At 38.2% G+C, this 69,411-nt stretch overlaps 4 protein-coding genes across 7 annotated transcripts in view; 2 read left to right on the plus strand and 2 right to left on the minus strand.

Moving 5' to 3' along the window:
- The window catches only part of XPO4 (exportin 4), a 64,092-nt gene extending 63,489 nt beyond the window's left edge, over nucleotides 1–603 (plus strand). Inside the window, exon 23 of the mRNA XM_072405042.1 lies at nucleotides 1–603. This exon is cut by the window's left edge and continues 803 nt beyond it. The gene's annotated coding sequence lies outside the window, so the exon portion shown is untranslated.
- A 3,601-nt stretch (nucleotides 604–4,204) lies between these two features.
- Nucleotides 4,205–9,704, plus strand: EEF1AKMT1 (EEF1A lysine methyltransferase 1). Of its 4 annotated transcripts, none has more exons than XM_072405054.1 (5): nucleotides 4,205–4,340; nucleotides 4,957–5,124; nucleotides 7,010–7,092; nucleotides 7,624–7,904; nucleotides 8,996–9,704. In XM_072405054.1, exons 2-5 carry the CDS (start codon nucleotides 4,969–4,971, stop codon nucleotides 9,124–9,126), a joined length of 651 nt encoding a protein of 216 aa, XP_072261155.1. In that variant the 5' UTR covers nucleotides 4,205–4,340; nucleotides 4,957–4,968; the 3' UTR covers nucleotides 9,127–9,704. The 4 variants fall into 4 exon arrangements, with proteins under 4 accessions (XP_072261155.1, XP_072261179.1, XP_072261173.1 ...); XM_072405078.1 differs by lacking the exon at nucleotides 4,205–4,340 and adding an exon at nucleotides 4,432–4,564; XM_072405072.1 differs by lacking the exon at nucleotides 4,205–4,340 and adding an exon at nucleotides 4,637–4,697.
- A 2,833-nt stretch (nucleotides 9,705–12,537) lies between these two features.
- On the minus strand, nucleotides 12,538–17,835 carry IL17D (interleukin 17D). The gene is made up of 3 exons (XM_072405093.1): nucleotides 17,470–17,835; nucleotides 15,705–16,012; nucleotides 12,538–14,760 (listed from the first exon to the last, which is right to left on the minus strand). The coding sequence occupies exons 1-3, from the start codon at nucleotides 17,485–17,487 to the stop codon at nucleotides 14,436–14,438; spliced, it is 651 nt and encodes a 216-aa protein (XP_072261194.1). The 5' UTR covers nucleotides 17,488–17,835; the 3' UTR covers nucleotides 12,538–14,435.
- Nucleotides 17,836–22,609: 4,774 nt separating this feature from the next.
- IFT88 (intraflagellar transport 88) lies at nucleotides 22,610–59,880 on the minus strand. The gene is made up of 21 exons (XM_072405106.1): nucleotides 59,815–59,880; nucleotides 59,662–59,731; nucleotides 57,455–57,545; nucleotides 57,240–57,344; nucleotides 56,523–56,625; nucleotides 53,661–53,775; nucleotides 52,424–52,655; nucleotides 51,147–51,217; nucleotides 50,195–50,281; nucleotides 49,580–49,679; nucleotides 44,955–45,041; nucleotides 44,067–44,253; nucleotides 43,001–43,109; nucleotides 41,712–41,862; nucleotides 40,772–40,887; nucleotides 37,158–37,210; nucleotides 37,011–37,076; nucleotides 35,541–35,647; nucleotides 33,032–33,101; nucleotides 23,512–23,622; nucleotides 22,610–23,056 (listed from the first exon to the last, which is right to left on the minus strand). The coding sequence occupies exons 1-21, from the start codon at nucleotides 59,858–59,860 to the stop codon at nucleotides 22,935–22,937; spliced, it is 2,199 nt and encodes a 732-aa protein (XP_072261207.1). The 5' UTR covers nucleotides 59,861–59,880; the 3' UTR covers nucleotides 22,610–22,934.
- Nucleotides 59,881–69,411: the final 9,531 nt, after the last annotated feature.

Genomic DNA, 69,411 nt, shown 5'->3' on the forward strand with positions numbered 1-69,411 from the left:
TACATGAATCAAGAGTTGCATGTTTTTATGTGGGGTTTTTTTTTTCCTCCCCCCTACCCTGATGTTCGGCCAAAAGTCCAGGAAGAAGAAACGAGAGAAAAAAATATATATTTTTTGGTCTAGTATGAATTAAATTGTCACTATTTCATTGCCTTACAAAATGGGATAAAGAGAATATTATGTGTGTGTGTAAATAGAAAATGTATATGGTTTTGGTAACCCACCCAAAGCAAGTTTAACAATCCACAGTGTCTTGGATTATGGCCTTGAGCACCTGCGTAGGATATACAACCCCACTTTTTTGGATGAATGATCTTTATACAAGTGTACGTTGGAGATGTTTTGCACACCCAGGCACAGCTTTTTTCTTTTTAAATATAATTTTTATGAAAATCTCCGTTGGACTGTTAGCTTCAGCAATACAAATAAAAAGGGGTGTAAGTTGCAGATTTCTACATGCTATTTTTTAAGTTGGGGCATTAGGTGATGCAATTTCTGCAAAAAGTATGGTCAAATGTTTCCATTGTGTGTCTTCTTGTTTCTTTTTCTTTTTTTTTAAAAAAAATTTGTATAAAATGTATAGTATAAACAACTGAGACTCTATTGCGTGTATTCTTTTTTTCTTTTTTCACTTTTTTCACATAGTTACGTAGTAAGTCAGGTTGAAAAAAGTCTGTTAAGTTTAACCACTAGGGAAAAAAAAACATATCCCCGATATAAAACCCTATGGACATAGTTTGATGCAGAGGAAGGCAAAAAAAACCCTGGTACAATTTGCTCCAACGGGGAAAAAAATTCCTTCCTGATTCTTTGAGGCAATTGGATGTTCCCTGAATCAACAGTGTCTGCTATCTTTACTTAAAAACCCCAGTTATATTCTGTGCTTCTAGAAAACATCCAGCTTTTTCTTAAAGCAATCTATAGTAGTTTCTGAAACTACTTCTTGAGGGGAGCCGATTCCACATTTTCACAGACCTTACAGTGAAGAATCCCTTCCTTATCCGGAGCTTAAACTTCTTTTCCTCCAGACACAAAGAGTGCCCTCTTGTTCTTTGTAATGATCTCAAAGTGAATAATGTGGAAGAGAGTTCTCTATTTGGACCCTTTATATATTTATATAGGGTGGCCATATCCCCCCTTAAACATTTCTTCTCAAGGGAGAATAGATTCAGTTCAGCTAATCTCTCCTCATAGCTGAGCTCCTACATTCCTTTTATTCTGAAAATGTTAGTAATGTGAGAGATGATGCTCATCATGGTGTACAAATATTAGATGGCAAACGCCTCACCTTAGGTACCAACACTTATCCAGGTTGGGCACTTGTCTTGGAATTGTACAATAAGGAAGCCACACACAGGTCATGAACCCATTCCTTGATGACAAGAAGGAAAAGAGAAACTTGTTAAACAGTTTTACATTTACTTGGAAACATCTTATAATTTGGCTACCCCTATTCTTTTACATTGGCTTCTACGTATAAAGGTTACCAGAGAACTGTATGCTGTGTATATACATTGATCAGCTGAACCACCTGCAAACTATTGTATAGGTCTCACTTTTTGCTGACCCACAGAGTCATGAGACTCCACAAGACCTCGGAAGGGGTCCTGTGGTATTTGGCACCCGGTCTCTGAACACTCAGTAGGGCTGTCAGGTCAAGCATCAGGGGCTACCTGAGCTATTTAGGTGACTGGACACCTCTAATCCCCAGTCCTCATGGTAAAAAGCGGTAAATGGTATAGGATTAGGCATTGACACCTGCTGTTTAGAGTTCTGATTTGCCCTGTGGCCTTGGCATTTTCTAAGACATCAGGGACTGTCAGATTTTCAATTATTCCAGTCTTTGTGACTTTTCAGGGCAAGCTCATTAGTCATTCTTTAGCTATTATTCTCATTAGAAAAGTTCTGTCTATTATAGATAAATGTGCACTAGTCTAAAAATAAAAGAACTTCCTGTAAGGTACCACCAGGACACACACAGTAGACACACACAGTATCTAAAGAATAGATACATGAGCTAACAAATCTGTGGGCGGTAGTTTGGGCCTGATAAAGGTAATTGTATTTTCACTTTAGTTGCAAATTTTGCTTTCTTACCAAGCACAGGATGATGAACCTTAGATGTGGTGGATGCATTTGTTTTATTTGAGGTTAAAGAGAACCTATTGCCATGGAAAAGCCCTGAGGATGCTGTGCAGAGCTGACATTTTTTTTTGCTCCTCTCCTGACAAACATAAAGTTATATAATGAGGAAGAGGTGGAAAAAACTAGGCAGGTGCAGGGAGTATTTGGACATTTCCAGAAGAGAAGGGGGCTGTGTTAAGCAGAACTAAACTAAAAACAAAAAGAAGTGACACCTTTTAATCCTGCAAATCTCTCAACGGTGCTGGTCCTTCCCACGATCTGGTCCTGTGTTGTTCTGGAATTCCTATTTGTTCTGGCGCAGAGGAAGTGCTGGGTGCCGCCATCTTCGATCCTCCCTTCTGTCGTCTTCTTGCACTGTGCAGGTGTGAGATTGGGTGACCTGCTGTAAAAGAGAAAAAAAAAAAGTGGTGGTGCTGCACTTTTTTTTTTTTTTTAAAAAGGTGTTGCACTTAACCTCCCAGGTGGTATTCCTGAGTAGGGCTTGGGGTTACTTTTCAGTGCCAAAAGTGGTACCCCCGAGCTACACAAAGGTAAAGTCCTACCTGGTTCCCAGGTTCTAGTGGCATCCTCCAGTGATGCCCGGCATCTGCTTCCCCTAGCGATACCAGCCAGGCATCTGCGTCCACGTTGTGTGAACGTTAGGGACCCGAGGCCAGGGGCAGCAGTTGCCGGCCGGGCATCTGCTCGCGAGCCTTAAAAATACTCATTATTCATAACCCAAGGGAGGTTAAACAAGAAAAAGGTTTTTTTTACTTTATTTAGAAAGGTTGTCTACTCTTCTATGTAAAGTAAAAATGTTGAGTTTAGGTACGCTTTTAGGAACTGACTGGTCAAATGTTTAAACAAAAGGTAGGACAGGCCCAATATGTTCTGTGGAAATCTAGATCATAGCAAGGGGGAATGTATTTGGACAGTGAATGTTCTCTGCAGGCTCCAGTCAAGAAAATTAAGCCCCGTGTCCTTAAGGCTATGTTCAGGCTGCCCATGGGGTTAATATTAAATTATGAAATGCTATTTATATAGCACCAACATATTACACAGCGCTGAACATTAAATAGGGGTTGCAAATGACAGACCAATACAGACAGTGGAGAAGGAGAGGACCCTGCCCTGAAGAGCTTACAATCTAGGGGGTGGGAAAAGCAACACACAACAGGGGGGAGATATGGAATAGTGGGAAGTAGTGATGGTTTAAGAGACAGAAGAAGGTGGGTAGGCAAGTATGAAAAGATGGGATTTGAGTGCTCTTTTAAATAGACAGAAATAAGGAGCAAGCCAAAAAGGACGAGGAAGACCATTCCAGAGAGTTGGGGCAGCTCTAGAAAAGTCTTGTATCCGTGCGTGTGATGAGGTTATGAGTGAGGAAGTCATTAGTAGGTTGTTGGAGTTGTGGTGCAGTTATGGCTGCCTTTGGGGAGACACTACAAGAATCTTGAGGAATCCTAAGAGGCAGAATGACAGCTCTGCATAGTTCTGCTTACCAGCACAGTGACCGATGGGCAGTTGGGCATGGGCCTTATGGTAGCTATAACACCAGACAACTGCCCAAACCACCTCAATGGTAATTTGAGACTGAGAGAAGGCACAGTCTCATCACCAGGGGGTTTAGAAATGGTCTGAGGGATTTTTCGATTTTTTTTTCATCTTTGGTTTGGTGCCAGTTTAGATCTCTGCATTGCTGTAATTTTTAGAACATTCAGACAATGCACCTATGTTAGAGTATGCAGCAAGGCACGGTAGTGTGTTAGACTTAAACTTGAATTTTTTATCCTGGGTGGTTGAGGGCTCCCAGAAAAGCAAACTTTGCCTTTTTAGCTTTAAGGTTATAGACTATTTATTTACACAGAACAAATAAAATAATATTAATAAAAAAAAGTGGAAGAAGTGGTTGAAGCAATCACAGCAGAGCCAGCGATCTGGACACGCCCCCATTAAGGCGCACTGTGGGAAAAGAAGGGCACAGGTCCACCAGGTAATGACCTGATTTCGTCTACTGACACCTGCCGGTTATTGAAGGAATGTCAGCCACTGTACGATCTATGATATTTTACAATAGCTTTTTCTCTCCCACTAGGTGGCGGTATACGCCAACTTCGTACCAACACGTGTTCTTCACGCATGTGACGGAACGTACCCGAAAGCATTGTGGGGAATGTAGTCTTTCGGCCTGTGATTTGTAGGCTCCGGTTTGTCAGGTGAGATGAGCAGCTAAGGGGCTGGTTGTGGTATTTCTGTATTAATATATCTTCCAGGCTGTGAATAGAGTCAATGGCTCTCATCAAATGTGTTAGAGCTGCCTATGGGTGCTATAAGGGGAGTTCCATGCCTATTACAGTGTAGCTGTGCACGTGCTGGAGGGAAAGTTCCAATATACAATTACGGAGATTTAAAGCAACCAATTAGAATCCGCGATATACAGGTGTGACCTCAGTAGATGGAACGCCTATTGGTTACCATGGGTTACTATGGTTCAGTATCACTGTTCAATCTATTGTACCATTGGATGGGGGCGCCCCTGTAGTCCCCACAGGAAGTGAGGGAATTTAACCAAAGTCAGTGACACATTTCTTACCACACCAAGTGTCCTCTTTAAAGTACTTTCCCTGTATTCCTGTTTATATAGCGCTGACATTTTCTGCAGCGCAGTACAGAGTCCATGGTCAAGTGATAACATATTGCATTCAGTGGAGGTTTTTTAGTTCTTATTTTGTCACTAATAAATAGAAATGTTTTGGGGTATTTCATCTACAGCAGCCAATCAGAGCCTTGCTTTCATTCTTACCTGCACTGTATTTATGTTTCATACTGCAGGCTTTGTGAGAGATGGAGGGCAGAGATGAGGATGACGATGTTCCCCAGCTCTCTGCTCACACCTTAGCCGCTCTGCAGGAGTTCTATGCTGAGCAGGAGCAGCGGGAATCTTTAAAGTCTGGACCGGAATATGACCAATTTTCAGTGGGGGCAGTTGAAGAAGACTGGGTAAGTGAAGTCTCCTGTATTCTGTCTACAAATAATGAGATTCATACAAGAAAGGTTATTTTCACAGCCATTACTTAAAGCGTACCTAAACTCAGAAAAGTCACTTTACATAAATAGGTAGACAACGCCTAGGCAATCGGAAATGAATGGGAACGCAAAGCCTCCCAGAATACCTACCTCACGTATCCCGGGAGGCTCTTGGGTGCTCCTTCTGCACATGCCCGAGCATCTCGAGCATGAAAAAGAAAAAAAAATGCCAGTCTCACGCATGTGCAGTGAGGTCAGCAAGGTTTTTTTCCCAAACTACTTCACCCGACCTCACGCCTGTGTCGGGTAACGTAGGAAGAAGCACACCGAAGAAAAGGCAAAGATGGCGGTTCCCCACGCGCCGGGTCAGAGACGGATACTGGAATGACGTGGGACCCGATGGAAGACACCACCGAAATGATCGACTGCTCTGCGGGATTGAAGGTAAGTGTATTTTTTTTTTTTTTTTTTTGTTTTGGGCTCTTTTGGGTTTACTTCCTCTTTAAAATATCCCCTTTGACATGCCCTCTTGTGGGCAGTGTAAGAAATGGATCGCGTTTTGTCCCATGGACCACTCAGCAGCCACCTGCCACATTGGTCATTGTTGCAAAATGAGCATCCTTATGTTGATTTCTCATTGTCTGTATCTACAAATGGAAGCATTTCACTGCTGCTTGTGGAGGGGCAGCAAGGCGGAATACACCTGTCATTTGATTAATAAAGACCTCTTCAGATATAACACGCAGCACCTAAAGGTACACATACCTGTAACCAGCTCCCAAACCCCCATGTCATGGCACGGACACAGGTATTTTAGGTGCCTGGAATTAGACTTTAGCAATTATATAGAAGGAAATCAATGGGAGATGGTAAGGATAATGACAGTTCCTGGTGGCTCTTTCTTATGACAGATAGTAAACGTCCAGCTATGTCTTTATAGAAAACCAATATTTTTTGTAAATGAAGGCACTTTGTCAAATAGAAGACAACTTGGGGCAGTGGTCACCAACTGGTGGTCCACGGCTCTGGCCAGTGGGCTCCCGACCGGGGTCAGGAGTAGGACCCTGCCTGGGGGGGACCATGTCTCCTGTCTCTGGACACAACCCACCCATCGCAGGCTCAGATTTGTGATGGGAGAGTGTGCAGGTTCTGGTATCATGACGTCATTATGGGGCAAGTTTCTAAATGACACACGGCTCCCCTTTTTATGGGTCTCCACTTTCTGAATGAATAAATATATGCATTATAATGCAGTGGGGTTTTAAATGCAACTTTATATAGAACATAACATATAGCATATTTAACACGTGCAAATACATTTAGAAAAAGCTCTGACATAAAAAAACATAAAGGCTCTAACAAAGGTGTTTGAAGCTTACAAATATGTTGTGAATACTTGCTTTGTGAATTACTCTTTAGCCGTGTACACAAGTTGAACTTTTGTTGTTGAAAAAGATCTTTCATGATCCTTTCCAACGACAAAAGACTAAAAGATGCATGAACAAGTGCTGTAAATACAGCACTGTTTTGCTCTATGGAGGGAGGAGAACTAGCGAGTGGCACCCCACTGTGCTCTCCCCCTTCACTTGTGTTTCAGCCATTCGTTTTTCGTCATTCATGGATCCACCAGGACAGATCAATGAACGATGTTGGACGAGTGCTGTACCCATGCCAGATTCTTGTCCCATACTAGCCATGAAGCGATAATCGGTTGGGAATCATCTGACGTGTGTACATAGCCTTAGCTTTGCCAAAAATAATATATAGAAGGCCTATGGTCCTGACAAGTAAACTGAGTGGGTTATATTAGGACCACCACAAGAGTTCTGCATCACAAACCTTTTTTTTTTATTAACAGCAATTAAGTCAGTTTTGGTATGACGATGAAACTGCACTGCGTCTGGCCAAGGAAGCATTGGAGGCCTCTGGTGAAAATGGAAGGTATGACATTTCTCATGTACTGAGATATTTCTGGGAAATAGGCATTTTTTTATATTGCTATTAAAGGAAATGACACATTAGTTAATGTATTTAATGTTATTTTTTTGAAGTAGAACTGCAGGCCAAACAAATACAACTTTTAAACACTTACAGTAAATGTGATTCCATGTGCAAGCAATTCTTGTGATCCTTTCCTGCGATATACACACCTCTGCATAGCCACAATGTTCACATTAGTGTTGTCATCCTTACTTCTTTTTTGTTCAACTTCCAATGAGCAATTAGACAGAGCTGATAAATCTATTTCAGTCATTGTCCAGTCATTACGTTGCATTGCAGTTGAAATTGGTTATGCAAATCTTTATGGTTATAGAAAAGTGTGGTGATCAATATCCATTTGGATTCTTACTTTTGTGGTTCTAATGCATTATGGTGGAGGGTGGTTTTATTTTACATTTTGTATCGGCTGGTGAGTTCCTTGATCATATTCTTCTAGTGGCTGCTATCTATGTGTTCTGTGTATCTTTTCAGAATAGCCTGTGTCAGTGCTCCCAGCACCTACCAGAAGCTTAAAGGACTGGCTGGAGATAATGTGTCCATCTCTTTGCTGGAATACGATAGAAGGTTTTCAGTCTATGGCGATGATTTTGTCTTCTATGATTACAATAATCCATTGGACCTATCGGACAGGCTGCAGCCACATAGCTATGATATAGTATTAGCAGACCCACCGTACTTGTCTGAGGAGTGCTTGAGCAAGACTGCTGAGACTATCCGGTACCTGGCGAAGGGGAAAATCTTACTGTGCACAGGTATGCTGGAATTTGTCCATTGTCACTCTGTAGTATGTAGCCTGGTCACATGGTTTTGTTCTTGAACACAGGGACCTCAGTCCCCTTTTAGCAATGAGATAGGGAATAACATACAATTCTGGCCTTTATTACTACGGGAAATATGGGTGTGAAGAATTGCACGCATGCTGTTATTCTGAAGAAGTAAAAAGATGATTTATAGCCATAGAAATTGCTATAATAACACAGAAGCTTCCCATGAATAAAATACTGTTTGTTAGTTTCATTTTTTTGGCAAAAAATCTTTGCATCGTTCCTGGTGACTTTTTGTTTTTTCAGTTTATGATAATGTTAAGGTTCTACTGCACTTTATAGAAAGTCAGTGATAAGAGAAATACAGGGACCGACAAGACTTTAGTTTGTAGGAAAAATAGCATTTCTGTATCACGTTCAGTGCAGACATAATTACTGTCCTCTACAATCTATGATAAACGCTGCAGCCAGACTCATCCATCCTTCCCACCGCTTCTTTTCTGCTGCATCTCTTTGTGAGCTACTCTTCATTGGCTTCCATTTCACCTGAGAATCAAATTCAAGCTCCTGTGCTTTGCCTTCAAATCCCTCCAAAGTTCTTGTCCCACTTACTTCTGACAAAAAAATACTCCCCCAGCCGCTCTCTTCGCTCCCCGATGACCTACTAATGACTTCCCATTCACAACCTCGTCACATGCACGACTGCAAGACTTTTCTAGAGCTGCCCCGACTCTTTGTAATGGTCTTCCTCATCCTACTCGGCTTGCTCATACTTTATGCTCATTTAAAAGAGCGCTCAAAACCCATTTTTTTTGCCTAAACTTGCTATCCATCTTTTTCTGTCTCTTAAAACCCTCACTACTTCCCATCAATCCATATCTCCCCCTCCTATTGTGTGATACTTCCCCCACCTCCTAGAGTGTAAGCTCTTCTGGGCAGGGCCCTTTCCTCCTCTTGTGTCACTGTCTGTCATTTGCAACCCTATTTAAAGTACAGTGCTGCGTAATATGTTGGCGCTATATAAAACTTTTTTAATATTAATAATTTTACCCTCATCATTGTTTCTCTTTCTGTTTCAGGTGCTGTGATGGAAGATTTAGTGAAAAAAATACTCGGCTTGAAGATGTGTAAATTTATCCCAAGGCATACACGCTCACTAGCCAATGAGTTCAGATGTTATTCCAACTATGAGACAGGACTGGACTCCTAGTCAGTCTGGCTGTATAAAACTAGCAACAGCTAGAGGTCTAGAGGACATTAACAGCTGCCTAATGTCTTCATAAACTGTAACCTGGGACCTAGTCTGGAGCCTTCTTATCTTAACTGCACAGGAAATTGTGAATTTTCTGTAACAAAGTAGTTTTCCCTGTTTATCAGCAACACACCCATGGTTGGTTGGATCACAGCATGTGTTTTACTTTACAAACAATTCCTATGGATTTGTTTCATATGTGTGTTTATCTGCATTTGTTTTGAGCCCTGTTTGGGATCACTTTTCAAAATCCTTTTTAAATATTCATCAACATATTTGATTGCTGCTGTATAAAGCCAAAGAAGGGATTTCTGTCTGTCCACATTCGTTATCCTGCAGTGAAATAATGAAAGCTGTAAACTTTTCTGCATTCTTTGTAACAGAGTGTGATAGCTATTCTTTCTGTAATTCTGTTCATTCCTTGTGGTGGTTTGAAACATAACTACTTTTAAGACCATCTCCTCATTCTCTGCGTGGGTAATTTCACACCTGAAGTAAGAAAAATAATAAAAAATTAATTTCAGAAATTATTCTAAGCTTTGTAGTTTGTAGTGATTTTTTTTTTGTAAAACTTTTAGTTTGTAGATCACAGGGAAGTAAAATATAATTTCTAACACTTTTTAACTTTATGACCAGAAGTGAAAAAGCTCACAGCATGTTGAAGGAAACAAATATAGCAGTATGAATGTTACATTGGACCTGCAGAGGGCCCCAGCTGTTTGCATAGAAGTTTGGAAAAAAAGGGCCTACAATATCCTGTGGGAAATATGAACACTTCCTAGTAACGGGTCATGAATTGGGCAAAGATTGAGTTAATGACACATGACTAAAGTATGGGAAAAACTTATCAATTAAATTTATTGTTGCCATAAAGTACAACAAAGATGGCTATTATAATGCTTGAATGGGGCTCCCTTAGGATACAACTGAAGCAACTCTATCACTATTTTTACAAGCTCAGATGACATTCTCTCTACAAAGCTCTGCCGAATTCTCCTGCATGGAAGCTTTCTGAAAGATCTTCATTTAAAACTTCAGAGAATGTTGTATAGAGGAATCCTCTGCTTTGCTCTGTGGTTTCATCTGCCAGCCCCTATGTAGCTATAAGTGATGTAGGGGCCCGACTGAAGGAGCCATAGAACTCATCAGGGGACCAGGCATCTGACACACCCAGAAGCTTTGCATGTAGAAAATTTTTATGCCAGTGATATAGGTAAGTATTTCTTGCTTTGCAGAGAGAATTTCCTTTGATCTGCTTTAAAATGAAACAGCATTGGAGAGTCTCTGATCGGTGATGAGCATGCAGTCGTCATCCATCTCCATTCATTCATTATGGACAGCGGACAGCTGCACGAGAAATAGCAGAAGGTTCCAGTACCGCGGATGACGAGCAGAGGTCATTTTCAGGGAGATGTTTGTCTATAACACAGAAGTAGTAAGTATAGAAAAGAAGTAAGGAGGAAAAGGCATAAAGGAAAACATATCTCAGCCACTACCAAAATGCAGGTCTTTATTTTTAATGTCATGGTCTGGTTTCCCATTCTATTTAAAGACAAAATTGTCATTACGTAATGGGACTTATCGTAGATATTGGTTAACATTGGTGCTGGGAAATGCAACTGACAAAGTAATTCAACATAAAATATATTTACAAAGACTACATTAGAAATATTTGTATATTTTCTTTTTACAACGTTATATGATTGTCTCTCTGGCCATCACACTCCCAGGAGGATCGATCGAATCCCTATGGCAGGGATGTCAAACTCAAATACACAAAGGGCCAAAATGTAAAAATTGAGGAAAAATTGAGGAAGTATATGAAACAATATGATATAAACATTTTCTTATGGAAACAAAGAGGTTTTGCTTAACATTTAATCTGGAACAAGCTTATAATAGAGAAAGAGACCTAAGAATTTTTTTTAAATTTTATTTAAGAAAAAATGTTATGCCTTTTTCTCTATTTGTAGCCCTCTGAGTTAAATTTCAATGGTAACCTTTCTGCACAGGCTAACAATAACAATTTTCCTCTATGAAAAACTGCATATTACTGCAAACTCTTCTCGTGTTCCTGTTGATTACGGTAATTGTTTTACTTTGCCAGAGAATGCAATGTGAAACCAAATGAATTGCTGCATTTACAATATTTGGTTTCCCATTGCATTCTCTGGCACAGTAAAACAATTATTATAGCAATAGCTCTATGATAATTCCTGATAATAATAATCCTGCTAATTCCTGATTATTGAGCTTACCTGTCAGTATAAACTCTGTGGGGTCCACGCATAGGCTGTTGCTCAAAAGACACGAGTGATGCTGCTACTACAATGCCCGGCATCACTTGTGTCTATAAAATGCGGGGCCACGCATAGGCAGAGAGGCCGCTGGTCTAGAGACACGAGTGATGCCTGGAATTGTAGTAGGGGCATTGTACTCGCCTCTATAGAACAGCAGCTTAATATGAATTGCAGCTGGCCCGCTGTTACTACCGATTGCAGTAGTGGCGGGCCAGCTGCAATTCATATTAAGAATTCTTTTGGGGGGCCAAAAAAAAGGACAACGGGCCAGATTTTGACACCCCTGCCCTATGGAATGTATAATATGCTTTTTAATATTGCCATGTATACAGACCTAAAGCTCATCCTATATAATCTGTATTTATCCAAATATGTAATTTATTTTGTGCCTTACCTTCAAGTGGACTGCAGGGTTTCTGTCTGATTGTTTTCAGTCTGATCACTTGTATAGAAGTCTCTAGAGTTAGCACAATGAGAAAACATAGGCTAACTCCATAAATGTTAAGCTTACTTAATAGTTGTTTCATTACAATTGAACTATCAAATGATCTGTGAATATCTATACTTATATGAAAAATCTAATAGATTATTTTATAAGGGAAGATCTTTACGGCTGCAAATAGGCTTTTAAAAGCTTGATATGGGACCCATGTTTCTGCAATGCATTGCAAGGAGACTTAAGGGATTTGTATGTGAACTCTCAGTTTTCAAGTTGTGCCCCAAAAAGACAAGTATGTGGCAAAAACTATTCAGTATTTCCTATGGTCTGTCTACTAGTGATCTTTCCTCTATTGCTGTCATACCCTGCCTTGTTCTGTTTCTCAAGTCAGAACCTCCAGCAAGGAGAATAGTGAACCCGACAGTAGTTACATCAACAAAGTTTCTAAGAATAGCAATTGGAGGCAGCAGCATCTTAGATACATGGAAGTGGCTAGGAACTCTTACATATCGGAAAGTGCACTGTTGTTTTGAAGAAGCAATTTAAGCCAAAATGAATTTTTTCATGGTACAACATATTTTCAAATGTTTATTTAAACATAGTATAAATCTTCACTTCTTGGATTTAGATCCATGTGTACATAAAGTCAGAGTGTCCATTTTTAATAGGTATGTGTATATGTTCTTCTGTAGTAGGAGATTCTCAATTCACAGTGGACAGTACTAAACCTTCCCCCCTCCCTGGTGTGTTTTTACATAAAATGTCCATCACACCCTGTTCAGAACCAGCAAGTAGAAAAAAACGTAAATTAATAGATAACCACCTAATTTCTGCAAAAAATATCAACATTTGCAAAAGCTAATAGCTTCAAAAAGCAGTTTATAATTATTTCTGTAATTGTTTGGTTCACCTATATAATTACAAAAGAGGAAGGGAACAGGTTCAGAGCTGGATCCTGTGAGGGAAACAGACATGCAGACTTCAGGTGTGTTTCAAACCATTACTGATAACATATATTATTTTATCCTGTGCCTCTGTGTAGAGGTAACTCATCTAGAGTAACTGAGCATCACTTCCTTGTGCTTGACTTACCCTTTTAGTGACTGGTGGAGTGGTAATCCTGAAAGCAACTGGACAGGTACAGACCACAGAATAAATGAAGCAAAAAGCAGAGAGATAATTGTATTGCAGGCCCTGCGTTAGAACAGTAAGCACCACAGCAACAACATCACCAAATTTCACTCCCAACCTCATGAAAATAGCAGTCCAAAGGCCATAAAGCTTCTCACGCTGCAAAAATTGCACTGTGAGATTGAAGGTAGAGGATTACTCAGAAACATGGAGTACACTGCTATTTTAAGGAATTAAAGACAAAACAGCTTTTTTAAAACTTCTCGGGTACAGACACAAATTTAAAATGTTACCAAATAGATAGGTTGAAGAAGTCCATTTTAAGATGGACCATTTGATGTTTACACTGCACTACATTCACTAAAAATTCATTAAAGCCTCAGTAACACGGATAAAGTTTTGTAAGTATTGACAAAGTTATTTCTTGATAGGCCCATAGTGGAAATGTAAAAAAAAATAAAATGGAAATCCTGGAAAATAATACAAAAGTTGTGGAAAATACCAGAATAATACTTGAATAAAAGGTATTTATTTCTAAAAGAAAATAACTTTAATAAACTCACTATATAAAAAGTAACATGAGAATGATTTTATATATATTTTAGGCACATTTGACCAGAGTCAAAAGTCCATGTATACCAGTAATTACAATCTATAGATAGTTAGAATCAGCAGCATAGAAAAACTCACTTTCGTCATCACACTAACATTCAGCTCCTGATAAAAAAACAGGGAAAAGTGTAATGTGCAATGCACATATGTTTATGAATCCAGATTCTAAGACTGACAGCTAGGTTGTCCCACAAACACAGCCAAAAACCTCCTTCCCTTGTCAGTGAGTTAACATAGCCGGGAGATCCAATTCTCATTTTTCTTCTGCAAGTCTCTTCTTGGTGGAAACCAATTTCTCCATGGTGGAACTTATGGACAATACAAAATATACAGTTGCCCACAATAACTATATTAGATGTCTCTGTTTAGAGTGAAATACAAAGTTGGTTTAGCTGCTACAGTCAGTAGCATTACTATTTTTTCCAGTTCTAGTTTACATGCATTTGCAGTAATGGTTGAGTCACAAAAGAATTCTAGGCCAGGTCCAGCTTTACCACAACCTATTAAGGAACAGTTGATAGTCCATCCAGCAGGTTGTCTATACCTTAGTTAGCATCCGTGATAAAAGTCACTAATATAGGAGCAGTTAATTTCCCCCATATCAAAGAGATGCTCCATTTAAGATTTCAATATGGTACCTAAGTAAATCCTATGCAGGTTTAATGTATTTACTCCAGCGGAGTCAGTTAAGGAGATTGTTTCTTTCCGCTCTAGATACCATCTGTGTGATGGAATTACTGCAAGACATCATTCTTCATTTCCTGCTCATCGTGTCATCTCTTCATTCAATTGGATGATGGTTTCTCACTTTTATTCATGTGGACCTTGAACTTTTCTTTCTCTAGGCTTGAATTCACACTATCTGGTTCAGTCTCTTTCGCAGGTTCTGGCACACAGGTGCAGCCCACTGGAATAGTGATGTAATCCTCAACATAGACATACCGGCCCCCCGTGCATGAAGTTGTACGTCGGAGAATAACGGTGGGCATGTAGACGGGTGTACTTCGGAAGTTGAAGTCCTCTTCTCCATAGGGACCTGTCAGGCAACCTTTACACAGGCAATATGCTTCTGGGATGTACTTGGGGTATCTTGTGGGGTTATATGTAATTCTACGAGTAGAAAACACATCTAAATTAAAAAAGCACGCTTGCAATGAGATAAAAACAGATTGGTTATTATTTAGCAGTGTTTGAATCAAAGTTGAACATCAGGCAGACATTCAAAATATCAATTAATGCAAGAAGATATTAAGCAAAAAAAAAAAAAAAGAAAAAACAGATATTACCGATATACAAATCCTAGTACAAATCTATTTCATAATTACCATTTGCCAGGAGTTCAGCTTTAAAAAGAAAAGAATGACAGTCCTCATGCTAGTACTAGCAGCGGAAGCTTTCATATTACAGATCTGATGGGTTACAGCAATGGTGGTCAACATAAAGGGATTCCCCAATCATAATCCGTATAATATTTAAAATGCCATAAATAATATTTACTGCATACAATGTAAAAAAGACAAATCCTGGACATACCAGAATAGATGGTCACAGGTTCCAAAAGGCCATGAGAGGGGTTAAAGACTGCAGAAATATCTGCAGGAGACCGTCAGAGACTGGGGACATGGTGATGAGATTTTTGGAGATCAGTACCATTACAGCCCCTTTATAAATTTTACATTTTTGTCCCCTACAACCATCTGAGAATTCCTGGTTCTAAATTTGATAAACCATTCTAAAAACAATCCTTAAAAAGGTAACTGAGCAGCACAGAAAAAGTAAAACCAAAAGAAATAAACTCATGTAACTAGAAAACAGTCTATTACCGGTCCTCGGCAGGAATAACACTAGGCACTGGTTGGAAGGACACACAATAAGCACCATAGGGTGGCATTTGACCCTTGGGCTAATGGTTGGGCACCAGTGGCTTAGATAATACACGGTATGATTTGCACCAACCAACTATATATGACCATCTAAAACTCTCATGCAGACTACGATTGAATGCCATTTGCAAACCTTACTGACTGATAGTATATAAATGTTTGTTCATTCACCTATATGCCCATGGAGAAATGCTGTTTATATTGACCGGTAGTTGCTGCTTGCCTTCCGCCTGGGCCCTTCCATGGATCCCAGCTGGGCAGGTTATATTCTCCTTTTCCAGGGGCTGCAGTTGTAGTGTGTGATGGTAGGCACTGAGCATGCCAGCTGCTAGATGTCCATACATCTGCTCCAACACCTCCTCTTGGCGCTCAGCACAACTTTTGGGTTTTGGTGGTGCTCGTTTAATTGATTTTGAACCAAATGAGCTGCCAACCAGTAGACCAAAAACCAGCACCAAAGTCACCCATGTTAGACCCACCTGCAAAAGACATTTATATGTACAATTCCAATTATGAAATATTCTGTATATACATATGGTAACAAGCAAAAAAATTATGTCTTCTTTTTCTGAGCTGAGCTTCTATTTGTCAATGAACATATTACATTTAAGAGTACCTGTAAGCTTAGAATGCTGAGATTTCCTACTCATACTAGCAGTATATGCAGCAATCCTTGAAGATAAAGGTCATGTTAAACAGAAATAGTTGGTAATTTGTAAATGATTATATTCTTAGTAGATCTTTTGCATATCACATTAAGGCACATAACAGGCATTGCCCGGGTGCGACAGGAGCCGGAACTACAAGGCAAGCATCGGCTTGTGCGGCTCCGGAGTGTGTACGCCCGCTGTCTCCCGCTCGGTGAGTATTTTTTTTTTTTCTACTAGGTCTTATTTTCGGGGTAGGTCTTATATTAGGGCAGGTTGGGGGGAAAAGTGCTAGGTCTTATTTTCGGGGTAGGTCTTATTTTCGGGGAAACACGGTAGCATCTAATCTGGGGCAGTCCATAAATTACGGTGACAAATGCTTCAGTACTGCCCAGTGTCACCCACATTTAAATGTTCCAGCACTAAAGACAGAAAAGCATCTGACAAAGCCGCACATAAACCCCCGTTCCCACTACCAGCCTGCACAAGACAATGCATTTTTTTAAATGGACATTGAGCTGCATGGCCAGGTACCTAATGCAGCCTATGTTACCATTATATTCTGTCTGGCCCTGAAAAATTTGTAAACTCAATCACTAAATATAAAGATAATATCATTTCTGAACTCATTTTTTACCTATCTACAAATCTGCATTTTAATATCTCACCCACCTCCTAGATTGTAAGCTCTTCTGAGCAGGGTCCTCCTCCTGTGTCTATATCAGTCTATCATTTGCAACCCCTATTTATTGTACATCGCTGCGTAATATGTTGATGCTATAAAAATCCTGTCTAATAATAAAAATAATATCTAGTGACCCTGCCGTGAAGGTTGAAGCACTCTCTAATATAGGGTGACAATACTATATCAACATGTATCACGACTTCTTAAGGAGGCTACAAGTGGTTGTTTTCCATGCATTAGGCAGGTATGGTCTACTGTGCTGGGAAAATGCCATGCAACTAATACTGAGTACATGCATGTAGACAGGACATGGCTGCAGATCCAAATGAAAAATGGTAATGAAACACAGTGCTTTAGCAAGCTTCAAATCATTATTTACTATAACCTAATATATTTGTAGCTATGTGCATGTCCACAATACAGTTATACATCTCCTCTGTCCATGTTTGCTCTCTCCTATACAGAGCAGCCTGCTTTCTCCCTGAAACTTTACAGCCTCAGCCATAACTCTTTTTAGTGCTAAAAACCATCAGTAACGTCCAGACTCCCCCTCCCTGTGCACTCACACCCTCCATCTCCTCCTGTGGTCCTCCCCCATCCTCACCTTGTTCTGTGGCTGCATCCTGAAGGTCTGAAGAAGGCAACTGGTGGTGGAGAGAGCAGAGCTGCAGCAAAGTTGGGTGGAGGGAATGAGCTGGAATGAGGAGATCAGGAGGAGGACATGGGAAGGAAAGAACTATGAAGGCTCACATAGCACAGGACATGGATTGCATAAGACACAGTGCAGCAGAAATAATGTTCTATCATTCACTGGCTATGTGAATAACTAGAACAGAAGGAAGGAGGAAAGTGAGAAGAAGCACACAGGTGGGAAATGCAAAGAGCTGGAGATAGGAGCTGTGCTGAGCAGAAGCTGGATAATAAAATGACCTAAAACCTGGCAGCAGATGGAGACAGCCATCCACCCACTCCCATTTCCCTCTCTCTTTCACTCATTCTCTCCCCCTAGGTTGGGGTTGGAAAGATGCCCTGGACACCAGGAGGTTTTACACAAACACTCTTGCTGGGAGGCTCACAGAAGTTGTGTGTTTAGGGCTTAGAACAGCTGGAGAGGACAGTTCCAGCCAACATGACTGCTAAAATCTTACATAACATTCATTTTGGTACTTCTACCTATCAGGGTTTAATAACTCATCACTTTAGAATGAATAAACAGTACAAGGAGCAAAGTGCTAACTAGTGTAATAAGTCACAGCTGCTATTAAGAATTTTACAGTAGGATAACAATACAAGTGTCAATACATATGGGCTGAAATGCATTTGGATGAGCATTGCACTGTGGATTTTTTAAGTGTGTTATATTGCATTTTTACCCTAATGTAACAGGGCATTGTGATGCATTGTTGCATGTCCAAGCATGTTGCACAAATTGCAACCTGCTCTACTTTAGTGGAGGCAAGTAACTTGTTGAAAATAACGCTTTTTGGCGGTGGAGCCAGGTGATGCAGAAAAAAGCTTTTTGATTCACTTTGATTTCACTGGTCATTGGAAATGTCATCTCACGCTTTGCTCTTTGTGCTGTTTTTGTTGTGTAAAGCATGGTGATGTGAAATCTGTCAGCCAAAAGTTGGTGTTTCAGTTTGGAAAGTAATAATGAAACAGCCAATGATTTGATTGCATCTAACAATAGTTATTAAGAACATATGTTCTTCTGCAGTAAACACGTGTATTTTGATGCACCAAAATATGCTGACATGGAGCTGTCTGGAAATACATGAATGGGTAGACGCTACTTCTCCTCTACACCTATAGGACCAATTGTGTAAAAGGTTAGAAATGCCCCCAGACAGAACTTTCCCCCCTTTTATAAACCTCCATAGTCATCTTGGATGAGCCGTTCTTCACCTACCCAGTAGAGGTGACATCATGGCTGTCCATCCATATTCTATTCAATGACTCCACAATGTAATTTGGCTACTGGTCATTGAGGCATGACTGATGTCTGGTATCATAATTTTTCTATTATTGTTATTTAGGCATGCCCTTTTATTTCTTACTTCTTTTACTTTTACTTCTTTCTTACTTTTCTACATTGTGCTTTCCATTTCTTGGCTACTTTGGTGATCCATGTAAAATCATATACTATGGCAATGTTGAGGTCTTGGAATGGTTCCAGACGTTCTGCAATTGTGCAAGTCCAGCACCACCTTAACAATAGGCAGTATAATTTTGATTTCAGCATGTGAGTGGGTTGTTAATGGCCCCAAATATAGCACTCTTTACAATCCATGGTGGACCAACCACCATCTCTGCACAATGTGTGCACAAATGCTACAAACTGCTTGCAGTAGCCTGTGTCCCATTTGGACCCTTAACAGTTAAGCTTTCACAAATGTGAACAGATTAAATGATTATTTGTGTCTCAGCACAATTCTTAATTCTTTATGTGCTGCTGTTTGATAAATTTGGCAACATGCAAAATGAACAGGCAAACAAAAATCCAATGTTTTCCATAGATCCTGAAGGCTGAAATTTGGTGCAGTGATCTGTGTTGTGTCTGTCCAACTGAATGGAATGCAGAAATGCTGTCAGATTAGGATCTACTTTGGAAGCACATACAAAAGCTGATTTGGGCACATTTCACTCATATCAATACATTTGGGCCATCCCTACTCACTAATGGTAAATAAATGATTACACTGGTCAACAAACATCTTCTTGCCAAACAGATTGAAGTCATTTTAGGTTATGTTTGATGCACAAGTTCTAAATATGGTATTAGTTTTGCTAGATTGGCTGACTAATAACCTCAATAATAACCTCATAGAAAATGAATGAAACATGAAAATTAAGCAAGATTAATGTAGAAATGCCTACGTATACAAAATAATTTTTTGAAATACTTAATGTCAATATATTCTATATTCAGTATATTTACAGAACTAATCATAAAGAAGTCATTGAACGCCTCAGTTTGTATTATTTCCTTTTATGCTGATGGTCAGGACAATCACATTGAAGGCTCCAGCAGTAGTCTGCCATAATGTATCTATCCCATCTGCCCTGTAACCGTTCTTCCATCACCTTTATATCTTGGTGGAACCTCTATCCTTGTTCCTCACTGAAATTGCCAAGGTTTTCTGGAAATTATTACAAATGGCTATGGAGATAGTGTTCCCTTATACTCATAGTAGCACCCACATTTTTAAAGTTTAAGAGCAAGTTTTGTACCAGCTATTCATATATTTGAGCTTTATGGTTACCCAAGAAGTTCTTGACAACCATGACATAGCTGTGCCAGGCAGAAGCTTCAGTATCAGTCATGTAACTTGTGAAATTTGAATCTTTTATCAGTTTTGGAATCTGGGGTCCTTCAAAGATTCCTGCTTTTAATTTGTCAGTACTCAATCCAGAGAAGAATCTACAAATGTATTTGAACCAATCACCGTCCTTGTTTAGAGCTCTAACAAATTGCTTCAATAATCTCAACTTTATGTGTAGTGAAGGGAGAATGATTTTTTCTTTGTCAACCATTGGCTTGGTAATGAAATTCGCTGCACCTTTTTATGCTTTTCCTTGGAGGCCATGTCACTTTTTTCCAGTGGTCCTGCTTTGCTCTGCTATTCCATATATCCTCCATGTCGGATACAGGAATATCAGATAGTGTACTGAACACTGGTATGGGAACATCAGCACCATGCGGCACAGGTCGTTTTGCTGATTCCAAATCAGAGTACTCCCACTTGTTTTTCTTGTAACGATTGAAAGTTTCATGAAAATGCTACATATAATATATAAAATGCAAAACATCAAGGTAAATAAAGATTGATGATAATATGCTGAAAAAATTGTTGAATGAAACTTAATTGTTGAATGAAAATATATTTTCTGGATTCAGCAGACCTGAAATACACTAAATATATTGAAAAATGTTTGAGCTGTGTTACCAACACCTATCAGTATAAGACGACATACATTTGCTTGTTTAAAGTAGGTCATTATAATCCCATTATCGTTTATTGAGCAGTGCATATGGCAATTCAGAAGGCTGCATGTGACATGCACATCAGCTAGGAGGGGGTTTGACTGGCATTTTGGGTGTTTGGACATTTGGGGGCTTCATCATCCTCAACTAGATGACAAATAAGGAAGAGATGGAGTTGCCTCAAAGGGTAAGTACTTAAATGCTTTATATAACAGAGATTGGGGAGGAAGCAAAGGATGTCACATTTGAGTTGAAAGATCTGCTTGCCCTTCATATCTTTCAGAAACTGGTTGGGTCAGAAAAAACTAATTAAATGTGACATGTAACATATAGCACCAGGTGTGTAATGTCAGCCTTGTAATGTGTAATATGTTTGACACATGGGAAGGATCCGGTCTCATTGAAAGATTATTATATGATATTCTGCCAGTTTATATGGAGTTTCCATTACAGTCACAAACATATGTGAGACGTTACTGACCTGTTAATTGGAAACATCTCGTGGTATTTTGTTAATATGGAATGCAGGGAAGAGAGTTTAATGAATGACTGCTTAATCTGCTGAGGGTATGGGGAATAAACAGAAACGACAGTTAACTCTTTCTCTCCCCGATTTTTTATTTCTCTGTAACTTTATGGTCAGCTCTACTCTATTCCTGTGTAGAATGTTGGCAAAAAATTATTCTCTCTCACAACATTCATGGTCAAGTTTGGGGAATATTTGACTTTCCTGCATGGGAACACCCAAGAAATTGGCATTCCCATAATTGGTTTTCAATTCATATGAAGATTCATGAACAGAGCACCATTCTGGTAGCACAGGAATTGGAAAGGTACATATTTATTCATGTTTTACAGGGAATGTTGGGGCTTTTTAGATGACTTTATTGAACCTAACTCTAGGACTTTAACATTTTAATTTGTATTTTGGATAGAGCTGGAAGAAGTTAGAGCTCCCCCCCACTACGTTCCATCCCCTTCCAATTAATAACTACTTTTGTCTGCAACCTCTGGCTCCTCTCCCCATCTTCTCTTTTCTTCTACATCCTATTTCTAGTTTCATCATTCCTCTATTCTTTCCTCCACTGTCCTCCCCTTACCATCCTCTTACTCGTTTTTTTACTGTACATTTTACACTTCTATTTATTTATCATATTTTATAAAATGTTTTAACCCCCAAAGGTTACTATTACTATTATAACCGATGTACATTTTTTTGCACCTTTAAAAGCACTTCTCAACATCTTTGTATCATTTTACACTTGTGGCTGTGTATTTTGTAAAAGTAAAAAAGAAAATAAAAAAGAAGAAAAAAACCCAATATATATATATATATATATATAAACATCTGTAGGTGACAAACCTTGCTCTGCAACCTCCAATGTCAACTACCAGCCTGCTCCAAGGACAATGGGCCTAATTTAATAAAGCTTTCCAAGGATGGAGAAGCAGCTTTTTCCCTTCAGTTTTCTTCTAACATCTTGCCATCCCCCTAATCTATGGGGCAGCAGTTTGTATTTGCATGGTCTGAGCACAGCTTTGAACACAGGTATAAACTGAAATGTAAGTAGGGTCCTGACCCTTAACACTTACCTATATTTTCCTGAATTACTGCTTGTTTAGGCTGAAAGGATGTAATGCAGAGGAATACTTTACTTTATTCAATGTTCATGTGCCAGATAGAGTGTGGACAGGTCCTCAACATCGATCAGCTAGCTGGCTTTGCATTGCACAAAATTATGTTACAAGGAGACGCCCATACAACTGTTGACATTATAATTTATAATATGAAACATATATCAATTTACAAAAATCAATTAAAATTGATGGAAAACATGGTTCTTGGAACAGATGCTTACATTGTTTGCAGACCTTGTCTGCAGTTAGAGTGCAGACGCATACAGCCTGAATGTAAACAAAGCAATGTACACACTGTTCTAGGAATGAGATGTCGCTTCCTAAAGTATAGGAAAAGAAAAGTCAGAGGCAATATTTTACAATTGCAAAGCTGCTATGTGATACCTAGATATTATAAAAGAAAAATGTGTTTTTAAAAGATGAACAATCTTTTAGAATTTGAGTATTTATTCAGGGAGTAGATCTTCTCCTAATTCTTCATCAGCAAATTCCTCCTCTTCGACTTTTCTCCTTGCGGCTGTTTTTGGTCTTTCCACTTGTGGACCGAGAGGGTCTGTGTATGAAACATCTAAACATGAAAAAAATAAAGCCAATCATTAGAATGTAGTTATTAGTAGTCACATGGTATATTCCAGATCAGACTATAAAATACATGTGGTGACTGTGTTAATTTTCTTTTTAGGCTTTTCTTTTTGGATTTTATTTTCACCTTGTAATCCCTTCAAGTAACAGACTATCTGTCCTAGTGTATTTGATCCATGGCTGAGCAGCATTGTCACCCTAGGACTACAAAACATTCCATTTTTTTTAACATACCATAGAGGGGAGGGCTTCTGTCCTCATCTGGGAACAATGTAACTGATAAGAGCACAACACAGGCAGAGGGCACAGGAAGTTATTGGTTTACAGAGTCCCTGGCAGATGAAGAAGTCTGTTTTTCAGTTATCAAACAAATAACTTATGCTTATACCTGTATATTTACCAGATTAAAATGCAGGTACATGACATGCATAATCAGCTCACCTATGTCTTTGTTGGAGCTTGCTTCATATGGGTCGTTAGCTCCCGGCAGAGTTTTCAGTTTAGCACTAAGACGATCTCCTTTGGAGCTGGTGCCACTGCTCTGGCCGCTGTCTGAAATGATATCAGATGCAAAGTATTATAATTAATAATATCATCCTCATGCAGCACTACAAAAGGAATTGGAAATGACGTTTCTGATGTGTTGAGATTATGTAGCAGAATATGAAATCACAAAACATTCACACAGGAAAAAAAAAACATCACAATGGTTTCCTGATCAGTGGCAGTGAGCTATCACTTACTGCTGTCAGTTCATTGCAGAGATTCAGAGCTGCTGAGTTTAGTAATTGTTTCCAATAGTTTGTTCTGCCTTTGTGAAGGGTGTAAGTGAAACCTCAATCTTTACTTATAAAAGTTTGCATTTTGGTTGATGTCAGATGGGCGATTCTGCTGCCTGTGACAAGTCGTCATTGGGAGAACTTTTATTTATCTCTGTGGAATTGCTCTGCCGCTGGCACTGAGTCTTGCCAAATCTCACAAGTGACGAGACAGTGAAGGAACAACATGCCAGCCAGTGATTTCATAGAGACTGGCTGGAGGTCTTTTAATGATCCTGACAATATTGAATTGTTACCAGCATCATGAACGCCCATGTGACATGGAAGATCTAGTATAAGAAAAAATTTCCTGGGCACAATTGGATTCCTATGCTATAGAACAGCCTTGTTTCACCTTTTTACCATGGAGAAATCCTTTTAGGAATAACTTTTAGGTCTTGGGGTACCCTGCTATGTTACTACATCCACAGTTCACAGTATATCGCCATGAAGGTTAGTGGCAAGGATGTCTCTAACATTGCTGGTCACCATTACAGAGAGCCGAATAGATCATTGATGACAGTAAAAGTGGCCCGAGAGGCACAGATTTCCCATTGCTCAAGAAACCCCTAACAACCTCTGGAGGAACCCTGGATGAGAAATACTGTCAAGAGAAAAGCTAGGGTGTGTGCATGTGTACAGATATCTCCCAACATCCACTAAACAACTGACCGGGGATAACCACTGTCATTTCATATGGGGAAAGACGCAATAGGTACCTCCCGCTCATCCCCCCCATAAAACTGATGTGTGATGTGTGTACTGTACTCATTTGTTTTGGTGTCACTGGAAACAGGAAAGATCATTTCCAGCATCACATTTATTATTTCCAGCATCACAACAGTTATATAGCTTACAGTTTTAAGCACAATTTACATTATGATAGGGGAGACCTCCCCAGATGACTGCACTGTGATAACAGCCTGTGAATCAGTTCAAATACAACTTTCCATGAGAGATAATGTTCAATGGAAATCCAGTATTTTCTATGTAACTCACACTTATAACCAAAAGAAAATACCTAAACCTAAAGCTGTCACCAAATCTAAAAAGTGTGTGTATATCTTCCAGTATGGAACCCCTGACTTGGTGACCACCTTCCAAGAGGGAAACAGCATTAAATTTAGGGGATTTTATTTCTAATAAAAAAAACTTTGTTTAAATCTCAACTGCAGCCTAACTTTCAGTCTTGCACAAATGTACCAGATCCTCTCCTTTCCTGAAATTACATTGCACACTGTTAGCATCTCACAATAAAAGCTGCAGCAAATCTGGCTGAAAAACATTTAGTATCATTTAATGCTTTTCTCCCCAGGCCTACTGTCCCTGGACCATCATCACATATTGGCATTACTACGGCTTCTTTTTAGGCAGCCTTGTACAGTACCCTTTCAGAACCTCACACCAACAATGATCTGCCTGAATTACATAGTCCTAGGTGTGATTTCAATGGGTCTAAAATAAAGTAAGGAATGAAAAGTTTTATTTAGGAGTTTAATTAGCAGGTTTTTGAGGAGGTAAAGGCAGTAACAAAGGAAAGCAAAATATAAGCAAATTAAATTTTAGTTCTAAGACCTAAGCCTGCAATTTATCGGCAACACTGCAGAACTTACCTTTCATTTATTAAAACACAGAAGGTTGCACAGATATTTAATTATTACTGATACAGTGATATGATACAAGTTCCAGCAATACATCCCTAGATGACAGACACGAGGAGTTCCTTTATCACTACAACAGCAGGAAAGCACCATAGAATAATTTTGGGACACACATGTTATCACTTAAACATGCTGGCAGTCCCCTGACTGTCATGTCACTTTACACTTACAGTTTTTTTTTTACCTTTGGACACATATTTTCATCATGAAACATGACTCTACCAAGAGGGGCTAAAAAAAAATACAATACATGCCATTGAGCAGTGAAACATCTGGAAGAGATTGGGAATGGCACAAAGTATGAAAACATTTCATTCACTCTGACTCCTATAATAACAGGTGTAATGATTGGTAAAACAAGTGCTCTGTGCTTGATTATGAAAAGTAGAGGAGCAAATAAGTCTGCCGCCCATAGCAGCCAATCAGACTTCAGCTGTTATTTACTGATACAGGTTGGAAAGAAAAGAAAAAACGTCACCGATTGCTACATAGATGATGCCCTTTCCTTTCCTCCGGTCTCTGTACAGCACTCACATGTATTCTTCTCACCCTTCCCTCCTGATAATGCTTACTTTTGTCTGATATAATGGTTTTCTGATATGAGATAAAATATTAATTACCCTTTTAAATATACATGAAGCATCTTTATATGCAAATCATTTAGCTAATAAGCAAAGAGTCCCTTGGTGTCTGTTTAGCAAATATAACTATTTTGAACTGTACTGAATTTAAAGCATATGTTTGGGCAAAACAAAATACATGCAGATTATACATGCCCCATGTTTTATCCCTTTCAAGACATAGCAAGTACAAAAGTTGATCTGCCTGAAATGCACTCAGTCCCAAAGTCTTGTTATGGGCTGACAAACTCTTCAATCTACTCTCCAATCTCCATAACATGAAGTAGAGTCATACTGTAGTCCCATGATATGGACTGGGAGGGCAAATTACTTTCCATTAGATATTAGTATGATGTGAGTACCAGACACAGTGCAGCCCTGAATGTCTCATATTATTCACAGGTATTATTTACACTTATTATTACTTATTGATCAGATGTAATAAAGAAGGTCAGCTCTTGTGTTTTCACTTTGGCACTATAAAACTTTTTTTGTTTTGTCCACTTTGCTCAGCACTTTATCACAGATCGGTAGGGAGTAGATCCTTGGGCTGACCCTGAAAGCCGGGTGAAAAAGAGCGTAAAGCCTTAAGCCCCGTACACACGTCAGATTTTTATCGCCCGATAATCGGCATCAGCCAGATATCAGGCAAAAATCTGACGTGTGTACAGTCGGTGTCGTCCATCGTCCGAACGACCGTCCTGGCAGATCCACGGACGATGGACGACGAGCGATTCTAATGCAAGGGAAGGGGGAGAGCGTGCAGCAGGGTGCCGCTCCGTCGCTCTCCCCTCCCCTCTCCATAGAGCATGAACGGTGCTGTATGTACAGCACCGTTCATGCATTGTGCAGTCCCTTGTTGTTGGAAATGATCGTGAAAGATCCTTTCCAACGACAAAAATTGCAAGTGTGTACGCAGCTTTAGGGCCTGGCTTACCTCCACCCTTGGAAATGGGGTCTGTTCTGCCGCGGCTGGGAATGATCATAGCTCCCTGTCAGCAGGTTAATGTAAGGTGGGGGTGATGAAAATATAGGGCAGTGTTTCTCAACCAGGGCTTAGTGGACCCTGGTATTGCTCCAGAGGTTGCTAGGGGTTCCGTAAACAATGAGCAATTCATGGGTCAGTTTAAGTGATTGCAGTGATCTTTTTGGTTATCCGTAATGGTGACATTTTTCCCACTGGCCAGCAATGTATAAGATATTCCTCCTTCTGACCACCATGTTAATATATTGCAATCTGTAGATACAGTAATTATAGAAGGGGTTCCCTGAAGACATAAGAGTTATTCCAAAGGTTCCCTCATGTAAAAAAAAAAAAAAAAGGTTAAGAGTGAGTATAGGGGGCCCTCTGCTCTGGCAGATTGATAAACAACAGATCAGAACAACTGGTGTGCTTTCTTATGAGTAGATGACAGTGGGGTGCTGCCCACCCATCCTCCCTTCTGCCAAGAGCAGGAGCTCCACTTTATTACGGTCATCAAGCTATGAAAGAACAGGCCTGTCAGTGCAGTTTGCTAGTCACGCAAAATTAATTCAAGGTAGCAGTACAATATTTTCCTAAAATATGAACTAAATTAAAGTGATTTTTTCCTTTCAAATTAAAACAGTTCAGCTCCATGCTCCATCCAGAGCTGTGTGATATGCTCTTTTTCTGGGGTAAATATGTGCAAACACAGCACAAAAACTTTGATGACCTTATTTCTTTCATGTACTGTGGAATGGGTGGATGTCAGCTATTTTATATAAAACATTCTCTGTGTTTTTCAGGCAGATCTCCTGAACTGCCAACGGTATGATTTCTCTGTAAATGTTTTTATATTGCTTAACTGGCAGAGTGTGTAATTCTGGCACATTACACAACACAGCGCCCCTCATTCTGTGTACCTTATAGATCCCTATTGCTAGGCATATACCATGCAAAATTTTCACCTAATCAGACTATTGGTTAAAGTAAGATAATGAAACAATTAAAAAAAGCTCAATTTGCGATAGGTATTTGGGCAAAATGTCAACTAAAAAATGGCCAGGACAGATTTTTTATTTATTGGCTACCATATTAAAATCAAAATCACTTTTGTGTTATAGCTAAGATTTCCATTCATATATTGATTATAATTCAGATCAGTCAGGGGTCAATTTAAACCAATTGTAAGTGAGATTATAATAACAATAAAAAATAAGTAAAAGTTAAAATTCACACATTTTCTAACACAATACAATTTGAAAAATGTGTAACTGTTAAGTAAACATTGGGTGAAAGCATATTTATAAATAAGACCCCATGATTTTTAGTTAACATGTAAAATGGATCAATTTGATGGAAAAAAATAATAATTTTAGTAATCTGTGTGGTTTCTACATATAATTTGTAAATATATACTCAAAGTTTACAGCCATATTTGCTTTTTACATATGTTGACTGTGCTATATTATCTCATTGGTCGCTGAAGACACTGTAATCTAATCAAAGCAAAGTGAAACAGGTAAAAACAGCCTCCCAACTAATAAAAAGTCTCCTTACTTACCTGCTGCCTTGCTCCTATGAGAGTTCAAACCCCTGTTTAAGTGCCATACTTTCCGTGTCCTCACGAGACAGTGTTCAGATTTAGTTATTACCCAATGGACACCATTATAAATTCTAGGGTAGGGCAAAATGGGCAACTGCCCAGTGCCCCAATTTACTGAATCGCAGGGTGAAGGGAGCCGAAATGATGTGCATTTGGGGTCGCCACTTTGCATATTCCCAGAGTTCCCTTTTGTCTAAAAAAGCCTCTGCTGATAACTGTACCCGGGGGGGGGGGGGGGGATTCACATAATTTCTTAAATTCATAAGGCCTGTGGCAGTGCAGCAATACTGTCACAATGATGAACACAAGGAAGGTGGTGTGTTGAAGATGGAAGGGATGGGCTGAGCTCTCACACTTATGTGGAGGTGTTGGACCTTTCTCTATCATAATGCACCCCCCCTTTTAATCCCCTTTAATTCAGGACTGCCATATTATGAAGTGTTCAGCAATGTACAGAGCAAACAGCAAAACAGCAACTACATTCAATTTGCCCCTTCCAGCCATATTTCTTACAGCTGGTTAATGAGACCTATCATCATAGCAATAGATCAGCAATATGGTGTATGAAGAAAGGGAAAAGCAGCAAGTGTCCCTTTTCTTTTTTCCCCACAGGTATAAATGACTAAAAAAGTAATGCAAAGAGCAGCGATTTTGTTAACAGCCTAGGTGTGAGTTATATGCTACAGTATGAAAAGTTTATGAAAGTGCCAATTATTAATATACAGTTAGCTCTAAAATATAAAACAATTATAGATGTAAATGTTCCAGTTTCAGCAAAACCTAAGAGTTTTTTTTTTTCATTTCAGTCCAGCCTTCCTCTTCTCCCAATAAAGGTACACAGATTTTTCATTCCTTAACAGATGTTACAGGAGCCCCCCAAGTGTCAACACGAGAGGGTCAGATAGAAATGGAGTCAAACATTACTATTGTGGACTGCAGAGTCAAGCTGTTTCCACAATTCCCATTCACTTCAATAGTTACTTCATAGACCAACAGCCTGGGAGTGTTGTTTAGACCTCCTTTTACACAATCACTCCTTTGTATAGGTCTCTAGGGAACCTCTAGCAGGTCAGATATGATGAAACATTCAGTTACCATTTATCCCTGACTTTTGAATAGCTTAGCGCCAGGTAACTTTAGTGCCTGGAAACATCTTTGGTTTATTGATGTCCAATAAAAATATTTTATTTGCGTGGATATTAATTCTTCTCTATCGCTTTATATTACCTTGACGTGTTAAAAGTTTGTGTACTTAGATAGAAAAATGTGTTTAGGCAGCTATTTGCCTCTGGGAATGATTTTAAAAACACAATATAATAAACTTCAGTTGTAAAAAGAAATGCACCTCATGGCCAAGTTTAGTATCATCTGCTGGCACTTATGCCACTACTGTGCCCTGTAGTGATTAAACCAGTCTGCAAAAGGGAGAACAGGCATCCGACCCAACCAGAAGTGTGTGTCAGACATAGAACAGTGCAATAGTTCTTCAAGAGAATAAAGTTGGGACTTTTGCCTACCAAACTGTTTAATATTCTTGATCGTCTTTTAAAGGGTGACTTTTAAAGTACAAAAAAAAAATGGAAACAGATTCACTTTAATAAAGCAGTTTGGTCACCCACTTACAGCTCAGCCTGTTTAGACAGTAGAGGTTTTTTTATTCTGCTCTCTCATCTTCCACGTGCTAAGGCCATAGCATATGTGAGTCATGTGGGAATATCTTTCTCTAGCCTCTGTGGAATGACTTCCTTGTTGGCTCCAAATGCTGCAGAATTGACAAGCAATAGTATTGCTGGCCTCAATGGCAAGGCAGCGACTCCATGAAGACTGGAGTAAGGTATTTTAGTAATCGTGATGCTATGGATGGAACGCCAGCATTAACCACATAGCAAGGCTCTAAAATACATAGCACTGTACAATACAATATTGCCTGGCCCTTGGATGTTTTGGAAGCTAATATTGTACCTGTTCATTGTTATTGTTCTGTACTCCATGTCCATATCATGTATTCCACCATATATCCCCTGTGATGCTTCTTTATGAAACTTCAATAGAATTGTTGTTAAAGAAATGAAGCTTATATAAAGTCACTGTTCAGCAGGGTATACTAGAAGTAAATTGAATGCAAACATTGATTAAATTGTGTTTTATCTTGAGTTCAGATGTAAATGAAAAGGAAGTGTTTAAATACATTCTTTGAGTAACCAGTTCTCTAAACTACCTCTGGGAGTCAATCAGAGTTCAGGTAAAGGTATTGCTGGATTTACCAAATATTTGTCCCCTACGCCTCTCTTCAGCAGACCACATGACATTTGATCATATGATTGGCATTAGAGGGTTTGCAGGAATGTAAAGTACATAAGCAACATTTTTATAATGTGTATGCATTTATAGGATGAGGAGAGCAAGACTGAGAATGGTATTATTTATTAATGTTCCACTTTACTATGTTGGCACCTATGGGTACTGCAAATTCCTGCCCTTGGCTGTTGTTCATGTGGTCTGTATAATATCACGTAAACATGGGTTTCAAACAGCTGTCTGTGACCTACGTGCCCAGAAAAGGACTGGGAACCCTGCCCTGTAATGTCACATGAATTTCTCTAAAAGATGCTTGTGTTCAAGCCTAATCTCTTCAGACTGTACACATAAATCTCAGGTCATAAATAGAGGCAACCTGTCCTTACAAGAAATGTTCCTATCACCAGCAGTTATACACTGCTAGCTTGAAGATGTGGCTGCTGAAAAAAAAATAGTATTTATTGTGAAAAAGCTATCACTTCTGTAGATTTTATAATACTATAAATAGTTAGTGAAATGTGACTGACGTACTGTTTAACGCACATTCAACTCTTTGTTCAAAAAGCCTGCATTCTAAAAACTGTATGATCCAAGGAGTTCTAGAATCCATATTATAATAATATTATATTATAAGAAATGAATAAATAAGAAATAATTGATACTATTAAAAACATATACACAATGCTGGTGCACATTTTATCCTACTGTTGCTCTGTCAGCCATTACTACTCAGCTGAATAATGACAGAAACACTAAGTGTGAATACATGTGAAATGGGATAACACCAACTTCCTATGAATTATGTTAGCTGGTGGGATCATTGATCAGAATTACATGCTAATTGAATTATGTGAAAAGAAGAGAGCCAGAGCTCAGCTTCTATCAGAATACAACTCATTCTGGCATTTATGGTTTAAGAGTGGTAGCACTCTTAAAATCTAAAAGGGTAAATGAAAGTACATCCAAGTTTGTGAAGTTAACTTTTAAAACCCAGTTTATTATTTTTAAGAACTTTTTAGGTCTTGCCCAAAACTGTGATAAACATTTACACTACAATGAACCCATCCACTTCAAGGACTGGTCCATAATATGTAGGTAATCAATTTTGTTGGCTAGGGTTTTATGCAACTCTGTCTATTAGAATCTGTTTGTCCGCATTTGACTAATACAGCTGGATTTTTGTTCCCACTATAAAATCTTTTTCTGGGAGTCCATTGAGGAACACTGGAAGTCTTTAACTTTTAGAAAATTTTGCCGTATACGGGACTGTGTTGCCCAGTGTACTGCTAGAATTTCTCATTACCCTTCTATCCAAATGCAGTTCAACTAAGAAATATACAACACAGCAAACACATGCTAACAGTGACTTTGGACTGTAGCCCGCAGCTCCAAGAGGTATCTGAATGACTTTACTTTCAAAGTTGTCATCAGATGAGGCTGAAACATCTACCAGGTAAAACATTAGCACAATAAAACACGTGAAAAGAAGACCAGGTGGCAGCCTTGCTATTCTAGGATTTCATTTTTAAACAGTTGCTTGATACTGAAAAACCCCAAAACACTCAAAGTAGAAGTGTGCCTTTAATGGAAAGAGTGAAAAAATGGATGATGTTCTGCCTGAGCCAACTACAAATGGTGGAGTCAGGATTTCTCATATAGCAGCCATTCCCTTTTGTGAAGATTTTGTTTTCTATGCACCAACACAATCCTACATTCAGTAAACAAATCTACTAGTGACCTACAGCTTTTATTTCTTTATCAGTAAATAATGGAGGTGTGAAGCCAGTGTCCACATCAAATGTTAATTAAACCTACTACATTGTACTTACTGTAATACAGTCATGTTTGTTCCAGAATTTACCATTTTGTGTCACTGTATGCAACTGTCATCTTTACCATGATTATATGTCATGTTATATCATAAATTTCTTTATAAAATTCAGATTTGGTAAAAAAAAAAAGAATTTCGATGAGTATCATGTCCAGATTGCACCTACCACTGCTGGCACTTCCCTCTCTGCCATCCTTTCGACTCCGGGCACTACTGTCTCTGCCAGATCTTACTCGCTGCAAAGAGAAGAGGAACCACACTGAACTACACCAAATTATAAGGAGAAAGCGTACATGACAAACTGAGAATAGAAGGCGCTAGTTAAGATGCTTTTTATTTAGGTTTTCTAAGCACAGTCAAAAAATCCCAGAAGATACCTTTATTCATCTATAAACCCCCTTCTGTGGGGATATTCTAAAACTTTTAACGTTATCTTGAATTTCCAAGCTCCGACATGCCCCACCCTATGACATACCCTACAAACAAATGAATATGTCCTAATAGCCAAAAATAAAACTCCTATTAGCTAAGGAAAATAAGAAACGGGGGTAATTGTATGTGTTAGATCCCTATTAAAGTATGAATCCCAGATAAGGAGGTGTTTTCTGGGCACACAAAATAGGATTTAAAGGTAGGGCGGAGAGAAGAAAATGCTTAATATTCAGAACCTTACAGTGTCAAATGTTTATGGTCATTCAAAGAAAGAATAATTTATAAAACTTGGAGTAAGGAAAAAATGTAAACCAATGTTAGTTAAATGTAATTTATGTTTAGTTTGCAAAACACTGAACATGTATATGAGTATGCACAGAACATGCATATGATTCCTTGTTACTGATAATCAGTAGTTGTGCCGTTATGGTTTAATAATCTTCTGATCTAATAGTACATACCCCACATTTAGTTTTTGTCATTTACTTGAGCTGAGGCTCTGACAATCTATTATTAAGCAGCAGCATTTTAATTTGCTATATAGAACAAATCAAAAGACAAAAAGAAATCACTGTTATACAGTTGATATAATGTAGAAATGTAAAAGGTATGGTACAGCTGTAAATATGTGAAGAGCAGGCAATCCACAAAAGGGAGTATATTTGGAAAAAAGGATAAAGGAGACCTGATAAGGCATAATCCACAAGCCTCAGTGGATGATAGTAGTGAGTCTATGCATGCAGTCGTCCTGTGGTTGCTTCGCCAGTCACTGCTTTACAGGAAAGAGGTAAAAAAGAAAGCCACTGTTGTCTAACATGCACATTACAAGTTGTAAGACCCTTAAGGTAGCTGATATAAAAAGATTAAATTTTGGTTTTGTATATATTAGACTAAATTTAAGTTTGGCATAAACTAAACAATGCATAAACAAGCCACCCCCATCGTGAAGCATGTTAGTGGCATCTGAAAGAAAACCTAATGCTGTCTGCCTGCATCTTCAGCTATGGAAAAAGAATTGCTATCAAGCAGAACAAGGAGCCAAAACATCAAGAATGGATAAAAACTACCATGTAGTTCAGATCTACATTCATAAGTCTTTGCATATTTATAATTCCTATACAACTGGACAGACTGTGAGCAGTTTAGCAACGTGTAACTGGGTAAAACTGTAATTTCTAAATATGCAAAGCTGATACATATTGGTCCACACACCTAACAGCAAGAAGAATTTTAGGGTCTGTATGCTCACGCAAATAGGATAAAAAGAAAGGCAGAATTCTGAAAATATGGAATGCTGGCACACAACACAGCATTGAGACATATTAATAGCTTTCATCCTCCACATTTACTTTCTAAGCTTGTAATAAATTCTCCATGGAACAACTGACATATTTCTGAGACAAAAGAACAGCCTGGAAGGGAGTTTACTGACTGCATGCATCCTGATATGAAAATGTCTGCTAGGGGAATGATGGGAATATAAAGCTAAAATATATTTTTTTTATTCTTGGCTTTATAAATATTCCATGAACAGTTAAGGACATTGTTCTTTTTGTGCAGATTGGGAGCAAGAACAAAAAAAAAAATGAATAAACGAGCAGAGCTGATAAATGATTACGTCTACCTATGATGATGTGCTTTGTGCTGAATTGCTTAAGCAGAAGTATCTCTTGATACTTCTCATTTGATATACATATACCACTTGCCAAGAATGTCTACTTTAGCCAAACACATCACTAATGTAATTTATTTTGCAGAAAAATATTTCAAATCCAATTTTGTTGGAATTACAATTTTAATGGAAAAGAGGAAACAAAAAGATGACCTTATTTTTGGGAATCTTTCCTTACACTATCCAACCCAATCTGTATTGCTTAAACTGCAGAAGGAAAAAGTAAATCAGGAGCATATTTAATGTATATTATTCTAGTTCACATATATTTAAAACCTTTTTAATTAGAAATTAGCCACTCAAGTAAGTTTTACCCTAGTTCACTTTATGACTCATTTGGGCTCTGTTTGAATATATTGAATAGACATGCGTGACATCTCTGCATTAGAGCCAGGGAAAAACTATGCAGAGGATGAACTGCGTAATTTATTCCTTATGTGCACTTAGCTGGTTTTTCTCTGAAAAAGCTGGAAAGAAGATTCTAAAAGGGAGAGCAAATAAAACTCAGCAAATTGATTATATTTTATATATTAATATAAAATATATATATTTACACACAACATATGATTACCTGTTCCTTCAACTCTTTCATCTTCTCTGCCTTTTTCAGCTTTGTTGCATATTCTTGGACTTCTTTTAACCCAATATCGGTGCAGAGGCGGACCAAGAAGCGCAGACCTATTCACAAAGAACACAAAGATGCCATAGAAACATCAAAATCTGCAATCTGCAAGTATATTTTATAGTACAATTAGGCACTATGACAGCCATATCTATCCAGCCATGACTGAAATTTTCTTGTGTGGAAGAGAGTTCTTCTCATGGCTGGATTTTATGTATCACCCCACGCCTGCCTGATACCTACATTTTCTCTTCCATGGTTTCAAACACCAGTTCTGACCGTTGATGCTATAATACCATTCTGATTTAGCAGTTTGACCTATATCTAGCAAGGTAGTATGTTTCACTGTACATACTCGAAAATGGCTTGGTGTGTCTTGAAGCTAAACATGGGCCACCTATCACATTCTTGTAGAACCTGTTTTTTGAAGAATTGCCTGAGACTCAGACTAGCTCCTGATAATGAAAATCTTTATGAAATGCGTTATTGCAATCACTGGCGTTTACAAAATGGGACTGGAGCGGTCATCATTCTAGCAGTATGTGATCTGCAGTGACTGCATAGATGCAGTGCAGCACAAAAATCATTGTTATAACATCTGGCAATAAAGACGCCAAATTTAAAAGTAAGTGAAGAAGATGCCTTTCAAAGTGTCCTCATTTTCACAGGTACAGAAGAGATCCAGATAAGCTGAATGCGAATGAAGAAACATTTAAAAATGCCTGGGATTGTAATAACAGCTGACAAAACACATACAAAGACACGAAGAAAACAAAATATTATACTGTATATATATTGTTGTTTAGTATCTAATATACATTAAAAGAACTAATGCATTTTATTTTTTAATAAATTTCTGCACTTTATACTTGACAATGGATTCCCATAGCATCAGAGTTTTGCTAAAAAGATAGCACAATTGAAAAATCTTGCTTTGTAATTGTCACGGAGTTCACAATCACCATCGCTAGGATCATGTGCTTTCATGCACTCTGTCTCACTGGCCAGTTGAGCAAGGTTCGCTACCTCATTGAAGAAGAGATGCAAAGGTAGCAATTGAATGGTATACTGCTCACCCAGCCAGCAAGAATGTGAGTATTTTTGTACCTTGCTTAGCCCTGTATAGTGGTAATCCTGTTGCTGGTAAGGTATCAGGATCCCTAGAATGACCATAGTCCTAATATGGGGTGACTTGGAAATACCAGGTTATTTTCAGCACAGCGGAAAGTATTGCCATGCTGAAAAGCAGACTATAACTCCACCTGCTGGCGGTCTAGAAAACTACACAATATCAACATGTACGGTACAGTTCATATATTGCATGCTAACAAATAAATCACATATAACCACCTTTACATTTTATTAGATGTTGTTCCTTTCATAAACCCATTTTATTACAGGCAAAACATGATTCCTTACATTCAACATTGTCTGGGAATTTGCGGTGAATATCTTTGTATTTTTCAAGTGCCTTTTGATAGTTTCCTGGAAAAAAAATAAAGACAATTATTAATTTCCTGCATTCTAAAGATTTAGGAAGATAATTAGAATATATGTTGTAATTACCACTTCTCCTGTAACAGCTTGCCACCATCAGCTGCCATTTTACTTGCGTGGGTCTAAAAAAAAAAAAAAAACAGCAAAAACATGGGTAAATACTACAATTACTTTACATGAACTCTTATACTGTAACCAATGTCCATGAACTCCTTTGTGGACAGTGGTGATAGATGGATAGAGGCAGATAATGTGTAACGAGAACCAAGAAGGTTAAAGTGCATTTTATCCAAGAACAAAATATAAATCTAAATGTGGTATATTTACATGTAATGGCTGCATTTGTTTATTAATTTTTTTTCTCCTATTTTACCTGTATATCCTTCCAGTAACACGCTTCTGTCCTAGGGTTAGACTCATTTAGTGTACTGTAGAAATCTGTCAATAAATTATTTAAAAAAAAGTCTGGGATCTGGGCATCTATACTAAGTATATTTATAAGTATTATTTCTCTAAATACAGTCACCGCCATTCTGCCTCAACCCTCCCATGATGAAGGCCAATACGGCGCAACGTGTTGGGAAACAAGACTATTTTGAATGTGAATTGTCTTCAGCCTATCACCATTCCAAATTACTTTGGGTCACAGGAGAACCAATAGGTAGATCTCTATAGTGCAGGCATTTTCATTCATGGTGAATGTAAACTACCTAACTTAATAATTCAATTATGTTATGAGTATGGAATTTCCTTACATGATACATGATGTGTGATTTTAAACATACCATTATATTATACGTTGCTTAAAAGTAAAAAAAGTGAAGAAGACTGGGGTTTCAAGTGAAAAGTATCAAAGTTATATTTAGCATAATTAACTCGTATGCAACCAATAGTGAAAACAAATTATTACAATCACTGTGCATCACGAATATAAAAGAAATCAGGCCATCCCATGTGCATTAACATAGGGGTATGCCTTAATCACTGGACAACAGCTGCCTAAACAGATGGAATATAGATACAAGAGTAGACAATCTCTCAAACCCGACGCGTTTCCCCTGTATGCTTCTTCAGGGGATAAGCAGAGACCGCTTGCACAATTGTATTTATATTTGGAAGGTTATCCTTAAATTAACCAGAATAGAGTGCTGCTGCCAGGTTAGGTGTAGGGTATGCAGGCTTAATTTAATTTCCAATACACAGAAGTGTCCCAAAAGAACCCCTTGCTTTTCTTTGTATTATTATTATTTATTTATTTTTTAAGCTTATGATGTGTACTAGAATAAAGGGGCTGGCATGTTTGATATCTTAGTGAGTCTCCCTAGATCCCATAATTAACATTTTTAATAAATAACCTGTTCAGATGTTGTTTTGCAAGCTTGCATATTTGTAAGCTAGCAAAAAAATACCAAAATGCAATTTACACATCCAGCTTATAGTTTTGGTAAGATTTTATATCAATAATTGTATTTTTTATAGTCTGTATAGCCCTGTAGCACATACATGCTTCCAGTTATGAGGAACAATAATAGTTTGCAGACATCTGCTTGTTTGTACACAAAGTCGTGTTTGGGGGTCATATTGATCCAGGATCTGGATCCACATTTCTTGATTATCGTTTGCCGCTGGGCAGCTCTCAGATACTGCACACTCACAGAACCAGGAGCCACCTGCTAGTTCTAACTGAATCTACAAGACAGGGAATGAAGGGTAATTCCTAATAAAACAACACTTTTAAACCTATCCCTTCCAAAATGTAAAAATGGCTTTAGATATACTTTAGATCAACATTTCCCAAACTTTTTAACATTTAGGAAACCTTGAAATATCTTTTAGATCTTAGGAGATCCCCTGCTGTAATTAAAATATATATACACAGCACACAATATATAAAGAGTGGGGGTCAAAAGAATGCCCCTTTTATTTCTGTCCAGTGGGAAGAATGTCAGCCTTATAGATAGCCAATAGATTATTTGTTTCAGTTTATTTGACCTAGGAGGCAGAAATTGCTCTTTGCTCAAACAACCCCTAGTTTAGCTTTTGCATGCAGGTCTGATAAGCCACTGGAAATTAAACAGCTGGCCCTTCAGTGTGACACTAAATTTATTGAAAGTTTATTGAATAAACAAAACCAAATAAATTAAACTTCATTTTTGTTTCACTATAGAGTCACCAATGCCAGCAGCAGATCACTGTAGACAGAAAACACGGATTTCAGCAAAATGTTAACATTTTGATTGTGCATAATGGATTCAACCTGGACGTGTATAAAGGAATATGTTAGGTATGACTACTATTTATAAACTAAATTTCCTCTCCTTGAGGAATGTAGGCTACACTATAAAAGTATTTCTAAGTACTTTAACACAGCTCTGCATATAATTTATTTTTGTTGACTCAAGTGTCGCAGGGTAACCATGGGCTTTGACAACAGTGACTCTCTGTGTGCATGTCATGCTCTTCCCACTCACATTACACAGCACAAAAGAGCTGATTCAGTTTAGTTCAATGGCTTGATTCAAAACCTTATGAAAATATCAGCCAGTCACATTTTGTTTATTTTTGTATGCTGTATACAAAAAATAATCATAGTGTAACAGCACAACAGTAACTTGTATAAAAAAGCGGTTTAAAAAAAGTTTGTTAAAAAAATGTATAAAAACCAGAACACATGAATTTGATTGTAGACATTTCTTTTTTTACTGGAGTTTTGAAAAGAAATGAAGCTTTTTAATTGGCTGTGATGGGTTGTATTTCCACCTTTGATATGCTCATTGAACCTAGTCAACACACCTCTCCTGCCATGCAAATCTAAACGTCCGTTCTGACTGAGAAGGACAGACTAATTATAACCAAACTTCTCAGAAGTCCTTAAAGCACACCTTCTATTCAAAAAAGTGGTCTTCTTAAGCTGCCCTCCCTTTTCAACATTCTTACAGAAAGTAATTGAAAAAACATACCTGTGGAATGGCAGTTATTATTCCACTTAATCCATCCTTGTGTACTACCTGCAGAGCCTAAACAAGAATGATTATAAGAGTCCTGTAGAAATCTCATGAGAAGATGCACTTGCAATTTGCAAGGTGTCTACTCGCACAAGTTGGCTTGCTCTGCTTTTTTTACAAGACTCCATTTAGAAGGACGATGACCCCACTGGATGCTAAATGTGAAGGTAAGGGAAGTATATTTTTAATTACTAGTTTTTTTTTCACCCACATATGGTAGGTACTTTGAGAAGCGTGAGGGGGCCTGGTCAGCATAGGTGGATCTTCTATTTGAGTGGAAGGTCCTCTTCAAACCCGGGTGCATATAATATTATATAAATAAAAATGTTTAATTGGAAAATATATAATCTGCGAAAACTGCTTGGGAAAAGATAGAAAAAATAGCTAATGGTACATGCAAATCATGACACTGCAGGAAAAAGTCAAGTTTTGTCCATTCCCACCTCTAAAGATTCCCTATTAGTCAATGAGGTTGGCCATCACATATGGAGGAATGGCCGCGGTGAAACTTAACTTTTAAAGGAAAGCTCAACATTTGCATATCACTAAAGTTATTTTAACTGAAATCACTTTCTACTAGACAGAGAATTTAGCACCCTGTAATCCTGCAGCAGGCAGAGAGGAGATTGATAAGAGTCCGTCGTTTACATACTGAGCATTGCTGCAAGCTATACTTACTGTATGAGAGCAGCTCTTTCAAAGTATTTAATGGCTTTCTCACAAAACTGTGTGTCAATGTAGTAGGCTCCCAGCCATTCAATTACTTCAATGTTTGAGGGGAAATAGCGATATGACTGCAAAGCAAAAAAAAAAAAATTCAGTCATAAATAACGTCTTTTTCTGGCACTTGTGGAAAATCTTAGCCATGTAAATATTTAAGGCTGAGCTTGCCAGCAATTAGTCACATATGAATGCAGCCAATGTATACTGGGTGTAAACCAGCCTGATGAGGAGGAATGTTTATGGTTCACAGGAACGACAGGAATTATGTTCTGCTCTGCTGTTTACCCACTCAGTGATACAAATATCCTGAGTGTAAGTGCAGTTTAAAAGAAAAAACAGTAAAATTATATGAGTACACTACAAAGGTATAATGCTTCATTTACTAAAAAACATGCTTACATAGCATAAGCTGGCCCTGCTCATATTTTAGGGAGTTTTTGAGAAAAACACGTACTTAAATGAATACATTGGCTGCCATTGCACATCCTAATAACAAACAAAAAAAATAGTTCCTTGGCAGTTTTGCTGTAAACTACTTGTTAAAAATGCTAGATGCCAGGCTTTTAAAAAAATCTTCTCTTGATATGTTAAATTATTTTCCGACTTGCCTGCAGCAAAGTCAAAGCAAAGTCAGAATCCCTGATCAACAAAGCTATGAAGGAGTGAGTTTACTAGCTCTTCTTTTGCAAGATCCTGGTCTTCTGAATAGTTTAGTAATCTGACGGGGTATCATTAAATTCTTTAGGTTATTACATTATGTTTTCTTCATGTACACATAAAACTTTTTTTAAAGGATTTAGAGATAAAGGAAGAATACAGTAAATGTTTTGGGAATGTAAATGTTGATGCATGGCATTGTCATGGGTTGATGCATGTAAATGAACATAACACTTACCTCACAGTAGTACTGGAAGGCTTGTGTCTTATCACCTTCTGTATCATACAATTCGCCAAGTTTAGCCAGTGCTTGTGAATCAGTAGGAACTATACTAATGAGCTGCATTAGCCATTCCAAGGCCTGATTGGGATCCTCAAGCAACTCATACCTACACAAGCTTAGTTCAGGAAAAATAAACAAGAATAAACCAAAGGTAAAGAAAAGGATCATTGGTTTCAGACGACATAATAAGATTTTCCCTATTTCCTAGAAGAAAGTCTGAATTTTCTCAAAAGTGAAAAAATAGTAATAAATATTTTTGTATTGCTGCATTTGTCCCCTTTGGAGACATCCTTCCAATCTGTTTTTTTTCTTTTTTGCGGCCACTATTACTAACAAGAAGCACGGGCACCGTCAGTCTCCTGTAGATTGGGATTGTACCCATTTCCCTCCTTTGTTCCCATCACCTGATAAATGAGGGCATGTGATTAGCGTAAAGGTGCTATGTCACCAAGCTCCACTCAAAATAGACCTTTGGTCCCCTATTACAAATTATGTATTAAAGCACCTAAAGTGGAACTAACCAACCTAAAATTCAAAAAAAAAATCGCAAGCAGGTAGCTTTTTTATTGCTCAATGGACATGCTATGTCACTTCTGCAATAAAACAAACATACTGGTCTTTATGTAACCTTTTCTAAAATGTACAAGTGCAGCTCATTGTGTGAACCCTGCATAATGTGAAAGTTATGTTATTCCAACACAGCCAATCAAGATAGCTAAAATCCCATACCTGGAAAATGACTGGGTTAGGATGATGGTACTGAGGAATGAGCAAGGGGAAGAGAGTTTAGTTCTGCTTTAGTTTCAATTAAATTTCTCTTAGTCCCTCTAAAAGGGTAAAAAACACCAGTTGATCCCCCCAGTGAATTCCACCAAATGCAGCTTACTGTGACAGGGTGACAGCAATGCTACAATGCTTCTGAATTTACAGTCAAGTAGCCACTCTCATCTAGGCTGTGACTGCTTGAACCGGTGGCACATGAAAGCCAGTGGCACATCTATCAGGACTGTCACAAGGTTGTTGTTAATCGATCAGCAATGGTCATACCTTGTCCTGCTCACTGTTTACAAGACTGACAGTACTGCTTCTGTTGCAAAAAAATCCTCACTGTGAGCTGTGGTATCTGAAAGGGGCAGGCAAAGAACAGGTTTGCTTTAGGATGCATATATACATAGACATGGCTCAGAAAGTTTGCTCGCCCGTAAAGCACAACTCCGATTTAACACAATCTTCTTTAAGGATACAAGCTTGCGATCTGACTAAGAACCTGTGCACTGTTTCTGAGGATTGCATGAAGTTTAAGAAAACAATCCAGAGACTCCTCGAGGCGATTTAATTTCTTGTACGTCAAACCTGAAATGGAAATTAGTACAAGGTATTTTTTTTTTATTGGAGGCTAATACACAAAATTCAATTTTAATGAGTAAAGTGGAGACAGGGAATGCAAGAGAAAATAAAGTATTAGCTTGAGGAGTACATCACAAAATTCAAGGAAGCACCCTGCTACTCCTACTGACCATTTTTGTAGTATCATACAGCAATTGAGATTTTAAAAGGCCAATTCTTTGTAGGTAGCCCTGGTACCTACAAAGGCCAATTCTTTGTAGGTAGCCAGCAGATCAGAAAATGCATGCCTAAAAAGCCCAGTAGTGTGCCTTAAAAAAACGTGCATTATTCTTCTGACTGTGGAGTAAAGGGAGAACCAAAAAAAAAAAAAAAGTTACAAGGACAAGAGTTAAATGTTATGTGACTAACATGTCTAATATTCCGGAGTTTTCTCAGTAGCATTAAGCAGAGGAGACATTGCTGACTCCACAATGTAGCATATATTTTATGATTATTAGTGCCATATGTAGTAAACTGTGTTGTTGTCTATATATATATATGCTAATATGTTGTTATTATGTTATTTGTATCCGAGTTAACACTCTCATCTGTTGCATACTTACATATTTGACAGATACCATTTAGGTACTTCATGCCATATTCAAACTTTTCTAACAGGCCAGATTCAGCACTCTCTTGCATACAATATATAAAGTAGAAAGATCTTTGCAAAATCCTGTAGCAATTTTAAAAAGCTCAAAAAAGAGAAACTTTGTTACCTTTAACCCTACCTGTAGAGTGCATCATACCCTTATATTTAGTGATATTTTTTGACAGCTTCTCATTTTAGCCCTTTTAGCTGAAGATGATCAGAGAGCAAATGATCCGAGTAGTGCTTCAGGATGCCATCTTTAACATATTAGTAAAATCACACAGATCACAGCCATAAAAGTAAGATAAATATGAATAAGCAGGTCTCCTTACCAAGATTATATAGAGCCTCTGTGCAGGATGAGTCATTTCTCAAAGCTTCTTTATAATATTCTGCAGCTTTATCATAGTCTTTATTTATAAACACAGCATTTCCCTTATTGGTAAGTGCTAATGGATTGTATCGGTCAGCAGCCACAGCTAAATCCGAGTACAGGTCCGCCTGGGTGGGCTCGTTTTCCTATAGGGAATGATAATGGCAGTAAGTACTATTAAAAAAAAGTTGCCCCTTTTCCTCTTCCCACCCTCTCTGCCAAGAGGTGTATGTGCGTACGCGTGCGTGCGTGTGTGTGTGAATGAATATATATATATATATATATTGAGGTGTTAACTTTGTAAATTGAACTAATAGAATGTATTTTTAACAAGTAGTTAGACTTGTGTTGTAAGATGATTCCAAACTCTTGTTTTATAGTTCAGTACCATATTGCTTAAAAAAAATAATAAATCAGCTGTTCCATATATACACTATTTAAAGCAGAACTAAACTCGATGGTTGGTTGATTATTTTGGTTGGTTGATTATAGTTGCTGATTATTGCACACACCCTGTTCAGTTGTTCTGCAGCGATGACAGGTCCAGTACCTGTCATTTCTGCATCATAGAGAGCTGCCATCTTCACCCCTGGCTCAATGGCGGACTTCAATGTATGATGTAACCCATGCGCATGAGCATGAGTTACATTATCCCTGGTGGCTGGCTCTGTGTGTGGCTACATATGCAACACATAGTTTAGAGCGGAAACAAAAAGCCACCAGGGAGTTAGTTATTTGACAAAATAATAGTGGTAAATATGACTACCACCTGGTGTTCTTTTTTCAGTTTAGATCTGCTTTAGGTTCTAACTATGTATGCAGGATAGACCTCAAAGCTTTTACTTACCAGGAAGTACAAGAAGGAAAGGTTGGTTGCTGCTGCACTTTTCACTCTACTGTCTTTTTTCTCAAACATTTTTAAGGTTTCCACAGCCTAAAGAGATGAATGAGGACATGTAGTGATTATAGAACATGCGTTACTTATCACACAAATTCTTACTGCTGGCTTAAATAAAAAAAACATTACTGTAGCAAAAAAAAAAGCAATGGTCATGTCCCAGCCTAATCTAAATTTTTCAATATTAAAATCTCTTATTTGACTTTCAAACTTAACAGAAAAAAGGTCTCAGTTTTGAATGCACAATAAATTTGTGAACTATAGACTAACTTGATCTTAGCTTATGTCTTTAACCTAACTTACCTGTAATCAGTCTAATGGGGGTGACTGACTTTTCTGTCCTGTCATGGTCTGTTCAGAATATACAGATTATACAGACAGATGAAAGGAAGATCTAGTAATATATTGGTGACATGTTTACAGGTCTATTCTCATCATGCCTCTGTATTCCACTGCTTCCCTCAGCATTTGCTTTGAATATTTATTTATGCCAGGAATGATCTGTTAGATGTATGCTCAATCCAGCAAATGATTGTTATTTTTCTAATTGCACCACAATATATTGAACAGATATCAGCAGAAATCCAAAATCGATCATAACACTGCCCCAACTAGCTTTGTATTTCTCAATGGGGTACAAAGTTATATGACCACAGATCATCCGCCACTCCTATCTGCGCTTGACTGACAAAAAGAACGGCTTTTCATGATCAATACTCATTTCTTTTTTCAAACTCTAATGAAATGCCTAACCTAATAAATATTTTGCATAGTGCATGTCTAGATCTATACTGTAGCCCCAATGCAATACATACACTCAAAGATGCCTGAAAATATTTTGAATCCTCTTTACTAGTGTCCCAGGAGCCTCAAGAACAAAGTTCTATAATAAGCAAATCCCAAGCTTTTCCAAACATGATGGAAATTACAATGTTTCCTCCCACCTTACATAACTACTTACTGGATATTAAAGCATTCAATCACTGGAAACCAACTATTTCTAATTATAACTAATAAAAAGTTGTGGGATGGGGCCAGACAGCTAGTTAAAATAAAAACTTTGGAATAAACCATAAACTACAACATATAATTTGCTGAAGCACTGCATCTAAAATTACAGCAATTTTTTATTTTAACAAAATATTATTTGTTTCATTCTATGTGGCTTCTCAGTGCTGCCTATCTCCTGCAACATATTTTTCCTTATTATCCAGTATTTATATAGCACCAACATATTACGCAGTACTTTACAAAGTCCATTGTCATGTCACTAACTGTCCCACAATCTAATGTCCCCACCATAGCCATATGTCATTAACACAGTTTTAAGGTCAATTTGGGAAAGCCAATTAACCTAACTGCATGTTTTTGGGATGTGGGAGGAAACCGGAAAACCTGGAAGAAACCCACAAAAACACGGGATTTCCTAATGGTGAAGGTAAAAACTGTGGTCCATATCTGCCTAAAGTGTTGAAACGTTTTATCTCTAGATTGTAAGCTCTTATTCTGTATGTATTCGTTTGTCATTTGCAACCCCTATTTATTGTACAGCGCTGCGTAATATGTTGGAGCTATATAAATCCTGTTTATTAACAATAATAATCATAATCTCTATCTGAAGCTTGTGTGTCAGACCAACAAGTTATGAACACAACTGGGAGACAGATACAGAGTTCTCACCCTAGGACAGTCAGTGCCTGAACAAAGACTTTCATGGAAAGATAACCAGGTACTGTTTTAATGAGAGCTGCAGGTATAAATAATAAAAACAGCTTTTGTAATCAAGCTTTGTAAAAGCTGAGATTTTAGCAAATAGGGTTATACTTAAGCAAAATTTTGACTTTATGATTTAAGTTATATTTATACGACAATGCACATGTCAACACATACATTGACATTTCTTGGTGATGTTTGCAACATTTTTTGTGTTTTTTTTTTTTTAACACAAATTTATTTTTACCTAACATGCACTGTAGTACAATAGAACGCAGCAATTTCTGTGTGAACTGTCACAATGCAAAACAAGGCTTTTTAAACTGCCATGCCTTGGGATTGCATTGACAATAAGCTCTGAAAACCAGGGTAATGGTTCCTTTGCCTTTGTGTCAGGCTAGCTGGCACCATAACCTTTGCATCTATTCTACATACTATATCTACATAGTGGTCATGGAGCAGTACATACCATATCATACTGACAGGGTAGAGAAGACAGAGAAAGAAAAATATATTTATTATAATAAAAAAAAAAGGATAACAGTAAAACAACCCTGAAAATTAAAATATTACATACAGCGTCATAGTTCTGAGTTTTAGTATTTTAGTTTTTTGAACGTGCTTTTGAGTTAAATTCCCCTCTCCATTTTTTTACTTTACAGGGGACTAAAGTAGTTGATTTTCAATGTGGCTAATCTGAGCTAAATGACATCATGCATCATCCTACTCACTTCCTGGGAACCCAGGTATGTTTGCAAGGTAGGACAGTTTAAAGGTGTTTAATATATTAGTATTTTACTGAACAAAGTAGGACTGGATGGTGCTCATGGATCAGAATATTAATGCACAATGGCCTAATAACAGTACTCCTTATGATGTCCATCATTGCTAACAAAGCTTTAGAGCTAGATGTGAGCGCAACATGTGATCACAGAAGCTATGTACCATACACTAAAGAGAGCTTGGAATTTAACTATGGAGAGTAATTTAGAAATAAACATTCAAGATAAAGGAAAAAGAACAGAGGGTTTTTTTTTTGTCATGTACGAGAAGGTGCTGAGAAGTTCCTGGCTTTGCCCAATTCCAGATGAAATAGAAAAATGAGTGTGGGGCATATGCCAGCCTAATATCCTAGTATGTAACTGTGCAAATATCAGGTCTTTGCGATTCTTAAAACTGTTTTTTCTTTTAGTGAGAAGCTGTGATGGCAACAAGCCAAGCAAGTTTCATGTCATGGGAGTTACAGGCCATCATGAAGTTTTTGTTTCCCTAGGGAAAGTCAGCAAAGGACATTCACACAGAGATGTCGCAAACAATAGGGGAGAAGTGTCCTTCCTACAGCACTGTCAAAACCTGGATATCTCGTTTCAAGACTGGGCATTTCACCGTTGAAGAAGAGCCCTGCAGTGGGCGCCCCCAACCTCATCTGACCCGGCAACCTGCAATGCTGTCCATGAGCTGATTATTGAGGACCGGCGAATATCCGCAAAAAAGATAGCCCAGACATCTCATGGGAGCGTGTTGGGTTTGTTATCACCACTATCCTAGACATGCGCATGCTTTCAGCGAAGTGGGTACCAAAATGTTTGAACAGTGATCAGAAAAAGGAACGAGTTGAAGCATCCAAAGCCGTTTTGGCCCATTTTGACGGAGGTGACTCAGGATGAAACCTGGCTCCACATCTATGGTCCTGAAACCAAGGAACAGTCAAAGGAATGGCGCCACAGCGGGTCCCTGCGGCCGAAGAAGTTCCGAACCCAAAAATTGGCCAAAAAAGTCATGGCGTCCGTTTTCTGGGACAAAGACGGTATTTTGTTGGTGGACTACCTACCTCAATGCTCTAGTATCACTGGGCAGTATTATGCTAACCTCCTGGACCAGCTGAAGGAGGCATTTAAGACGAAACACTGTGGAAAGTTGACCAATGGGATCCTTTTTTTGCAGGACAATGCACCTGCGCACACGTCCAACGTTTTGGCTGCCAAATTGAACACCCTGGGTTTCCAATTGGTCCACCACCCCCACCACTCACCTGACCTGCCCCCTTCGAAAGAAACACCTGAAGGGGCAACGTTTTGAGAACATTTCTGACGTTAAAGATGCTGCTGAGAGCTGGTTTGCGGCCCAACCAAAGGACTTTTATTTGAACGGTCTAGAAAAGCTGCAACTATGCTGTACCAAGTGCATCAATATCAGGGGTGAATATGTTGAATAAATGTGTTATCTCATAACTCTGGCTCTCTTCTTTCTGGGCAAAGCCAGGAACTTCTCAGCACCCCCTAGTAAAGATATATTTACTGTGAATAGGCACAGCCTATAACAAAAATATTTACATATTATTTGCTGGTATAGGCCATATAGTGGCACTAGACAGATTAAGTCTAACCAGTGAATGAACATTTAGAGCCTTAGTTGCTCCTTGAGTCCATGAGGTATGTCCATAGTTAATAATAGCAGATGCTTGGTAGGATTACCTGACGCGTTTCGCCCAATAAAGGCTTCCTCAGGGGTATTAAAACGTATGTGGGGTAGAACAGGATAATGTCCCACAGGTAGATGATACATTCATGAGATGGTTCAACCCAAAGAGGATCAAGGATAAAAGACAGCAACTAAGAAACTGAGTTTGTTTACAATGCAGTAAGGGATAAAGAACGTCATGTGTCCAGCCAGTCACAACAGTGTGACTGTACTACACTATAAACGCGAAGGACTTCTAGTTTTTAGCCCTCTTCCACATATACCTAATTTCAGAAATTACAAGTTTGGGAAACACTTTGCTTACATTACATCAAGGATTTGTCTAAGTTTTCTTTACACGGCAGTCAGACAAATCTCAAAGTAAAAAAAATATTATGTACCTGGGAAAAGTTTTTCTGTCTCAGATATGTTATAGCTTTATTAATCTCTAGATCATTTGCCAGTTCCACATATTGTGATGTCTTTACAGCATCAACGCACCTACAAAGACAAATAAAACAAATATAAATAGTTATGTCCCCTCACACAGTTACAAGAAGTATGTAGGTATTGCCGTTTTGCCTACAATATATATTAACATCAATTTAGACTTCGCTTAGAGCATAACTCCAGATTAAAAACAAAATGCTGACAGCAGATTCTCTAATTCTGTTTTAACTGCCAAAATATTTTTTTCCTGTCTACTTACAAAGCCCAGCCAGACAGCACAGACAGGTTGTAGAACAGATTTTACTTTACAGCTGTTAAGCAATAGCTGCAGTCCCTTTTCCAGTGTATATGATGCTTTACAAGAGGCACACCACATATTCCAATACTCACATTTAATGCATTTTTGTCACTATCTTTTTAGTCTTTACATATTTGCATAGAATTCAGCTTTAATTGGCAATGTACTCTTTAAACAAGGAAGAAATTTGCAGATTGAGCTACAAGCCTGTGAACAAAAGGAGTTCTTGTTAAGAGAGATACATATGTAAAAGCTAAAAACATCTTACCAGTCATAGCCAGCATCAAAAGAATTTTCAATAACTGGTGCAATCAGTTTGGCTGCAGTCATGATGTATTTTTCAGCCAGTGCTTTCCTAGAGAAAAAATACTATCAGTGTGACAGGAAAGCTAAGATATGGGGGTCCTCATTTCTGACAAGCTCTTTTCCATATGAAGGCAAATACATCGATAAAGAAGGCCCCTTATATTCTGCACATTGATGTGTCTCAAAATATCTGCTACTAATTGTCAGAGGATGAGCAATCTAAGCAGAAGGCAGAATCAATTGGCATGCATACAAGGAATTTGAATTTTAAGTTGCACTACAGAAAAGGACAAGCAGAAAATGTGAAAACTGAATACCAGGAATCCACTGACAGGTGTGTATTTTGCACCCCTAACCCACTGTGTGGAAAAAAAAATACTTTTATAACCCTGAAACCTCATTTAACATAGCTCATCCTGAAAAAAAACAAAAAAAAAACTTTTCCATTAAGTTCTGGATAGAGAGGTAAAGGGTAAAGCCCCTGTCCATTGTTTTTGCTATATGAATCTGTGGAGATATTTTGTCACTTCCAGTTCTATCAATAAGTAGAATCCTTTTTTAGGGACTCACAGAGCAATAAAAACTGGACAGAGGTTACAACCTCAAATCAAGAGCAGATGATGGAAGTAATAATATGTACAAACAAAAAAAAAATAAAAAAAGGAGAAAGAAATATAAACATTGGTTTCCCTTAAAGTACTGTGGCAAATTTAAACAGTGCTTTGACAGGGAGGGAGGCACAGATACATATTTTATTATTTATAATATATTTTATATTATTTAAGTTCCAGGTTGATAACTTTACATCAATGTTCTTTTTATTACAAGATGATATCTATTATTGTCACCTTGTGGATTGAAGCAGTTCCTATTAGTCAACTTAACTGCAATAATACACAAACAAGATAAATTACCGTTCACGCTCCATTTGGTGCAGGCTGTCATTTTTAATAGCTTCTATTACAAGATTAGTGTGCGGATCATCCTGGAAAAAAAGAAACACTGGTAAATGGTGCGAAAATGTAAACCTGGCTAATCATATATTAGGTAAATACAACAAACAAAATGTAAAAAAAGGAAACAGCATACAAGTTAGATCACAATTTGGCTTCTTGAAAAGTTTTAAAAGAAAGCTCAGCCCACTAAGATCCCAGGTTTGCCCTTATGATGTATCTTGTGTATTGCTTAATGCATTGAGATCACCTGGCAACTCACCTACTGGGAGAGAGAGAGGAGAGAGGAGAGAGAGAGAGAAAAGAGAGGGAGAACAAACTGAGACGACTCACAAGTGGTGGGTGAATAAGCCTTCTTCATTTTATCAAGAATTTGTTGATAGGGCTGTTTATGATGCACATGATAACAGCAACAATTTCAGGTGTTTTTGCTAGAGTTTGGCCCAGAGTTCTCTTACTGGGCCTAATTTATTAGAGCTCTTTAAGGCTGGAGAGAATACACTTTCATCAGTTAACCTAGGTGATCCAGCAAACATGGAATGGATCTGGTCCAGTATTCTAAACATTTGCTAGCAAATGACTTTGAAGAATTCCATTCCAGGTTTGCTGGAGCACCCAGCTTCACTGATGAATTTGTATCCACCCCAGCCTTGGAGAGCTCACTTAGCTGGAGTCACACTGCAAGAGGACAGAAAGGCTAGTGTACACAGCAAGATAAGGAAGGGATGGTTGTCTTTAGCAGTCATTTTTGTAGGAACCATCCACTACTTTTAGGTCGTAATTAATAATATAAAAATTATTATCCCAGCAAATTGAAAATATGTGGTTGTTTGGAAGTGAAATGGAAAGGGGGATATCTGACCTAACTTTTTAACCAAAAAGAAGGGATGGTTGTAAAGTTCTTAAAGACTTCATGTGACTATTCTATTGTGTGTTGAGATTCAGGCCTGGTTTGTTGAACCTGCCCTAGGCGTGATATTATGTCAGGACCTTTCTAGGAGGTGCAGCATATCCTTTTGGAGCCAAATTGCTGAAGGTCACAAAGATCTTCTAGGGATACTGGCATAAAGAAGTGTCAGTTTTTTTTCAGAAAAGGTGAATTAAAGCTGAGACCCCCCCCCAAAAAAAGAGTAAAGTGACACACTACCTTCTGACCTCCACCCAGAATTGAGTATCTAGGCTAAACACTGTATTGGGTTTTGGTTATGCAGCACACAATAACAGCAACACTGACTTACACCAGGTGAAATATACTTTTCTTCGTCATCAATTCCCAGAGGTGCACCTATTAGCTTGTGAAAGGCTTTTTTCATTTTGTCTCTGTCTCCGACAGCAAAATAGCTCAGTATCAGGTTGTAGCCAGCTTTCAGGTTTGGAGACTCACTCATGATATGCTCAAAGGAGGTAATAGCATCTGTGTATTGTCCGGTTTTAATAAAAGTCACCCCAATATTCTGCATTATCTTAATCCTAAACAGAAAAAGAGTAAATGAAATTACTTTGGATACAATTTTTATATAAATGCTGATAGCACAACATTTGTAAACCAACAGGGTTTACAACAGTTTTGTATACACATCGTAATAAAAATACACAATTTAGAATAGGAATTCATTCAGGATATTTGTGTATGGAGTGTGTCTGCACTACTACCATTTAATGCTATTCAACTACACTAAATCCAACCTTTTCTAAATTTATTTTACATTTAGAGAAGTAGATCAACACTCCATAATCCAGAATGTTTGAAAACTTGGAACTTTACACAGGGTTTCACATTTTTAATAAAAACCAAGTATACTGAATTATTGATCCCTGGCCTTCCCTGCATCTAGTGGTAAAGGAAAGTGAAGGACAAAAAGCAGCAATTTGACAATAAGAAAAACAACAACTTCCATATTCAACTGGGTATAAACTGAATAAATGGAAAGAGTGCCACATGAAACAAGCACATGCAGTTGTAATGCATTTTATGCTTCAATAAAATCTACATTTATGGAGCCCTGGTGTCCTTTTTATTGATGCTTTGATTCACTGGTAGTTTAAAAGAGCAAAAATTATACCCTGATGAAATAATGACTAATAAATGCAGCAAATATGTTGTGCTTAATGGTGGCTTAGGGACCACCAACACCGTCCATATTTTTTCAGTACCGGTTTCCTACATTACTCAGTAACTGTAAATAGGAATAAATTATTTCCCACAGGGAGAAGGGTTATCCATGGTAGAGATTACAAACCTTTCATGGTTTGGATCTTTTATTCTGCTGCAACTGCTTAAGCTATTCCTGGCAATATAATACTATGTGCTAATCCCTGTCATTGTGAGTGATAAGATAAATACATTTATGTGGGAAAAAAAACATCCACGCACTAGGATACAATATTTTTTCACACCAGTGATCCTTTGTCATTACATCCCCAGACTCCTTGGGCCTGATTTATTAAAGCTCTCCAAGGCTAAGAATCACTTACCTCATCTCCTTGTGTGCACCAGGAATCTGATCAAGAGCCATACGATAATATTTTATTGCTTTGGAGTAGTTCTTCTGTTTCAAATAAATGTTGGCCATATTGACCTTCAAGCGACCTGTTCAAAAAGGATTGAATAAATAATTCCAAGGAAAGTGTTGCCCAGCAGTTCTGCATTTGTAGCAATAGTAGAATTAGGAATAGTAGAGTCTTGAATTTTAGCATCAGTACAAATCTCATGGAGTACTACAAGTTTATAAATTAGCCTGTACTTCAATTTGAAAACCTTTTAAAAATGAAATTCCAGGCAAGACTAAATTTGTTCATATTTTTTTATTTCCCATTCATTTGTTTACTATTGTGACAGCTGTGCACTTTTGACGATCGGTCACTAGGTGGCAGAATGAGTCATTGGGTCTGATTTATAAATCTCCACAAGGCTGGGGAGAACACACTTTGATTAGTGAAGCTGGGTGATCCAGCAAACCTGGAACAGATCTTGTCCAGTAATCCATACATTTGCTAGCAAATAGAAAATTACTTTGAAGAAATCCATTCCAGGTTTGCTGGATCACCCAGCTTCACTGATGAAAGTGAATCTTCTCCAGTCTTGGAGAGCTTTAATAAATCAGGCCCATGGTTTTAATATGAACTAAAAGGAAAGTGTAAAGGGATTCGACCATCTGGCAGCGAATTTCAGACCAACTGATGGTACAATTTATATATACAGCCCATAATGCAGACGACTTTAACTAAAAAAAGCCTTTTCTGCTCCCTTCTCTAAATAACCGAATTATGTTCGTATAATGGGCCCTGCTTTCTTTGTCTTAATAGCTAAACCTTGTGAATGTTTAAATGTACGATCACTTTAGAGTGGAGCTTGATGAAAACAGCTAAATACACAGTAAGAATTCATGTATGTAAAATGAATTACATGAAAAAGATTTTGTAATTCTGGTGCTCCAGATACCCAGAAAGCAGACGATACTGCATTTTGCTAATGTTCCAGGACTTGCCACAGCCTGTGGTTGCAAAATAAAATAGAAGACGACTGTATGGCAGGGCAGTATGAAATAGAGCAAAATACATTATTTTACCAGGTTTTACCCGGCTCCCATATTTATATTTATTCTTAGCATTTAGTCTTTTGCATAGAGTTCAGCTTATAGTCATTTAACCAACAGAATTTTCTTCAAATGTGGTTGTAAATTTATTCTAAACATACAAAAAAAAAATGTAATTGGTGTGTTTTACATCCTGCATGTCTCTACATTCCTGAGGTTCAAAGTCCCACTAGTACACAGTGCCAATGTTGTCTTCTCCTGACTTGAAAAACTGCCCCAGTGTGTAACCTCCCATGCAGGAAACCTGAGATTCACCCAAACAGGAAAACAGCATTTTCAGGAACTTGAGCTATGACTTGTGATAGATGTGTGAAAAACATGTTTACGGTGACCTAAATTAGATATTTATGAATATACAGTAAATATGCAAAAACTCTCACTTTACATACTGCAAGACTTTATAGAATACACTAAAAAAAGTCTCATCCTACAAAGAAATTTTCAATCTAATGCCCTTACAATAGTCATACTGAAACACTCTCTAAAAGCCAGAGAAGGAAAACAAATTACTTTGGGGTAACCCATACAGGGAGAGCAAACAGGTTAATTCAATGCAGATATTGCTTCTGGCAGGGACAAAAGTAGTGACCACTAAAAGGTGGATACAGACAATACAAACGTTTTCTTAACCCTCCCCCCTATTCACAGAATTATTTGGGAAATGATTGAATATGTGTAGGTTAATGCTGCATGGCCAAGGCTGAACGGGCTGATTGTCCAAAATGAATCTTCCCAGCCAGCTGATCACTGTCCTTTTCCCTAAGACATTTGATTTCTGCTGCTAAGTCCCCTTCGTAGACACAAGATGCACATTAGCACAATAGGCCTGATTTTTTAAAGCTCTCCAAGGCTGGAGTGGATAATACTTTCACCAGTGAAGCTGGGTGATCCACTAAAACCTAAAATGGATCTGGTCCAGGACTCCAAACATTTGCTAGCAAATTGCAAATGACTTTGAAGAAATCCATTCCAGGATTGCTGGATCACCCAGCTTCACTGATAAAAGTGTATCCTCTCCAGCCTTGGAGAGCTTTAATAAATCAGGATCAATGAGCCTGACCTGTAGGTAATGTATGCAGGACAAGCAGCTTATTTACCCTGTTTGGTGTGTTTAATAAACATTTAAAAGCATTTTTGTGCTAAAAGTATAAAAATACCTGTTGATCCAATCATATGACTGAGAACTCCAGTGAGCTTGTACCTTCCTGTACATTTTGTTGTGCTGCACTAGTATGTCAAGCAATATTATCAGTCCTGCCCAGTTTACTACAGGAACTACAGAACGCCTCACCTCTGTGTGTGAGGATGAAAAGCAAAGAAGTGTTATTTACTTCCAACCCGCTTTCTGTCCAATGGTAAACTGAGAGAGCATGGCCCCCTTCTGTCACACTGTGCACAATAGCTAAAAAGTGCAAGCTATATGTATCAGTTTCGGGTAAGTATACGACATGATTTGTCCTTGCATGCAGTACAGACAGAAAATACCTCAAATTCCAAATTTAACTTTGCAGCTTCCAGTGTTTCCTGTCCTCTAACCTGTCCAATGAACGATAAATTAGCATCATTACACTACTAATCCACTGTTAAATAAATAGGCAGATTTCGGGGAAAATGTAAGGGAACCTTATGAACTCATTGATATAACATATCCTACATGGAACAAAATACATAGAAAATCAGCTGATACAAGTGGAAAGAATATTTGCAGTTTGTTAAAGGAAAAAATATTTAAGGCACATACCTGCATGGCTGAACATTTTGTTTTTCACAATCACTTGATAAGTATTCAGGGCTTCTGCATACATTTCATTGGCAGAGTACTGGGTGGCTAGGTTCAGTAGTACCTGGTAAACATATAAGTAAAATACTGCTAGACATATACATATATATATATATATATATATATATATATATATATATATATATATATATATATATATATATATATACTGGGTTGAGGACAATTGCATGCTTGGATGGAGGAAAGGTTAATCAATGTCAGTAGATGAATGCTCTTAGTAAAGGCAATCAGGACATTTGGATAAGCCTCAGTTCAAAATATGACAGATCTGCAATAATATATCCAAAATTACGATAAAACAGGATATAGTATGAACAGGCAATGATGAATAGGAATGACTAGCTGGTTGCTGGTGTCAGCATTTTGTTTTTGGATGCAGACATGCTAAACCTAAGGGCCCGATAATGATGTGTACAAATAAATAAACGTACCAGCACTGAACCTGTACCTGAACCACGTATGAATTTCTTCAAAATAATTTGCATTTAGCTAGAAAAATGTTTTGAATCCTGGACCAGATCCATTCCAGGTTTGCTGGATCACCCACCTTCATGGATGAAAGTGTATCTTCTCCAGACTTGCAGAGTTTTTTTAAATCAGACCTCTTAGCCCCATTAGTACAAGACAACTATATAAGACCCCACTACCAATACATACCGAATATGTCAAGTCCAGGTTAATATTCTCCGGAGAAAGAATCTGCTCTCTTTGTCTGACCAAAACTCTTTCCTTTCTCCCAGCTTCCTTTGCTTTGTCTAGGGCCTTAGAAAGCAGATTAACAGTATTTTGATATTACTCACAGCTTGGACAAAATGTACATATTTTATAACAGAAATATAATTGTTGAAAGTTAAACAATAATATAAACTCACCGTCTTTAAATCTCCATTACTTTTGGCAATACAGCTTTCTTCTATTAATTCATTAACCTGTTTCTCTAATTGTCTAATCGTTTCTTCTGGTCTAAAAAAAGAATGCTCATAATTAGGGATAGCATAAAACACACAATTATAATATATAATAATACCATTGGTGTTATATTTGCCATATATACTTAAGAATTAGCATTATACATATAAGTTAGAATAGTGTTTCTTGACATTTTTAATTTTCAGGTCTTCAGGGAACCCCTGTCATATTTACTATATTCATTGCCCACAGTACATCAGTGTGATGGTCAGTGGGATGAATGCCTTTTACATTGCTGACCAGTGGGAAGAATGTCACCCTTACAGAAGGCCAAAAAGATAATTGGTATCAGTGGTAATAGAACCGAGAGTCATTAACTGTTAATGGCTCAAGAAATCCCCAGAAGGAACTTCGGAAGGAACCCTGGTTGAAAAACACTGAGTTAGATGTTAAATCAGCATTCCCCAGAGATTGCATGTTCCTAGAAAAATGGGCTGTGGTACATTTATCTCCCACCTACACCTACACTGACCACAGGTAGGCAAGAAAGCTCTCCTTGATATCCAGCAGCATAAAAGGTTACATGCTCACTGACCACTAATATATACAGAAATTACAGTTTTCACTACCTGCATTTTTTCTGCAATCATTACTTTACTAAGTTTTAAAAGCATAAGGATGTATTCTATATTCACACTAGCTGTGGATAGAATATTTTTATCAGGGGTTTCCCAATATGTTTATTTTAATATTATATTATTGTTATAATTTTTATTATAATATAAAATATTTTAATATAGATTTTCTAGGGTTGGGAAAGACTGATGGAGATCATGGAATTTTGTATTCTACAGGTGGAACAAAACCACTCATTTCTCAGGTCATGTAAACAGCCCCCCCTAGTGTTCAATACACATCACAGCTTTATTTACTCATTACCTATGCACGCTTGGTAAATTACAGATGGCTTACATCCATGACATTCATAATTAACTGTAACTAATTGTAAAATATAAACATGCCCATAAGATCCTGAGCAATATATTGCTGAAGCCTAAACATTTTTCATACAATGGGGAAAGCTTTAACCCTTGTAGGGTCTTCATTGCTGTTGTCTGTCCTATTTGAGAGATTCACCTTCTCAGTACTGTTCCTCAATTTTCTGCTATGCTTATGATGCAGAAAGTAACATGAAATCACTCCAAAGGGATGCAGATGGCAAAACCTAGAAGAGAGTTTGAATATGTCTCTACTCTATCCAAAACTATTAGAAAAACAGTAAAATACTTATGTAATAGCACCCTGCAGAGATATTTTACCAACAAAAAAAAAAAACAATTCATCTGGTTTACAGAATTAAGTTTTCAGTAAATCTACAGAACTGCACTAATTTAATAATAAAGTATTATAGAATACTCAGGGGTTAGCACTCCAGCCTTTGCAGCGCTAGGTCCCAGGTTCGATCCCCAACCAGGTTATTATCTGCATGGAGTTTGCAGGTTCTCCCCGTGTCTGCGTGGGTTTCCTCCGGGTACTCCGGTTTCCTCCCACATCCCAAAAACATGCAGTTAGGTTAATTGGCTTCTCCCTAACAATTGACCTTAGACTACATTAATCACATATGACTATGGTAGGGACATTAGATTGTGAGCTCCTTTGAGGGACAGTTAGTGACACGACTATGGACTTTGTACAGCGCTGCGTAATATGATGGCGCTATATAAATACTGTATAATAATAATACTGTAACCCTATCATTTTTTATTAATGTAAACCTTTTCCTATTGAAACCAGTCAGGGATCTCTAGTTGACTATGCCTAGGCTGATATGGTATCATCTGTGTGCTACAGACAAGAAGATAGCATTTTTTCAGTCCCAGTGCAATATTGTAACTTTGTGGCAAGTCACATGCACTGAACACAACCAGGAACTGCAGGGAGACCAAGATTTACTTGTATCATCTATGAGCCAGCATCTTGGGCCAAGAAGTAGATGCTGACCTGGATGATACCTAAAAAACAGAAGTTGTTGAGAAAAGCAGATAAAGGAAATGTCCAGGTGAATGTTTCATTTAACAGGAAAATTATATTTATGCTGCTGCATCAGCTTTTATTTATATGTATAAAGCACCTAATATTTTTACTGGAATCAAATAAAACAAATACTCACGCATCTTCATTCTTGGTTTCCAGTGGAGAAACTGGAACTCGAGATTGACCCAGGGGATCGAAAGCAGAACCTATACAGGGTTGCACAAGAAGGACTCCTCAATAATTAATCTATTTAATGCATACTATATTCTTTAATAGGAAATGTAGTTACCTCGCAAAGCTCTCTTGCTGTAACCAGCTGCTCGAACAGCTGTCATTGGCCGAGCCACACCATCCTGAAAAGAATATAAATATTTACTGATACAAAGGTTCTACTGTAATATAAATAACACAGTTGTCCCTATTTTAGTAGCAGTCCTCATGCAGTATCCCCCTTCCCCAGACATACAGATAAAGGAACTGAAGGGGAAATGTATGAGCCTGTATACTTGGATTAATGCACTAGGAATATTCATATCAGAACACCAATGTTAATGTTGGCTTAGTTTGAAAGTTTTGTTTTGTCTTATATTAATCTTGTTTTATTCTTCCCCATTCTAGTCTTCTCTCTAGATAGGTAGACTCTGGTGTTCCAAACTCATATAAGATCCCCATAGATATTCATGTATAGCCAGGCCTGCTGTCAAGTTTAATTACTGCCTCTGTCCACACTGGGATGTCAATTTATTGTATTTTTTTAAGTTGAATTACACTCAATTTAGAGAGTTCTCACATCCTGGTAATTATTAGGGATAGGAAGAGGAAAGCAATCTTCCCAGTAGATCACAAACAGAATAAATTTAGCTAACAGTAGTTTAAACCCTTTGTTATTCTAAAAATATCTGTACAGTTAGAAATGTGCAGGTGTATATTCCTGACATTGTTTCTGAAAATGGTATCTGCCTGTCATGCAGATTCAATGGACTGAATACATTTTGAGTTACAGACCTGGAACAAGTTTATGGCTAGCAAGTTCCTTATGTGCACATTAATTCTATCCAGTCCCATTACCTACTTAATACAGAAAATCGGCATAACAGTCATATGATTAGCATTTTCCTACAGGTCATTAATGGCAGCATACACATTTCTCCCAGCACATTTTCTGTATTCTGAGATTTAACACTCACACTTTTTTTTTTTGCTTTCGGCAATTATCTAGGGTTTTCCATCCCACTTAATGAATTTGAAATTTGTTTAAGTCCAATAGAAATAAAAAGGGAAAATTGAAAATTGCTGTAACTATTCACAGAGCTAAGCACCTTTGGGAAAGCCTTTCCAAGTAAGTTTTCTGTAAAAAAAGAACTTGCAAAAACCCCGCTCAAGTGACTGTTAATTTAAACGGAATATTTCCTATTGGATTGTTGGACTTTTTGCATTTTATTGGTTCCCCTTTGTCCAGTTAATATAACAGGAAAAACATTTGGTTTTTACTAATTCAAAACAGCAAAACCAACCGGCAGGCCCTCCCAAAATTATTAATCTAAGGGAGTAATTCTTCCTCCCCAGTTTTCCTTTGACTAAAAAACCACTTACCAAGTTGAAAAGTTGGAGGAATTTTTTATTGGTTAGGAGCCCTTTCCTTTTCAAGGCCGACAGCTTTCTTTGTAATTTAATTCCGAAAAAGGCACTGTGTGAAGTGTAATTTTGCAAGAACTAAAAAGTATTTCTGTACTTCCAGGGTCTTTAAGTGATAAATCATGGGCAGATATTGCAATACTGTACTATACACGACATTAAATTGTTAATAGATTATTTCTATCAGGTTGGTTCACCTCAAAATAAGAAATACCAGGTTTATTAAAAAAGTTAAAAAAAGGCCCCAACAACCGAAAACTTTTAACTAAAAATGTGTGCAAGTCAAGGTTTTCTTACATTTGGTCAACTTGGTGAAAAACTTAGCAAAAGGATTGGAAGGAATTGGGTTTTATGGTTTGGGTTTTTAATAATCAAGCAGTTCCCTTAAAGCTTCCGGTATTAGGCCTCCCTAAGATGAAGGAGAAATTACCTTGGGCCGGAAAGAAAAAAAAAAATGCAGTCAGCCATTTGTATATGTGAACAAGGAATCCATAATTCTATCAGGGCTAGTACACTTTGGTAATTTTTCATTTCTGATCAAACTTCCAATACAATAAAATGATTAGATCTGAAGAAGATCAAGGGGTCCTGACCAGTTGTGGATAAATCAATCATGTTGGTAAATATTGATCATAATTACAGAAGATGTATCATGTATAGGAATGATGGAGTGCACCCTATCATAATCCTGATCAGTTTCTATCAGAGAAAAATAATGTGAAGGTCACAATCTTGTACATTTGTGTGCAGTGTTTTGGGACTACTAATCATTTGGTTACTGACCAGAATATAGACAGGATCAGGATAGAGTGGTCGATTAGCTCCTGTGTACTAGACTTTAGGGTCATATAAAATAAAGTCTATTGTTATAGAAACTCATATAAACAACTAAATGTTTATCCAAAAAGCTATATAGCCATAGTAATATGGACTTAATGTGAATTAAACAGAAACATCAAGATACAAGATCAGATGACGTGCTACTAGGGTAGTCAAATGAGAAGTTTCTACACCATATTTTTAATTGTTGCCTGTCTTCCCTTTAGGGAAGATTTTCTTACTTCCTATTGAAGTGACATCATTGCCATCATGAAAATAAGTGTGGAAAAATCTGAGACAGCAATAAAAACCTGGATGAGGTTCTAGTCATTGCTCAAAGTACTAAAAAGAAACATTATACCTATTGTATACTTTTGCAATAATATCCAATAAGATTCTCTCTGTATCAACGTAAAAAAGATGCTGTTGCTTTTGCCGTGACTGTTTATGTTTAACAACCCTTTTGTTTACCTTGCTAACCCACTTGCTTTTCTTTGAATAAAAATTTATTGTAATAACAAAAAAAAAAAGAAACGTTATTATTTCTACTATCATCAATGTTGTTTTAAGCATCCCAAAATATGGAAAGTTGAGGAGTCTCGCAGTGGCTGAAGCAGTGGAATAGGAAGACAGAAGACATGAGCCATCACAGAGGTCTTATAATAAATGTGGCTTTTGTTTGAAATTTGTAAAGCAACTGACAAGTTTGTTCTAAATTCCAATGTATCAGAAATCAATATACCTGAATATGAACGCAATTGTTTGCACAGTCTATTTTTCTGATGAAAACATACAACTCCTAATTTAAAACAAGCTCACACTGGTATAATGTTGATACAAAATCAGTTTAGGAATGAAAAAAAATATCTGATACTGGAAATTGAAAATAGGAAATTTTAATTACACAATATACTTACTCCAAATCCAGTCCCCAAAGGACGGGCAGCTGTTCCTGGAACTTTAGCTGTAACCTGTATTAGAAAGATAAATCTTACATGCTGCTATCACAGGGGTTCAAAATACCAATTGTATGCAATGCCCTAGCAAACAGACAATACCTATATAAAAAAAAAAGGAATAATACATTTGGGCCAATCTTATAACTGGATGTTTTGTAATCCAGCTGTAAGGAATAAACCACAACAAATAAACAGAACAAATATTGTAGATATATACAATGTAATATAAAAAAGTAGGATTTAAAGAAAAACAATAAAATTTTGAAGTAACTTTTCTTCATTTTTTGGACCAGACAGATTAAACCTGAAATGCAGTAATGCTATGTGAACATAATTATGAAACTCTGAGCGGTATTATAAATGTCATGTTATCATTTTGTGAGAATACTGCTTGTTTCATCAATTAATGAAATTAAAGAAATAAATAGAGAGTGATCATTTTTACATTTGCTGTTATATTGACTATTTCTAGTGCTTTGGAGTATTTTTAGGTAAGAGAAATACCAAAATGTAGGTGTTAATGTTTTAGCTTTTTATTGGGTACAGCGTGGTAAAATGTGTATTGTTCATCTATGGCACTGCTCTTGCTTTGTCAAAGAAGCAGGGCTTGGAGTAATGCTCTGCATGAGGGCTCAGATGGCTGGGACTTTTTGGCGAAAATTTGGTGATTTAGCAGTCAAGTAAAGGTGGAGATATCCTTATCAATAATCACATTACCGGAGGTCTTCGTCCATAACTAGTCTTCACAGCTTGCTGAAAAGCAGTATCATTCTCCAAATCCTGCAAGATACAACAATAGTGATTGAATGACCCACCATTTTACAAAGCTGTGTTTCCCTTATTGTATCCACCACTTTTATAGTAAATTTCAGTGTTTTAAACTGAGTAGGAGATGGAAGTGGATTAAGAGCAATTAGTTGCATCCAATTAGCGTTCCAATACTTTCTCAGGAGAGATGTTGGTGGCTGCAGAAAGTGATGTAACAGGATTCCACAGCAGATAGATACACGGCTTTAGGTGATGTGATTTCTGTTGAAACAAACTGGAATTTCCTTCTATCTACCATTAGGGCCAAGATAATTGGTCACATGATTGGCAACTAAGGCTGGGTACACACGTGCAATAATTGTCATTGGAAAGGATCTTTCACAACCTTTTCCACCGGCTAAAGACTGCACGATGCATGAACAAGCACTGTACATACAGCACTGTTCTGCTCTATGAAGAGGGGAGAACTATGGAGCGTCACCCCGCTGCACTCTCTACCCTTCACTTGCATTACGATCATTGTTTATCGTTCGTGGATCCGCCAGGAGGCATCCATGAATGATAAGCGTAATACACACGCCAGATTCTCATCGGTTATCGGCCCTGAGGGGATTATTGGACAAGAATCATCGGACGAGAATCTTCGGACGTGTGAATTTAGCCCAAGACATGAGTCACAATCTTAAATTGGAAAACAGACTTGCAGAGATTTTAGTCATTGTCCAGTTTACTAAAAATAAACGTTATTGTTTTTACTGTTTTGCCTAAATTTCTATATTCCAATCCCTATGTCATTCCTATGTCCTCTGGTGATGTAAGGTTCAGAGGATGGACTCATAGCTTGCATTGGTGCCCAGAGTTGGGTTTTAAGTGCTAAGCTAGTATTTATCTGATTTTTAAGCAAGACTTTCACATGATTTCCCTTAGTTAATAGGAGAACACCATAACCCAGCAGGACAGCAGTACATCTGTAGCAGCTATGGTGACAATATTGCATGGATTTCACTACGGGAGAAAGAACAATGTCACCTATCAAAGACAGCACATATACAATGATAGGGAAGAATAAACAGGTACATACAAAATATTCTATGGGGTACGTAGAAAAACAGAGCCAAGTCTGATTGGCATAGACAGCATACATCACGTGTAGATAAATGATTTGACCACAGTTCTATGGCATTACTACCTCTGTGTCATATGTCGGGTTATATTCATTGTATCCGGAATACAGGTCATCCTCTTCCTCCTCAGGTACCAAGTGTACATGTTGCATCATGATGGTGTGAGCTCTTGTACTGGAAGAAGGGCAGAAATGATACAAAGAGCAGTGAACACCATAGAAAGACACAATTCCATAAAAGTGGTTAAGAAACTTACAAGGACATCTAACAAGTCACCAATGGGATGAACCTAAACACATGTACAAACATAACTAGCACTGCAAGATATGTTCCTGATGACAATAATTGGTGTAAATCCAAAGTTTATAACAAAATATCAGTATAAAGTATCACTTTGTCGTATTTGGAAGATAAATCACAAGATAAAGACTATCAGAGCAAGTTGTAGATAACTAAAAATAGTTGCATAGATCTGTTTTAGCAGAACTGCATGGGTTGTGGGTGCTGGATCACATCTCCTTTGATCTGGTATAGACACCTAATGAAAAAAAACATATATACACAGTGTTTAATAATCCACAAATCCCAACAATTACAATGGCTGATTTGGATGACATTTATATTTACTGCACAATTGCAAGTTCTTCGGGGCAGGGTTCTCTCCTCGTCCTGTGTCACTGTCTGTATCTATCTGTCATTTGCAACCCCTATTTAATGTACAGCGCTGCATATTTTGTTGGCATAAAATGCTGGTGCTATATAATTACTGTTTAATAAATATATAATTTTGCAGTGATCAAGACTGAATGGTAACTGGGATACCTACGTCATGCATCCTGGGAGGCTCTTGGCTGCTCTTCCTGCGCATGCCTGAGATCGGGCATGAGCAGAAGGGGCATTTTCTTCAGAAAATGTAAAGACATGCCGATCTCTCTTTACAGCGAGCTATGTTACCTGATCTCACACCTGCGCAGGTAGCAAGATACCTGAAGAAGATAAGCGGCTCTTCTTCCACAACAAAGAATTACAGTATGGCGCGAAACTGAATCACAGAAAGGTCCAGCGCCATCAAAGGATATGCGGGATTAACCCTCCTGGTGGTATTCCTGCGGGTGGCTCGGGGTGAAAATTCATTACAAAAAGCGGTAACCCTGAGCCACACTGGGGGTTGAACTGAGGGCACTGAGGGGGTTAAACTGGTCCTCACGAGCCCGCTGCGTCCTCTAGCGACTGTGTTCACTTGGTGATGCCCGGCCGGCATCCCCTGGCCTCACATCCCTGCATGTGAATGTTGGAGACACGGGTGTGCAATGTGTGTGCAGGGGGTGGGAGGCAGGAATATTAAAATTAGAAGTATTTTTAAATGTTAAATGTATCGATTTGACATGTAAAAATACTAAATTAATAATATCGCCAGGGAGGTTAATGGTAAGTGTATTTTTGTTTTTATTGCTTTAGTTCTGCTAAACACAAATATTATTATTCCTATCATTAAACAGGATTTATGTAGTGCCAACATATAACGCAGTGCTGTACATTAAATGGTGGTTGTGAATGACAGACAGTGGCACAGGAGGAGGAGAGGACCCTGCCCCAAATTACAAGCTTACAATCTAGTTGTACAATCTCTATTCAATCTACTTTAGATCTACAAAATTTATGAAGTAGGAGCCAGAACTAAATAACTTCATTGAGCTCCAATTCTACATAATTATGTTAGAGGACTAACTCCACCTCCTAGATTGTAAGCTCTTCGGGCCAGGGTCCTCTTCTCCTCCTGTGTCACTGTCTGTACCTGTTTGTAATTTGCAACCCATATCTATTGTACAGCGCTGGGTATTAAGTTGGCGCTATATAAATCCTGTTTAGTAATAATAATAATAATAATAATAATAGAATTTGCGATCAGATTGCATGGTTTATGGCCAGTTTTATGTAAGCGGAGACTTACAGCTACATTAGAACCACATATTACAAAGCATTGGGCCTGCAGTCCTTCTCATCCTCCCTATGCCGGTGCCCCCCATACCTGAGTGCTGTATCCGGGCTGTCAGGCTCCACTCCCACACATCAGTTTGTTGATGCCAGCCGGAGCTCCAAGGGATTCGGCCCCAGCATGCACCGCGAATGCAATATCTGCTTGCTGATTGGTAATTGGCTCGTGACGTTTAAGAAACTGCACGCTTTAGGGGGTTGCTAGGTAACCGTGATACGAACGGAGTCTGCCATTATCCACCAATTAGGAATAAAAGGGGTGGGGCTACAAAGGAAGCGCTGGGCGGGAAGAAGGTAGGGTGTGATGTCACTGGTAGTGCGGCGACAGGAGGTCCAGGGGAAGCTACCTGTTCTGTGTAACGGAGATTCCACTTTATTGGGTGCAAAATACAGGAAGTAGGAGGAGAATGAGGCACGGACAGTTATGTCCGTGTATATAAAACTTATTCCCTTCATGTTCAGTGACAGCTGTCTTTCACTTTGTGATAATATTGTGTGTGGTGCTCACAAACTAAAGGTCTGTATAACTTTTTATTGTTTTGAATAAATAGAGAAGAACTCCTAGAAGGTTGCATTGTGGTGTCGCCTCTAAGAGAAATTCTCCCTCAGTTCATTTGGAGTTGTCACCGAGACAAAAATACACCCCACCCACAGGGGAGATTCACTGTCAGGTAATAAGTGTTGTCACCAAGACAGACACCTGGGGTATCAGCACTTTATTCTTATACCGGGATTGAGGGAAAAACACAATGGGGACCCTTGTTCTGGTGAAATCTCCACAATGGGGGCCATATTGTCTGGTTAGATCATGTCCAGAGGGGGGCGCTGTACATGTCAGAATGAAGCGTTTTACAGGTTAACATTAGCTCATCCAGCTCACAAAATCACCCTGCTTTGCTTACTTACCAAGTAGTTGTTTTCCTGCTTCAGGTGCCTATTTTGTAACCAGGATTATGAAGCTTTAATGGTGTGGCAATTTTTTTAGAGCCGAGGGGAAATTTTGGTTTTTATTCAGCAATAACTACCCTGGCAGTCTGAATAAAAAGTATTTTTAAATGTAAAAGTGTTACAAATTTCCTGCCTTCCAGCTGCACACCTGCCCGGCCCAGCTGGCATCTGCGGCCCCTGGCCTCGCGTCCCCATCGTTCCCCCACCAGGGACGCAGATGCCGGTGGAGATGTGCAGATGCTGGGCATCACTGGAGGACGCCGCGGGCACAGGACCAGGTAAGACTTAAAAACTTCCTTACAATTCCCACCCTGAGTGGCTCGGGGTTACCGCTTTTGGTACTGAAAATGAACCCCAAGCCACACTCTGGAATACTGCCAGGGAGGTTTTAGTGGATCTATACTCAGAATTGTATACTGTCTAGAGCAGAGGTGTCAAATCAAATACACTGAAGGCTGAAATTAAAAACTTAGACCAAGTTGGGGGCCAAACTTGAAACTTATTGAAGAAATTGAGGAAGTTTACTTCATCCATAACAAAAACAAACCCGTCTACACACACTTTAGGTTTGAAAAGACTCATTTATATCTATCTATGCAGGCTGTGTGTTGTTCATCCCCTCACATCACAAGTTTGTCTGACACTAAATATTACACTATGCAGTCTCTAATGGATTGAAACAAACACAATGCCCCTGGTAGTCAGGCACCATGTGATCATTGTCTAGGCTTTGTGTCACATGATGGGTACAGGAATAATGTCTATGTATTGCATGTACTGAAAATGATGATGTGAGTTGGTAACGAGGGCGGGCAAGCCAGATGTAGTTCCAAATTCTTTGGGGGGGCCAAAAAAAAGGACCTTGAGGGCCAGAGTTTAAAACTGCTGGTCTAGATCATCCCTACTCAACCTTTTTACCCCAGAGAAACTCTTAGATTTAATTCCAGGTCTTGAGGAACCCCTGCTAAAATTAATTCATTGGAGGTCAGTGAGACAAAAATTACCTTCAATTATTTGTCAGTGGGAACGATGCTCTTTTGTTGGCGGTCAGTTGGAGGAATGTCTCCTCTTTATAGAGGTCGGAATGTCACTCTTACAGAACATTTTATTAAATGGCTAAAAAGATCATTGCTGTCAGTGAGAGGCACAGATTCTCATTGCTTAAGGAACCCTCTGCAACTTCTGGAGGAACTCCAGGCTTCTACGGAACTCAGTTTTTGCTAAGGCTAAGCAGGCAATTTTAAAATGTGAGGACAATCAGCCACAGCATGAGGAACCCCCAGCAACCTCTACAGGTAACCCAGTTAAGGACAATTGATCTGAACCAGTCTTTTTAACATGATGGAAACCTTAAAATAACTTTCATGGTTTCAGGGGCCCTCTGCTATAATTCTTATATCCACAGATCACAGTACATTAGTGTGGTGGTCAGGGAGAAGAATGTCTCGTACATTGCTGACCAGTGGGAAGAATGTCACTCTTACAGATAGCCAAAAAGATCATTGGTGTCGCTTAAACTGACCTGAAGGGCACAAATTTCTAAAGGAACCCCTAGCAACCTCTGGAGGAACCCTGCTTGAGGAACACTTTGTTACATATATTTATTAAATCATTTGAAACCCCTATTTATTGTACAGC

The sequence above is a fragment of the Pyxicephalus adspersus genome, chromosome 1 (genome assembly GCF_032062135.1).
Source record: "Pyxicephalus adspersus chromosome 1, UCB_Pads_2.0, whole genome shotgun sequence".
Classification (NCBI taxonomy): domain Eukaryota; kingdom Metazoa; phylum Chordata; class Amphibia; order Anura; family Pyxicephalidae; genus Pyxicephalus; species Pyxicephalus adspersus.

What these genes read in the sequence shown, in the direction of transcription:
- EEF1AKMT1 (XM_072405054.1), top strand. Translation starts at nt 4,969, where the DNA reads ATGGAGGGCAGAGATGAGGATGACGATGTTCCCCAGCTCTCTGCTCAC. An exon ending in GGGCAGTTGAAGAAGACTGG is followed by an intron (nt 5,125 to 7,009) that starts GTAAGTGAAGTC and finishes TTTTATTAACAG; the next exon opens with CAATTAAGTCAGTTTTGGTA. An exon ending in GCCTCTGGTGAAAATGGAAG is followed by an intron (nt 7,093 to 7,623) that starts GTATGACATTTC and finishes GTATCTTTTCAG; the next exon opens with AATAGCCTGTGTCAGTGCTC.
- IFT88 (XM_072405106.1), bottom strand. Translation starts at nt 59,860, where the DNA reads ATGACAGCTGTTCGAGCAGCTGGTTACAGCAAGAGAGCTTTGCGAG. An exon ending in GGTGCACACAAGGAGATGAG is followed by an intron (nt 52,656 to 53,660) that starts GTAAGTGATTCT and finishes TTTTCTGTTTAG; the next exon opens with GATTAAGATAATGCAGAATA. An exon ending in AGAGGGAAGTGCCAGCAGTG is followed by an intron (nt 23,623 to 33,031) that starts GTAGGTGCAATC and finishes ATATCATTTCAG; the next exon opens with ACAGCGGCCAGAGCAGTGGC.
- IL17D (XM_072405093.1), bottom strand. An exon ending in ATTTCTCCATGGGCATATAG is followed by an intron (nt 14,761 to 15,704) that starts GTGAATGAACAA and finishes TTCTACTCGTAG; the next exon opens with AATTACATATAACCCCACAA.